This window comes from Myxocyprinus asiaticus, chromosome 38 (genome assembly GCF_019703515.2).
Source record: "Myxocyprinus asiaticus isolate MX2 ecotype Aquarium Trade chromosome 38, UBuf_Myxa_2, whole genome shotgun sequence".
NCBI lineage: Eukaryota > Metazoa > Chordata > Actinopteri > Cypriniformes > Catostomidae > Myxocyprinus > Myxocyprinus asiaticus.
The window spans coordinates 38,224,161-38,296,249 of NC_059381.1; the positions used below are offsets into that span (position 1 = coordinate 38,224,161).

Below are 72,089 nucleotides of genomic sequence, written 5' to 3' on the forward strand. Positions count from 1 at the left end.
AAATTACACCAACTTTCTGTTCCCCTGTCTATCTGTCAGTGGATTACCAGCTTTCTGACAGACAGGCAGCAGCTTGTGAGACAGGGGAAATTCATTTCCAGCACCTGTACAATCAGCACTGGTGCCCCCCAGGGTTGTGTGCTCTCCCCAATACTCTTCTCCCTCTACACCAACGACTGAATTTCCAAGGACCCCTCTGTCAAGCTCCTGAAGTTTGCAGATAACACCACTGTCATCAGCCTCATCCGAGATGACGATGAGTCTGTATACAGAAGGGAGGTTAAACAGCTGGCACTCTGGTGCAGTCAAAACAACCTTGAGCTGTCCCCCTGCACCATTCTAAACAGCACTGTGGCAGCAGTGGAGTCATTCAGGTTCCTGGGCACTACCATCTCACAGGACCTGAAGTGGGAGACCCACATTGACTCCATTGCGAAAAAGGCCCATCAGAGGTTGTACTTCCTTCGCCAGCTGAGGAAGTTCAACCTGCCACAGGCGCTGCTGATACAGATCAACTCAGCGGTCATCGAGTCCTCTGCACTTCAATAACTGTCTGGTTTGGTTCAGTTTCGAAATCAGACATCAAAAGACTACAAAGGACAGTTCGGACTGCTGAGAGGATTATTGGTTGCCCCTTCAAGAACTATACACTTCCAGAGTGAGGAAAAAGGCTGGAAAAATCACTCTGGACCCCACTCACCCTGCCAACTACCTTTTTGGACTGTTGCCTTCTGGCCGACGCTTCAGAACTCTGAGCACCAGAACCGTCAGGCACAGGAACCGTTTTTTTCCCACAGGCTATCTATCTCATGAACAGTTAAAACTGCCCCTTTGAGCAATAATTAATGTGCAGTACACAGCTTAGTCTTTTTATATTATCCAACACATCCTACCTCTTCTGCCATTACATTCCCTTGCACTGTACATAACTGATTTGTATTTAGATTTGCACTACGTATGTGTATGTGTGTATGTATATATATATTCTTATTTGTGTATATGTATGTATATGTATATGTATGTGTGTGTGTATGTATGTGTGTGTATATGTATGTATGTGTGTATGTATATATTGTCTATTGTGTATTCTATTTATACTTTTTTCTTTTCAATATTTATCTATTTATTCAATTTTAATTATTTTTTAAAAGTCTTGTTGCTGTTTTTTGTATAGTTGTGTACTGGAAGCTCCTGTCACCAAGACAAATTCCTTGTATGTGTAAGCATACTTAGCAATAAAGCTCATTCTGATTCTGATTCTGAAATCTTCATGCTGTGTTTTGAGCAAGAAGATTCATTATGAAGCACGTTTTGAAAGTGGGTCCCAATCTTCTATGATTATAAATACCAAGGTCTACTCTCTTTTTCTCTGTTTTCCAGGTGTTTCGTAAAATATTTAATGTATTTACCCAAGTACACTTTGATAAACCTATAATAATTATTTATATTTTTGAGCTGTTGGGACGGATTTCATGGGAAATTGCATACATACGTCATTCGCCCATGTGTGTTGACGTCATATCCATACACAGAGAAAATAAGATCCGGCTACTGTAGCGTGTGTATGGTGTGGGAGTAGCTGAAGCTGAAAGTTTGTTGTTACAACGAACGAGAAAAATTGACCATGGATCATTCAAAATGGCAAACCTCTGGGGAATCACCAGTTGTAAAAACAAAAAAACCCCGAAGAGAGCAGAGTCTACAAGCAGAAAGTGAAAGCTACAGAGTCCGTAATAAAACCTGAATCAACATTGGCTTGGCTTTTCAGAGATGGCGACAACTCCGAGTTCTGAAAGGATATAAAAGTGACCCAGAGATGGCTTTTTTCTTACTCAACAGGTAAAATATTTTATTGATATGGTTTATGTATAGTTGTGTAATCACACTGTGTGTGTGTGTGGTGAAATACAATAATTATACTGTAATCGGTGCAGAACTTTTCACTTGATAGCACACGTGTGTATTTTTATTTATAACGGCTATAATTTATATACTGTAAATAAATCCTTTAGTCCTAGGCTTGCCAAGAACATGTGAGTCTTGAAATGATGTTGACCACTGGTTGGTAACAATGACAATCTATAAATTAGTTACTATCGTGGTCTATTTGGCCAGAATATCCTGCAGTTATAAAAACATTATAACGTTTGACCTTATCAGGCTAGCAATCATTGTGTCTAATGTTAACAAATGTTGCTTAACTTTTGTAACATCATTTATTTCAAAACATCAATGTTTCCAATAAGTCAAAACAACAGCATAAGATATGGCACTTATAGTTGCAATCAAAATTATTTAACCCCTCTGACCAGCAATACATTCTGGTGATGTGAATTAAAACACATCAACTAAAACCTCAGTAAACAGTCAAAGTAAGTTTTTAATACACATTTGAGTGATTTTGAGAACAAAGAGTTCAGTTTACCCAAATTTTAAAATAACAAATTCTCTCCACAAATGTCATGTCAAAAATATTCAACCCCCAAATTCAATCATTTGTAGAGCATCCTTTATCCTTAATAACAGCAAATAAATGTTTCAGGTAAGTGTTCTCAGGCTTCAGACACCTCTCTATTAGAATTTTTACACATTTCTCATGAACAAAAGCTTCCAGCTCATTGACATTCTTTGGTTTCTGTGCTGCCACTGCTTCCTTGAAATCCCAACAAAGGTTTGCAATGGGAATTTAATGATGGACTGAAAGGGCCTGTAAGGGGGTTCAGTGGAAAAGGAGGCGGCGAGAACCGGCTTGACAACTTAAATAATAATTTAATAAACAACTTAAACAAAACCACACAAACTTTAAACACACAGTACAGCTGCCTGTAATTCTCTCTCTCTCGAACTGTCATCCCCGGCCGCCTTTATCCCTCGCACACCCCATCAGGCTGATTGGGGACTGGGCATGCGTCATTCCAGCCCGGCCCCGCCCTCCTCGGCTCTACACTCCTCCCGGCATTGCCTCAGGCCGGGGAGCCCCCGGCATGACGTACATCCCCCCTTCCTCTCCGGGGGGCGTGCCTTGTGCCCCGACTGCCGGCGGGTCATCCCCGTCTTCCTCGACCTGGGAGGAGACAGGAGTGGAAAAACAACAAAATAAAATAGGCGAGGGAAAGGCCAACACAGAGCGACAGAGAGAGAGAGAGAGAGGAGAGAGAGAAAAAGAAACTCACCGGTTCTCTGATGCGCTGTCGCGTGGTCCTCGATCACTCCTCCACCCTCTCAGGCGGACGGCAGCCGCTCCTCCCTGGGCGGACCGGAGTCAGACCTCCGACCCCCAGCGGACAGAACGCTGTTTGCTGCATACCCCCGTCGGATGGCAGCGGCGCTCCCCTGGGTGGACGGCAGTGTCGAGGACTCTGCGACGGGAATCCCTCCTCCTTCCCGGGTTTCGGCACCAGTGTAAGGGGGTTCAGTGGAAAGGAGGCGGCGAGAACCGGCTTGACAACTTAAATAATAATTTAATAAACAACTTATACAAAACCACACAATCTTTAAACACACAGTACAGCTGCCTGTAATTCTCTCTCTCTCGAACTGTTGTCCCCGGCCAGCTTTATCCCTCGCGCGCCCCATCAGGCTGATTGGGGACCGGGCGTGCGTCATTCCAGCCCGGCCCCACCCTCCTCGGCTCTATAGGGCCATTTAAGGACATTCCACGACCTATTCCTGAATCAGATTTTGGACAACTTGGATGTATCCTTGTTATTGTCTTGCTGGAAAGTCCAGTGATCACCGGGCTTCAATTTACACACTGAAGGCATCACATTTTCCATGCCAAAATGGCCTGATACCTGAAAGAATCCATGGTGTCAGTCACATAGTCAGGATAGCCGTTTCCTGCAGCCACAAAACACCCCCATAACAGGACTGACCCACCTCCATGCTTGACTGTGGGGATGGTATCGTTCTTGTCATCACCTTGTCATCTTACTCCAGATGTACTGCTGACCCATGGGTCTAAAACTCATTTTCAGTTTAGTGTCATACATCTATAAAACCTTCTTCCAGGACTCCACAGGTCTTTCCTAATTACTTCTTGAATATTCAAGTCAACATTTCCCTTGGTGAAGTTTTGCCTTCTTCCACACCCCAAGAAGGTTGCTGTTGTATCATATTTAAAAAATTTATGAATGGTGCTGCCAACTTTGTCTATTGGAAATTGAAGTGCCTTGGAAATGTACTTTTAGCCATGACCTTTCTTGTGTAATAAAATAATCTCCTCTATTAGCTTTTGAGACAGCTTATTTTAATTGCATTTTTTGCATAGAAATACATTTTTGCTTACAACGCTAAACTTAAATTTTAAAACTTAAATAAGTGCCATTGCAGAATGATGACTTAATTTTGTTTTAAAACAATTACTTGTGTAGCCTTACATATTTAAGAAACAGCTACATGCAATAGGGGTTGAATAATTATGACATGGCTGTATTTAAAAAAAATCCTGCTATTTAGAAATATTAGGTTATATATTCACACTATGACTTTAAATGTGTCACTCAACTGATACAGATGTAAAAAAATTCTGGGTCAGCAGAAAAGCATACCTTTGTAAATCCTTACTGTCTTGGGGGGGTTGAATAATTTCGATTGCAACTGTCTCTGCTCAGATGACATGTTTTCGTATATCCGTCTTTTCCTTTCTTTCGTTATTTATTTGTCCATTCGGTCTGATAATATGTCCTGTATCCAGTGTACAGCAGTGCCTCGAAGAACATTCATCCGCACAGAGAAGCAGAGCCGAAGCACAACTTACATCATTACCTAAACAATGTTCTTCCGTAAGACACATGCAGTTTTATTTTTTAACCACTAGAGGGCCAAAAGTTACATAGTATAGCCTTAATGATGCAGTACAAATTAAATCTATTTCATAAGAAAAAGAGAAAAAAATTGTAACTGACAATCTTGTCCAAGACAATCGGATAATCTGGAAGCCCCTCTGGTTTTGTAAGGTAGGGAGGCATGAACTGCAAGTTCATTAAAAACACCCAGCTGTTTGTAATCTCTCCATGCTCTGTAAAAGGTTAAAACACCAGCTGTTACACATGGCAGATATACACTATGAGCAAAAACATTATGACCACCTGCTGTTGGTCCTCCGCGTGCCACCAAAATAGCGCCGACATATCGAGGCATGGACTCTACAAGACCCCTGAAGTTGTCCTGTGACAACTTCAGGCTGAAAAAGTTGTCCTGCTGAAAGAGGCCACTGCTATCAGGGAATACCATTGCCATGAAGGGGTGTACCTGGTCTGCAACAATGTTTAGGTAGGTGGCACGTGTCAAATTAACATCCAAATTTAATTAACATCCAAATAAAATTTTCTGTGACTTGTGCCACAGTAGTCCTTCTGTCATTTCGAACCAGATGGGACAGTGTCCATTGCCCTCGAGCAACGATGAGCCTTGGGAGCCCAACACCCTGTCGCCGGTTTGTGGTTTGTCCCTCCTCAGACCACTGTCGGTAGGTACTCACCACTGCTGACCAGGAGCACCCCACAAGCCTTGCCGTTTCAGAGATGCTCTGACCCAGTCATCTGGCCATCAAAATTTGGTCCTTGTCAAAGTCCCTAAGGTCTTTACTCCTGCCCATTTCTCCTGTATTCAACAAGCAGACTACGAGAACTGATTGTTCGCTTACCATCTAATCTACCCAGACCTTGACATGTGGCCTTGTTAGGAGATGATCAATGTTATTCGCTTCACCTGTGAGTGGTCATAATTTTTTGGCTCATCGGAGTATATGAGGAACATGAGGTAAAGAACACTGTAGAGACCTTTACGTTGCACTAATTTTAGAGGCGCTTTGGCTGTAGGAATATCGATCTCTGGTCCTGCTGCCTCAACTGCAGCCTTTTCAGGCAGAACTGGAGATGTGGACAGAACCTCAGATGAGAGCTCCTTCAGGATCTCAAGTTCTGTTTTACTGAGTTCAGCAGTTGTGCTGTAAGGCTCAGCTGCCTCCAGTGCCTCCTGTTCAGGAAGGGCTGGATATGGAAGTTGAACCTCAGGTAAGAGCTCCTCTGAGCTCTCAGGTGCTGTTTTGCTGAGCTCAGCAGTGCTGCTGGAAGGCTCAGCTGCCTCCATTGCCTCCAGTTCAGGAAGGGCAGGAGATGGAAGTTGAACCTCAGGTGAGAGCTCCTCTGAGCTGTCAGGTCATACTGTGATCAGCTCAGGTGCTGGAGTGCTGAGATCAGAGCTGGACGGCTCTGCTGTCTCCACTGCTGAGGCAGGCATGGAGTCTGTACCCACACTTGGGTGCTGCTCCATTTTTGCCAGTGGGGCCTTTAACTGCCGTGGTGCTAGTGATGGTTTGTAGCTCACTGAAAATATGCACTTCATGATGTCCTTGCCCCCTTGTTTGGGATCCTTGTTGCAGATCTCAAAGGACAAGAAGCAGACACACAATTAACTGATGAAAGTACTAGCATCTATGATCACTTCATGTTCAGCATTACTCAAGTCTTTTCAATAAATAGCCCCAGAACCCTTGGAAGTTGTCACAGTGGTGATATTACAAGGATTATGTAAATCATTATAAGGTTTTGAGTCAACACTTCAATTACACAAATGCTTGTTTTCTCTAGCAGTTGTTTTGCATGTTGTTTTTAAAACACCTAAATCAAAACTGTGAACTGTATCAAAAATTCCAATATTATTACATTGTTGTAATACCTCTTGGGTAAACAAGTAAATAGATAAATTATTATTAATGACAATTTCTGTTGGCCCAAAAAATGATTTGATATTTTCGTACCTTTACGTTTTTGCTTTCTCATGAATTGTTTTGTGTTTCATAATTGTTTTACTGTTTAAATCATGCATAAAAGCCTAAACTACTAAAAGTTAATGGCAGGTTTCAGCTGTGACAACCTAGCACATATGGAGTAGTGAAAATAAACCTCCTCTAAGAAATATTTGCTAAAGTAAATGTGTGACAACAAAGCATTCCAATTTACATGGTGCTAATAAGAGATATGACACAAAACAGACAAAGAGCAGTTTGTGCACTCTTACCCTTTTTCTCTCCCTCCTAACAGGTGGAAAAGTGGATGGGGATGGAAAGTACAGCCCAAGGAAACAGGAGTCCCTGTCCCCCTTGGCTGGTTGTGGGGCACAATGGAAACCCCACAGACGGCGCCGCAATGCCACAGTACTGTGACTGTGGGTAATTAAGCAGCATGGATGCCATGCTCATTTTGATGGTGCTATACAATGGTGACGTATGACAATATCTGGAAGCACTGTGAGAGAAAGAGAGAGGTAAGAGATCACTTTTGAAAATAAAAGCTTGAGTGTAAAGATTGAATATTTTACAATACACCGGGTAAAAAAGAGAGACAGAGAGTAGACATTGGGATTGATTAACACAGAAAAGCTTGAGTGTAAGGCCCTGGCCCAAATGGCACCCTCCGTCCTTGCGGTCTTCCTCTGAGTGCAGATTTTGGTGACATACGTGAGTGCAGACTGATGGGACGCTAGTCAGCAAGTCCATGTGGGGGCATGAGTGGTAAAAGTTTGCATTTGGGACAGACTTCAATCAGATGACGCATTTTTATTACATTATGAGTTTTACTAATTATCATTTGAAAAAGTCATGGCATTGATAGATAGGGTAAAGGAACTCACTTTAAACTCACTATTGAATATTTGTTTTTATTAAATAATTTCAAGCAACACACTGACAATAAAGCATTAGATAATTTAATCAAGAACCTCTGAAAAAACAAAGCGCACATATAACAACAAGAACAAATAAACCTCATCATTTTAAATCTTTAGAGAACAAATAAACATGATTCAGACACCTGTATGATTACAGGCAGGTGTTTAGAACACAGTAAAATGTATAGAAAGAACATACCGTCATATATTCGCAAAACATTTTTATCAAATACACACAGCCACACTTCTGCAGGTATAAATATCACTGTTAGACTGAATTTTTAACACTATATCAATAAATATAAGCAATCGTAAAAGCTATAGCCATGTGCATTAAATTATTCTCTCCTGTCTTGATATTTCAGAGACTCACAATAATTCTAAAATCCTCTTTGAAATAACAATAGCAAAGATTTAATTTTTGTTACTTTTATGAATGTAAAACTTCCCCAAAAATACTATTCAATAAACATGAATAGGAGTAATTCCATTTCTCTGGAAAATTAAATAAAACAAAGTGAACCAGTTCTGCACATCAGACTTAAAAGTTATATACACATGATAAGCAAGTGATCCGCCATTGACAATCAGTAAAAAACGATTATTAAAATAAATGTTTAATCTGCAATTGATATTGCCTCGTCTGCCATGTTTTCCCCCTGGCTCGGAAACTCCAGTCCGCTGTGATTGGTTGAGAGGATCAGTTGCAGTGACTGTTGGGTAATAGTCTGCTGTGGAGCCCACACTGATGCGGGCTCAACTGAAGGGCGCATTAAGGGTGCAAAGGCCCCTCAGATTGCTAAAATGTCAAATGGGACACCCTACAGTCTCATCGCAAGTCCATATCAAGTGTGCCATTTGGGACAGGGCCTAACTCGCTTTCACTTTTACATCTGAAAGTCACATGTCATGCCCGTTTAGTTTCACTTTCATATCTGAAAGTGAAAGTGGAGATTTAGGGTAAAAGAAGGACTTAAATTTTGGTCTGTTTTTCACCCACACCTATTATCTCGGTTCTGATTATACGGATTTAACAACAGTAATCATATGGATTACTTTTATGTATCCTTTATGTGATTTCTTTGGGCATTACAAAGTAGAGTTGGGGTACTCAAGTTTGGACTTGGACTCGAGTCCCAGTCACAAGTCCAATTTTAATGGACTTGGACTTGTCATGGACTCCATGCATTTTTACTCCGACTTGACTCAGACTCGAGCCTTTGGGACCCTTGAGCCTTTTGAGTCCAGCCGAGTCCATGACATTTGTGATGCAGTGAAAAAAAAAATAACAAAACAGAAATTAATGAGCACATCTCTGTCTGCATACAGCTGTTTTAGCCCCTGAAGGTGTAGACGTAGCCAGAGTTGTTTCACTGTGTTTAAGCAAACACACGCACACACACATACGCATGTGCACATGCACACTCATCAGTCAACAAATATGCTTGATTGTTACTACAGAGATTACTGTATAACGTCGGCTACCGAGGTGGCTGGGACGACGAAAACATAAAGATATATACATCCAATGTAATAGAAACTAAACAAGGCAGTTTCACACGCCACAGGACCTGACAACTGGTAAAATTGCATGTGGCGTTTGTGCAGCCAAGACGGTGATCGCATTGCAGTTTCATCGTGGTTAAAAACTTAAAATCAAGAACTTCTTTGAGTCAAGCCACCCACGTCATGTCTCTCACTGTTTACTAAAAACAGCATATCGAAATAAAAATAGTATTAATATTGAATATTAAAGGAATAGTTCACCCAAAAATGAAAATTTGCTGATAATTTACTCACCCTCAGGCCATCCAAGATGTATATGACCTTCTTTCTTCAACAGAACAGGATTTAAGATTTTTAGGAAAGCATCCCAGGTTTTTAGCTTCATCCAATGCAAGTGAATGGACACCAGTTTTTTACGGTCCAAAAAGCATATTTACCCTAGTGAAAAAGAAATATACATCATTGCTATTAAAATACATTTAGTGCATGATAAGTATACTAAAAATGCATTAACATGTCTATGTACTAATTGAAAATACCCTGTAATTGTACTAATTTCATGTTTTCTTCAAATGCACTTAGGGAAACGTTGTGCAGTACAAATTAAGTTGTAAAGTAGTGTTGCTTTTACAAATGCATTTAGAGTAAGTATACATTAAGTTGAATTACAGTGTGCTTTAAAATAACACTGTGTTTTTAAAATAAGATTGTTTAGTTAAAAGTAATTTGACAAATATTTTCCCAAACACACACACACAAAATTACATCATGTTATCATTGTTCTGAGAACAATGAATATTTTAGATTTCTGTTTCAACATACTGTTTTCAGCAACAGAGCAATCTTTTTCTTTGTCTGTTTTATCATATAGAACTCATTACAACAGACGTTACTAATGTACTACTAGAAGATTAATATAAAAATGATTTTTGAAACAATTTTAACATTTTTAAATGCACTATGCACATTTTTGCATAACACTGATACTGAGTTTACATGTGAAGTATATTCTTCATACAGGATCAATAAACTAGAGTAGACAAACAAAAGGACTGCACTTTTTATTTTTGCATTTCTTAGCTTGACCAAGTATCACTCTCCTTTCATGCAATTTGTACATGGATACAGAAAAACAGAAAAACAATATTAGTAACATGTCATTGCAATTCATACAAAACAATAACAAGAAATGACAATTCAGTAGTACATATGCACTTGAATATCAGCCTGTAGGTCTAGAAATATTATTAGTCCCTTTCAATATTGTTTGGCATTCTAATAACATACATTTTGTCTTTTGACCTGATCATGACACATTTTTTTGGGAGTAAGGATGGATAGCAAATACATTGTTTGTGTCATGCACTTCAGTCACAAATGTAGAGGATATATTAAGTTCAGCATCTTTGCAAAGGTCATTTCCAGTTTTTGCAAGCTCCTTTACTAAAACACAAGAGGTATGTGCTTTAGAGGTATCAGATTTAAAATCCAAAAGACTCATGACTTTACAGAGGGTTCAATCTTCCAACTGCACAACTGAGTTGTTTCTTTTTGTAAGTGAGCTGTTGTTGTAAGAATGGTAAACAACACTTTTAGAAATGAACCGTTTGTAAAATAAACCTGATTGAATTGTGACACCAAGGAAACATTCAATAGCCATTCTTTGTAACACAGATGTTCTCTCTTTTACTGGGCAGCCAAAACCTCGTACATGTTTCTGAAGGCCATTTGAATGGAAACAGGCAGAAGACGGCAAATTCCGCAAAAAATTTTTCACGCATTTTCCCTTTGTCAATAACAAAATAGCACGAAAAGTGGATGGAAACTAGGCTATTGATTGATCTTGGTTCCCTTGTGATCTCTACTGGTGGTTCAATAGCGAGTAACTATTTACAATACTGGTTTTTGTGCCTATGTACCAGTCTTTGTCATGGTGTTTACTATCTAGCCAGAGAGAGGCAAGTTGCTTTGTTGTGCCAAGACAGACACTATGTTGGTACTCAGGAACAAATCCACTGATAATGTTACATTTCTGAAGCTGCATCAGAAGTGATAGGCCTTTCACACCCATTACTGGTTCAGCTGGTGTTCCCAACATGGCATATTCAAAATGTTCTGTGTCTGTCCTTAGTGGTGGTTCTGGTATCTCCCAGGTATATGGGCCACCACCAGTATGTAGACAAAAGTCACACCCATATTTGGCGTTGAACTGTTTGGTATTTCTGAGGGGACGTACAACAGAATCTGAGGAGCAGATCAAATCAAATCAAATCAAATCACTTTATTGTCACACAGCCATATACACAAGTGCAATGATGTGTGAAATTCTTGGGTGCAGTTCCGATCAACATAGCAGTCGTGACAGTGATGAGACATATACCAATCTAGAATAAACATCAAATTAACACAACACAATTTAAACATGTTATACACATAATTACACTCAACAATATACAAATAATAACATACACTGTACAGTATACAATACACACTATATAGATACACATTATTCAATAAAAATAAAAAATAAAAATATATAAAAAAGTATATATATATAGAATGTACAGTATTGTATTGACATTCAGGCTGTTGGTTGATAGTCAGTTGTTAAGATAGAACATAATATAATAATAATAATATAATTTATGACAGTCCGGTGTGAGATATAAGAGTAAGGGTAATAAAGTGCAGTGCCGTTGTATTTTGATCGTGGGAGATCAAGAGTTCAAAAGTCTGATTGCTTGGGGGAAGAAGCTGTCATGGAGTCGGCTGGTGCGGGTCCTGATGCTGCGATACCACCTACCTGATGGTAGCAGTGAGAACAGCCCATGGCTTGGGTGGCTGGAGTCTCTGATGATCCTCCGAGTTTTTTCACACACCGCCTTGTATATATTTCCTGGAGGGAGGGAAGCTCACCTCCGATGATGTGTCTGGCAGTTCGCACCACCCTTTGCAGTGCTTTGCGGTTGTGGGCGGTGCTATTGCTGTACCAGGCGGAGATACAGCCAGTCAGGATGCTCTCCACAGTGCAGGTGTAGAACCATGTGAGGATGTGGCGGTTCATTCCAAACTTCCTCAGCCGTCTCAGGAAGAAGAGGCGCTGATGAGCCTTCTTCACAACGACTTCAGTGTGGACGGACCATGTGAGTTCCTCAGTGATGTGGACACCTAGGAACTTGAAGCTGCTGACTCTCTCCACTGGTGCTCCATTGATGGTGATGGGACTGTGTTCTCTGTCTTTTCTTCTGAAGTCCACCACAAGCTCCTTTGTCTTACTGACGTTGAGGGAGAGGTTGTGCTCCTGACACCAGTGTGTCAGAGTGTGTACCTCCTCTCTGTAGGCTGTTTCATCATTGTCAGTGATCAGACCTACCACCGTCGTGTCATCAGCAAACTTAATGATGGCATTGGAGCTGTGTGTTGCCACACAGTCATGTGTGTACAAGGAATACAGTAGTGGGCTGAGAACACAGCCCTGTGGGGCTCCAGTGTTGAGGGTCAGTGATGAGGAGATGTTGCTGCCTATTCTAACCACCTGGCGTCTGCTTGACAGAAAGTCCAGGATCCAGCTGCACAGCGAGCTGTTTAAGCCCAGAGCCCGGAGTTTCTCATCTAGCTTGGAGGGCACTATGGTGTTGAATGCTGAGCTGTAGTCTACAAACAACATTCTCACATAAGTGTTCCTTTTTTCCAGGTGGGAGAGAGCAGTGTGTATTGTAGATGCAATGGCATCATCAGTGGAGCGGTTGTTGCGGTAAGCAAACTGCAGCGGGTCAAGAGAGAGTGGCAATACAGAGCAGATGTAATCTCTGATTAGTCTCTCAAAACATTTGCTGATGATGGGGGTCAGAGCAACAGGACGCCAGTCATTTAAACAAGTTATTTTTGATTGTTTTGGAACAGGCACAATGGTGGATGTTTTAAAGCATGTGGGGACTACAGACAAAGAGAGGGAAAGGTTGAAAATGCTCTGATGACGCGGCCCGGAATGCCGTCTGGGCCAGCGGCTTTGCGGATATTCACCCGTCGGAAGGATCGGGTTACATCCGCTACAGAGACGGAGAGTGAACTAACCTCTGTAGCTTCAGCCACGAGAGCTCTCTCTGCGAGGGCGGTGTTATTTCCCTCAAAATGAGCATAAAATGTATTTAGCTCATCCGGTAGAGAGGCAGCGGTGTTCATGGCGAAGTTTTTATTCCCTTTAAAGTCTGTGATGATGTTAATTCCCTGCCACATGCTTCTAGAGTTGGTGGTGTTAAACTGTCCTTCAATCTTACTCCTGTACTGGCGTTTTGCGGTTCTGATAGTTTTTCGGAGGGCATAACTGGCTTGTTTATGCTCCTCCACGTTCCCGGAATTAAAAGCGGAGGTCTGCACATTAAGTGCCGTGCGAACATCGCTATTGATCCAAGGTTTCTGATTCAGATAGATTCGTACAGTTCTGGTCGGAACGACGTCCTCTACGCTCGTTCTGATGAAACACATTACGCTATCAGCGTAAAGCTTGATGTCATCATCAGAGGCGGACCAGAACATCTCCCAGTCCGTGTGATCAAAACAGTCTTGTAGCGTAGAATCTGATTGGTCCGACCAGCACTGGATCGTTCTGAGGGTGGGTGCTTCCTGTTTCAATTTCTGCCTGTAAGCGGGCAGAAGCAGAATGGAAGAGTGTTCCAATTTGCCAAATGGTGGGCGGGGGAGGGATTTGTAGCCATCCCGGAACGGAGAGTAGCAATGGTCCAAAACCCGGTCCCCTCGTGTGTTGAAACTAATGTGCTGGTGATATTTTGGTGCGACTGATTTTAAACTGGCTTTATTAAAGTCCCTGGTCACAATGAACGCGGCCTCAGGGTGCGCGGTTTCCTGCTCACTTATAATCCCATACAGTTCCTTGAGTGCCCGGTCTGTGTCGGCTTGTGGGGGGATGTACACAGCAGTGATAATGACTGCTGTGAATTCCCTCGGTAGCCAGAATGGTCGACACAGAAGCATAAGAAATTCCAGATCAGGAGAGCAGAAAGACTTGATAGAATGTACGTTCCTCTGATCACACCAGGATTTGTTGATCATAAAACATACACCACCACCTCTGCTTTTACCTGAGAGGTCTTTTGCTCTGTCCGCTCAGTGCACGGAGAACCCCGCGGGTTCAATGGCTGAGTCTGGAATCTCCGCAGACATCCAAGTTTCTGTTAGGCAGATAATGCAGCAGTCCCTTGTATCTCATTGGAAAGAGATCAGCGCTTTCAGCTCGCAGAGCTCGTTATCCAGAGACTGAACATTTGCCAGTAGAATAGTGGGTAGTGGGGGTCGATTTGCGCGGCGTCTTACTCTGATGAGAACGCCGGCTCTGTTTCCCCTTTTCCTCCTGCGTTTCCGCGGCCGTGCTGCCCAGACAAAGGGCTCCCCTTGCGTGTTTGTAAACAGCGGGTCGGCATTGAGGAATGTGAAGTCCGGTTTACGGTGTGAGATTGCTGAACCAGTGTCCAAAAGTGTTTGTCTGTCGTAGACAATATTGCAGACAACATCCAAGACAAAAAACATAAGAATTGTGAACAAAACAAACAAAACATTACTATGTTGTGTCGGAGCTCACAACGTAGCAGCCATACTCGGCGCCATCTTGAGTCCAAAAAAAAAATCCACCACAGTTCCATATAAGTGATAAGTCATCATGCCCCATTTCTCCACTCTGTTTAAGTTTCTGATATTCTGCTCCACACTGTACATCACAAATCATACCTGGAAGTGACTGTTGTCTATTTAAATGTATTGTAGGCTTCTCCAAAATGTCTACCAACTGGGCTGACAGAGAGAGCACAAGGAAATAAGAGCCTACTCTTAGATTTGAGTCAATGTAAAAATCATAACTGCAAAACAAACATTTTTTTGGAGCCATCTCTCCAGGTCCTAGGTAGCTTTCACACTTAATACAGTAAAAGTATGGCTCATAATGGCCAAATTCTCCATATGCTTGATCAAAAAGATATTTTGTTGTACGTACAAAGCCAGGGAAATGTTCATTAAAAATTTCAAGAAGATGGTTAAGAGCTACTCCAGTCAGATTTTGCCTAAGCACAAATGACATGAGCAAGAGCAGGCTCTGTCCTTTTGTGAGGGAAGCACCAGGATAAATAAGATCATCATTACATGGCATCTGTGATAGAGGACAAACAAGTGATAAAAGTTATCTTCTCTTTACAGTACAGATACAAAAAATTGTCAGATCAAAGTTCATTGTCTCTGATAATAAGGAAATATACTTTACATTTTTCTTATTTACCTTCAAGTCATTTTCGTGTCTAGTTTCACTTGGAGATCCTCTTTGGTCCTCTCTGCTCTTCAGCACTTTCTTCCTCATCCCTTTCCTCCTGTCCTCACTGCTCTTCAGCACTTTCTTCCTCATCCCTTTCATCCTGTCCTCTCTGCTCTTCAGCACTTTCTTCCTCATCCCTTTCATCCTGTCCTCTTCACTCTTCAGCAATTTCCATCTCATCTCTTTCCTTCTGTCCCCTTTCTTTTCCAGATTCTTCTCGGTTTTCCTCTCTCCATGTTCTACCCTGGCTGACATTTTCTCTTGCTCTCTCCCCTTGTCCACAGTTCTCTACCTCTTCCTCTCTAAAACCTTGTTCTCCCTCCAGGTTCCCTTTCTCTCCTTGGCTGCTGACCACATGTCCTTCAGTAGAATGAGTCTGTGAGAAATTTTTCATCTGTTTAATGACCATTAAGGCAAAGTCTTGCAAAAAAAAATAACAAATTATTTTGAAAAAGGCATACTGTCATATCTGTCCTTACTCTTTTCAAGACATCCAATTTAATAAATATCTTGTAGCCTTTGCAATATTTATTATGTGGCTGCAATAAATACAAACAAAATCTTAATTATAAAAACAACCAAAGATAGAACAATTTACCGAAATCAAAAGTGTAACTTGTTGTTTAGACTAGGGCTACTATAAAGTTTGCCCATTATTTTATTTATTTATTTATTTATTTTGTTTATAATGCTTTGTCATTTAAAGTGTAGTCTTGGAAGGCCTGTACCAAAAACTTTGGAGCTTTGGCTTTTTTATTAGTCTACTCCAAACACTTTACAAATGTTCTAATGTTATCTTTTTACCTGTTGATTGTGTAGTCGTCTGTACTTTGTTTTGGGCACAGCCAATTCTGTGTCATTCAAATTTATGTAATTCTTGAGGCTTTGTTTGTATGCCATGAGTGTGCCTGTCCTAGGTCAGAAGGATTCCTCTTTCATGTGAACTCATTAGTACAAAATGAATTGACAAATTTAACTAATGAGCTGTTGCTGCCCTGTTAGTTTATCCTAGCCAACAGGAAGCTTTCATCATCAGCTCACATGCTAGTGTCATATCTAACTAATTAAGTTTAAATAACTCATGTGCATTTTCACTTTGCAAGCTGCATGTTCAAACTTATACTAAGCTCTAAGCTGTCTCTGATGGAGAAATTCAAATTTGCCCTATTTTATATGACTGACAAGAGTCTGAAAGTCTACAACATTTCTGTTATTAAAGATAAAAAGATGGGTCAGTTTGCTCAGTCAGCCTGACCTTGACAATGATGAAGGCTGGGTTGAAATCAACTGTCCCAGCACAAAAGGACCAAAGACAGATGCTGCTAAAGTACTGCTGTTTGGACATGTTGTTTCTTTAGGTGGTTGGTAGGTAGTTGGCCTGTTCAAAATGTGATGTACATCTTTATTTTGTCAGAAATGTATAAAGATATGGTGGAGAGAAAAAAATGTCTTCTAAAAGGAAAAGACATATGGAGTACTGATAAAAGAGGGCAGCAAATGAAGAAGAGAAGTGCATCACCAGATGCCAAGACATCCCCTTTACACAGTATGGAGTTGTACAGGCCAGTAAGTAAGATTGGGCAGCAGTAAAATCTCATGCTTGACATAGCCTACTATTGATTTCAAGAAAGAGGGAGTTTTTTACAATCCTTAAGCTACATCAAAATGAAGTGGCTAGCCAGTGGGACAAAAAACATTTCGAACCCTATATATTTCAAAAGTGTGTCCTTTTCGCACAATGCATGTGTTTTTTGTCTTTGTCTGAGACCAAGAATGCAAGGCTTTCCCAGGCAGCAAAAGTTCAAGTTGCAGAGGACCTTAAGGATACTCTTATTATGAAAGTGGGCCATGAAAGTCACACACCCTTTGGATAAAACAAACATGGACTTTGCTGAGCAGGGAGGTTCACAAAGTGACAATGTAAGTTTCTTAAAATGATTTTGTCAAGTTATCTTTATACTTAAATGTTAACTTTTCCCCCAATGTATTTTTACTGTTATTGTGCAATTATAGGTAGACAGTGCAATGGTCCCTGTCCATGTGTCTTATTTTGTTTAAAATGAGTCAAATTTGATGGTATCCTTATCTTGTATTTAAATTTGGGTTATTTCAGAATGATGGGGAGGGTGAAAGCCCAGAAATAAATCCATTATTACACCCCATTATGGTGCAGCTTGACGAATCTGTCATTGAAGCTTTTAATGGTAGGTGGGCCTGTAAGATTTTATTTAGAGGAGTGTAAGTAAATAAATTGTCATTTGTCTATCCATAAGTTGCTTGCTTTCTGATTGTAGTCTTCTCATACTTTATCTTTTTCACAACAAATTCAACTAGAGTTGCCAGCGTTGGTGAAGTCTGTGAAGGAATGTATTGCATTTATTCAAGGTGGCTCTGAAACTATTCACAGAAGAACATCAGTGTCTTCCACCCCTGGAACCTTATCATTGCCAGACAGTGAGATTGAAATGGTATTGTGATGAAGACTGAATGCTGATTTGAAGGATAAAAAGAAAAGCATTTTAGAGTAAATAAAAAAAATTGTCATCTACTTCTGTGGGTTCTTATTAGTTTTACCTATAGTTCCTGTTTTTGGCTCTGAAAGAGTACTTATACTGCAATAAAGAAACCGATGTAATGGCCTTGAAAAGGGTTAAAAGGGGTATGTGCAGACAATGCACAGACTAGGATGCTCACACCAAAGACCATGTATCTTTTGAATGCTATATGTACATATCATGTGATCAGATTGTCTAGACTTTTTAAAATGCTTACAGTAAAATAACAGGTATGATCAGCTTAGGTCATCTTAAACCAATCACAATGAGGAAGCATGCTTAATGCTGCTATTTTGGAACTAACTGCAAAGTATACAATTGTGCTCACTCTATGATGACCAGGGCTCCCGGCCGATGTCAAATAAAATATCCTCAGTGACTGCTATTTTTATACTGTCTGAAGCCTTTCCCTGTTTGTTAATGTTATTAAATGTAATTTCACCCTCTAAGAATGTATGTTTGTCTATGCCACATAACTTGTTTGTTAAAAGTCTTTTGTCTTATTTATTGTCCTTTTTTTAGGTTCCTCTTAGCTGACGGTAAAATCTTGGTCCCAAAAAAAGCCTACCAGCGGCTAAACAGGGCAAGAATGAGCATCTTTGCTCAGGAGCTTGCTGTTTTAGTCTTCTCAAAGGAAACTCTAAAAGAATCTACTCTCACAGGAAAGTCTCGGCCAGGTGACCCACCAAAAAAGCAACTCGATAAGGCAGCATCTGCATGGTGGCGCAGTTGGTAAAGAGAGTACCTCTATACAGAAGAGACCAGGGTTTGAATCCAGACATTAGTTGTGTATCCTATGTCCACAAGATAATTCAATAATTTCTATAGTAGGGAATTTCTATCAAATGTCAGTGTAAAGCAGATGTTAAATGCTGGTGTGTTGACTACTGTAAGTAGGTGATTAATATTTATATTTTCAATTAAACTGAAGTCATAGCATGGATGAAGTCTATTTTAACAATAAGTTAAATCAAAATGCATCATCAGCACATTATTACTGTAACAGTGACTATTTAAAGCTATGTGCATTTCTAAAGCACTGCAAATATTCATGAAGTATATTTGATTGTTAATGTAAGCACACAACACTGATGCATTTAGCACATTTCAAGTGTAACTGGAATATAAATTGCAATGTGTAAGACATTTATTTCAATGGTTCCTAAAATACAATAGAAGCCTGAGTTCAGGGTACTTTCCTATGTCATTGCAAGTAATTTGGAGTATGTCTTCAGCATACTATGGTATGTGCAGCCCTAACCCACTCAAACTGTTATTTCAATAAAATTTTATTAGGCCTAAAATGTGTTTCAATGTCACTATTAGTAAAAGAATAGTATGACCTCAGTTTATTATCAGTATAACAATGTGTCTAAAACTCTTAGAGTGTAACTGAGTTGCAATTGTAATGTCACCAGAATACATTTGAAGTACACATCGTATGTTCTGTTTTGTATATTGCAAAAATGAGGGTAGATATTTCAAATGTACTAAGTATACTTGGAATAGTTCCACTTTAGCACAACAAAGTATTCTTAATACAACTTTAGTTGGACCTTAGCACTACTTTCAGACAACTAAAGTGCATTAAGTACAAAATTAGTTGTTCCAATTTAGCAGACTTGAAGTATACCAATTTAAAGTGCATTAACAACACATTTAAGTATACTCAAAGTGTATTTAAGTATACTATTTTTTCACTAGGGTAGTCAGCATCAAAGTAATCCACACGACTCCAGTCAATTAAGTAATGTCTTCTGAAGTTAATCGATACGTTTGTGTGAAAAACAAATCGCTAATTAAAACGTTTTTAACTTTAAATCTGCGTTTCTGCCAGCTCTCTGTAGCTGTTTGAATTTACCTAACTCTCGCATGAAGTACGTTCCTCTGTGGTAAACAGAGTGGAACTTCTGAATTCTGGTGTGAATGCACCAACGTGATGATGTCACACGACAGCGACGTGAGGCATTCGGTGTTTACAGGAAGTGATTTTTTAAAGTTAAAGTTTGGCAGAGGCCTCCTCTTTGTCATGTGGATTACTTTGATGCTGACTAAGTGTGCTTTTTGGACCGTCAAACATTGGTGTCAATTCACTTGAATTAGATGAAGCTAAAAACCTGGGATACTTTCCTAAAAATCTTAAATCCTGTTCTGATGAAGAAAGAAGGTCATACACATCTTGGATGGCCTGAGGGTGAGTAAATTATCAGCAAATTTTCATTTTTGGGTGAACTATTCCTTTAAGTCTTTTTAGGCGTAATGTATCTACACATGTAGGCTTCTGTAGTCTCTTTCGGTCCACGCAGTGTTGTCAGCTTGAACTGGTCTATTTAAATAGTCTGAAAAAAAATCTTTATTGCTAAAGCAGACAGCAACTCTAAACAGATAAACAGCACCTATTTATTATTGATTGACTATTTTCAAAGCATTGACGAGTTGTTTAAAATACATTCTTTACAGTATTTGTCCACCATTCACAAGATTCAGCCATGCACAATAACATTAGGATATTTTGGGCAGTGAAATGTTGTGTTTATAATTTAATTATAGACTATAAAGTAAATGTATTATTCTATGACAGAATTTGTGTATGAAGCTAAACTTCATGTTACCAGATGAATTTAGTTGGTTATGATATTTTTATTTTAAATGTTTATTTTATTTTTATTGTAAACCACCGGGTAATTTATGCATGTCTTTTGAAGGACAATTCTGTTAAATTTATCACTCAAAATTATTATTCTCCATGTTTTTGCGATTAAATAAGAGCTCAATTAAATTTTCTTTGGTTGGTATTTAAAGATTTCAGACTGATTGCAGACCAACGCGGCTGCCGCTCAAGCAAATATCAATGATATTATTATTTTTTAATCTTCTGCGGCAGCGGGACGCACACAGACGCATCAGGGATTTAGGTACACGAGCAGCACGCAGAACTGCCCTGCATTGTGCGGTTTCCCGCAAATTAACTAGAAAATCATGTCCGTGACAACATGGCCCTTATATTATCAGTGGGCAATTTCAGTGTTTTTGGATGTAGCATTTAGTCAAATCAGAAATAAGTATTATGGATGGATGAGTCTAAAGGTGAGGTGTAAAAAGGAATAGTTCACCCAAAAATGAAAATTTGCTGATAATTTACTCACCCTCAGGCCATCCAAGATGTATCTTTGTTTCTTTCTTCATCAAAACAGAATTTAAGACTTTTAGGATTTCATTTTAGGCCTTCTCTAAACAATGCAAGTGAATGTCCTCCATTATTTGACGGTCCAAAATATTTAGGGTGCATTAAAATAATCCACATGACTCCAGTCGACAAATAAAGTTCTTCTGAACGCAAACAATTGATTATTTTGAGAAACAAAACAATACTTATATACTTTTTAACTACAAATGTTCGCTTCCGTACATCTCTGTGACTAATGCTCATGAGAGGGATGACGTAAGCTCGTTGGTAAGGTCACGTGTCACGTGGAGGAGTCAGGAAACGCGTCATTGTTTACAATAGAAACTTGTGCCGTTCACAAACCAAAACAGTCCAAAACAATTTCAAAACTATATATATATATATACACATTGTTTCCAAATAATAATAAAAAATAAAATGGACTGTCAAAAAAATGGAGGACATTCATTTGCATTGTTTAGAGGAGGAGGCCTGAAATGAAATCCTAAAAATCTTAAATTCTGTTTTGATGAAGAAAGAAACAAAGATACATCTTGGATGGCCTGAGGGTGAGTAAATTATCAGCAAATTTTCATTTTTGGGTGAACTATTCCTTTTTACACCTCACCTTTAGACTCATCCATCCATAATACTTATTTCTAGTAATTTACCATCTGGTCTTTAAGTTCTTTTGCACTTTCTATTCTTTTCTTATAGTTACAAATGTCAGATGGGGCTTTTAACTTTGAAAACCTGCCTAAAAGGACAGCATCCCAGAGTCTTCTGCTTACTGTTGCAGATTAAACTGGTGTTTGTCATGTACTAGTCTCGCATAGCCGGACCTTTAACTTAAAGGGATAGTTCAACCTAAAATGAAAATTCTCTCATCATTTACTCACCCTCATGCCATCCCAGATGTGTATGACTTTCACTCTTCTGCTGAACTCAAACAAAGATTTTTAGAAGAATATTACAGCTCTTTAGGTCCATATAATGCAAGTGAATGGTGACCAGAACTTTGCAGCTCCAAAAATAACATAAAGGAAACATAAAAGTAATCCATATGACTCCAGAGATTAAATCTATATCTTCACAAGCGATATGATAGGTGTGGGTGTGAAACAGATTAATATGTTAGTGCTTTTTTACTCTAAATCTCCACCTTCACTTTCACTTTCAGATGTAAAAGTGAAACTAAACAGGCACCACATGTGGCTTTCAGATGTGAAAGTGGAGATTTAGAGATTCATCTACCATATCACTTTTGAAGATATAGATTTAACCTCTGGAGTCATATGGATTACTTTTATGTTTCCTTAATGTTATTTTTGGAGCTACAAAGTTCTGGTCAGCATTCACTTGCACTGTATGGGCCTACAGAGCTGAAATATTCTTTTAAAAATCTTCGTTTGTGTTCAGCAGAAGAAAGTAAGCCATACACATCTAGGATGGCATGAGGGTAAGTAAATTATGGAAGAATTTTCATTTTTGGGTGAACTATTCCTTTAAACAGCAAAGAGCACAGATTATGGCAGTCTGTGGGCGTGCCGACGGAGGCTGAGTCAAGTCATGAACTGGTCATTGAAGCTGCCAATTTAGGAACTGTGAGGGGTCTGTTTCTCAAACTAGAGACATAGTGTTCTTGTCTTGTTGTTGTGCATCTGGGCCATCCACTTCCCTCTCTATCCTGGTTAGATTCAGTTTGATTTCTTCTTTCAAGATAGTAGTGCATGGAATACCCTTCATCTAACAAAAGAACAATAGACTGATGAATTAGAATCTAGAGATTTGTTACTTTTTGCTATTTTTCCAACCAAAATTTGACTTGGAAGTTTAAAATGACTTGCAGGAAATACTAAAGCAACTGAAAAAAAAAAAAACCATCGTATTGTGACATTCAAACGTCATTAAATAACACAACCGTTTTCAACTGTTCTAATAATTCGGTTTCTTGAGTAAAAAATTAGCACATTAGAATGTTTTTTTTAAGGATTACATGACATTAGTTTACTTGTAGACTGGAGTAATGATTGCTAAAAAAATGGGGTAAACCATCATGGGCAAAAACTTTATTTTAATACAATATATAATTATTATAATATACATTTTAAACAGTAATAATAAAATTATTGAATAATAAAGAAATAATGTTTAATATTGCTAATGTTTTTGGAAGTATTTTTGATACATTTTATACCATTTAATAATGAAATTGTTAACGAGAATATACTGCAGTGAACAGACTTCAGGCATTTTTCAATATTGTTCTTGTCTGTACTTGTGCTCTTGTGGACTTGTGAAATGTCATCAGTCGCAGCCTAAGTACTGTTCCAATTCAAAGTTCACATCTAGCTAAGTACAGTCCAAATGCCCGGATGTGTTCTTGCTCCACTCGTTTTATCGAGGATGCATCAGGAGGTGACTTGTGTGGACTTGGGACAGCCAAATATCCCAGAATGCATTTCGCACCAACCAGCGGAGAAAGCGCACAACTGTAAGTTATAATTTTCTAAATACTACTGTTGTGTCATGGAATATAGTTTATTTTTTATTTTTTATTATTACACAATTTTGTTGATTCCATTCACAAATTAAATAAACATAACAGAAAATACGGAATCATATTATATAAACTAAACCCCTCACCCCGAACATTTTTAATTATATATATATATATTATGAAAGATGGCGCCACGGATGGCTGCCTCGGTGTGTAGCTCTTCAGTTCTTTTGTTGTTTTTGTTTGTTTGTCCTGTGTTTAGTAATATTTTTCCAGTCAGTTTTACCAGGGACGAACTGCTGAACATTCGGCAGCATATACCAGACAACCTTTTCCCGGTTTTTGAATATTCGGACGTTTTGATGGACATTTTAGTCGGAGGTGCAGCTGTGTTGTTTAAACATGCTATGAGACGCAGGCGAGGGAGACTAGCAGGCGCGCTGGTCAGGCTCCGTCGACGCGGCATTCAAACAGTGCTGCCGAGCATTCATCTAGCAAATCTCCGCTCTCTTCCTAACAAAACAGACGAACTACATCTCCTCACCCGCACAAACAAGGACTTTTCAAACTCTGCTGCATTGTGCTTCACAGAAACCTGGCTGAGTGAAGCCATTCCGGACAGCGCGTTACATCTGCTGGGCTTTCAGCTGTTCAGAGCGGATCACATCGCTGAGGAAAACGAGAGGCGGTGGAACATGCTTTTACGTCAATGAAAGTTGGTGTACAGATGTAACAATGTTAAAGAAGATGTGCTGTCCTAATTTGGAAGCGCTCTTTATTAACTGGAAGCCTTTCTACTCGCCGCAGGATTTTTCCTCGTTTATTCTGGTGAGTGTTTACATCGCGCCAAATGCATGTGTGAACACAGCGCTGCAACAGCTGATTGATCAAATCACAGACACAGAACAACAATACCCGGACTCAGTTATTATTATTCTTGGGGATTTTAACAAAGAAAACCTCACACGTGAACTGCCCAAATACAAACAGCACATTACATGCCCCACCAGAGACAGGAACATACTGGATCATTGTTACACAACAATAAAGGATGCATATCGCTCTGTCCCTAGAGCAGCTTTGGGACTATCTGATCACTGTCTGGTTAATCTTCTTCCAACCTACAGGCATAAAATTTAAATCAACCAAGCCAGTAGTTAAGACTGTAAAGAGATGGACCAATAAAGCAGAGCGGGAACTACAAGCCTGCTTCAATTGCATGGTTTGGAGTGTTTTTGAAGCTGCAGCCACAGACATGGATGAGCTCACAGATACTCATATATCAGTTTCTGTGAGGATATGTGCATTCCTACTAGGACTTATTTAAAGTTCAACAATGACAAACCGTGGTTTACAGCAGAGCTCAGGCAGCTTCGTCAGGCCAAAGAGGATGCTTACAGGGGTGGGGATACAGTCTTGTACAAACAGGCCAGGAACACACTGAACAAGGATTCAAAGTGGCTAAAAGAAGATACGCTGAGAAGCTGAAAAACAAATTTTCAGCCAACGACCCTGCATCAGTGTGGAGTGGCATGAAACAACTCACAAATTACAGGACTCCTACCCCCAACCCTGTGGTGGACCAACAACTGGCTGACTATCTGAATGTGTTCTACTGCAGATTTGAAAGTCCCAATCTCACACCCCACACCCGCTCTGAACTTCACTTCACACAAACACCAACACCTCCTGCAACCCCCCTCCTCCACCCTCCTGCTACTCAACCTGCAATTAAGATCTGTGAAGATGATGGTCTTTCGGAAACAAAAGACGAGGAAAGCTTCAGGCCCAGATGGCATCTCACCAGCATGTCTTCGATCCTGTGCTAACCAGCTGGCCCCCATCTTCACACAGATCTTCAACAGATCACTGGAGCAATGTGAAGTCCCATGCTGCTTCAAACACTCAATCATTATTCCTATCCCAAAGAAACCAAAAATCACAGGACTTAACGACTACAGACCTGTCACCCTGACGTCTGTGGTCATGAAATCATTTGAGAGACTGGTGTTGGCCCACCTGAAGAACATCACTGGACCCTTTCTAGATCCCCTTCAATTTGCTTATCAAACAAACAGGTCTGTGGATGATGCAGTCAACATGGGATTGCATCATATCCTGCAACATCTGGACAGACCAGGGACATATGCAAGGATCCTTTTTGTGGACTTCAGTTCGGCTTTCAACACCATCATCCCAGCTATACTCCAGAATAAATTACACCTACTCTCTGTTCCCATGTCTATCTGTCAGTGGATTACCAGCTTTCTGACAGACAGGCAGCAGCTTGTGAGACAGGGGAAATTCACTTCCAGCACCTGTGCAATCAGCACTGGTGCCCCCCAGGGATGTGTGGTCTCCCCACTACTCTTCTCCCTCTACACCAATAACTGCATCGCCAAGGACCCCTCTGTCAAGCTCCTGAAGTTTGCAGACGACACCACTGTCATCGGCCTCATCCGAGATTACGATGAGTCTGCATACAGAAGGGAGGTTAAACAGCTGGCTGTCTGGTGCAGTCAAAACAACTGCGCTGAACATGCTCAAAATGGTGGAGATGACTGTGGACTTTAGGAGGAACACCCCAACACTGACCCCCCTCACCATTCTAAACAGCACTGTGGCAGCAGTGGAGTCATTCAGGTTCCTGGGCACTACCATCTCACAGGACCTGAAGTGGGAGACACACATTGACTCCATTGTGAAAAAGGCCCTGCAGAGGTTGTACTTCCTTCGCCAGCTGAGGAAGTTCAACCTGCCACAGGCACTGCTGATATAGTTCTACTCAGCAGTCATTGAGTCTGTCCTCTGCACTTCAATAACTGTCTGGTTTGGTTCAGCTATGAAATCAGACATCAGAAGACTACAGAGGACAGTTCAGACTGCTGAGAGGATTATTGGTTGCCCCCTGCCCCCCCATCAAGAACTATACACTTCCAGAGTGAGGAAAAAGGCTGGAAAAATCACTCTGGACCCCACTCACCCTGCCCATTACCTTTTTGAATTGTTGCCTTCTGGCCGACGCTTCAGAGCTCTGAGCACCAGAACCATCAGGCACAGGAAAAAAAAATTCTCTCAGGCTATCCATCTCATGAACAGTTAAATTGCCCCGTTGAGCAATAATTAATGTGCAATACAGAGTTTAGTCTTTTTTATATTTATCCATCACATCCAACCTCCTCTGCCATTTCATTCCTCTGAGAAAAAAACAAAAACATTATGCACTGTACATAACAGATTTGTATTTTGCACTGTACATAACAGATAGCAGATTTGTATTAGATTTGCTCTACGTATGTGTATGTGTGAATGTGTGTATGTACGTATGTGTATAATGTTTTTTTTTAATTATTATTATTATCTATGTCTTGCTGCTGCTTTTGTGTTGTTTTTGTATTGTTGTACACTGGAAGCTCCTTTCACCAAGACAAATTCCTTTTTTGTATATATATATATATTAATTGTTATATTTGTTATGTATTTATGTGTTTTTACTATTTAATATTTATTCAACTGTATTCTAAATATATTGTCTGATATGAATTGAAGTCTACCAGAATTAAATTTCACTCTAACATCTGACCTGTTTGGTCAGGTACTTGCTTATGCATGAGAAGGTTTCTATTTCTTTTATTGCTTGATAGGCAGTATAAGAGCACAACTGTCTTCCCAGGTTCTGAGTCAAAAAGTTACTGTAGCCTACATGATTACTGTATCATAGACATGAATCATGGACATATGCAAGGATCCTTTTTGTGGAGTTCAGTTCGGCTTTCAACACCATTATACCAGCTATACTCCGGACTAAATTACACCAACTCTCTGTTCCCCTGTCTATCTGTCAGTGGATTACCAGCTTTCTGACAGACAGGTAGCAGCTTGTGAGACAGGGGAAATTCACTTCCAGCACCTGTGCAATCAGCACTGGTGCCCCCCAGGGATGTGTGGTCTCCCCACTACACTTCTCCCTCTCCACCAATAACTGCATCGCCAAGGACCCCTCTGTCAAGCTCCTGAAGTTTGCAGACGACACCACTGTCATCGGCTTCATCCGAGATGACAATGAGACTGTATACAGAAGGGAGGTTAAACAGCTGCAGTCAAAACAACCTTGAGCTGAACATGCTCAAAATGGTGGAGATGATTGTGGACTTTAGGAGGAATATATAATATATTGTCTATTGTGTATTCTATATATACTTTTTTCTTTTCAATATTTATCTATTTTTTATTCAATTTTAATAATTTTTTTAAAGTCTTGTTGCTGTTTTGTATTGTTGTGCACTGGAAGCTTCTGTCACCAAGACAAATTCCTTGTATGTGTAAGCATACTTAGCAATAAAGCTCATTCTGATTCTGATTCTGAAATGTCCTGTTTGTGTTGAAGTCTGTTCTGGTTAATGACTAATGATCAGCCGGGGCCGTGCATTTTAAGTCTAGGCCTTCAGTGCGATTCATGCCATTAAGAAAACAGTTTCACAATGAATAAGACGCAATGCCTATCATATATTACGTGACAGTCAACTAATAATACCATTTGACATTTTAAAAACACATCCATGCACGAAAGCCAGAACTTGAAACAACACTTAATGCTCAAGTAAGCCTAATTTTAACTGCAGCATGACTGTTTGTGAAATGAACATCAAAAATCATAATTTGTCATATGAATATACCAAGGAGGTCTAAAATACCTGGAAAAATCTGTCTAATAATATTTGCGATTTAAATGTTGCTTGCAATAAATTTCGTTTCATCAGGGTACACGGTTATGCTGCATTCCATTCAAGTTGGATGTGGGATATTCCTACTTGATATTTCCGACCATAAATGCATTCCATTCCCCGATATTCGGAACTGCAACGCTCCCGTTAGCTTAGCAGGGGTTTGACTCTCATTAGAGATGTCTCCTAGCAACTCAACTGATAAACAATGCTGCATCTGTGCTTCAGGTGTACAATGATCAAAAGAGATTATAATTTACCATGTTTTATACACCTGTTTCTGCAGGCATTTGTTAAACAAGCTTTAATATAATGTAATGTGGAAACAAACTCATTTATCGATATTACTTAATAAAGTTATCCAAGCTAGATGAGAAACTCCGGGCTCTGGGCTTAAACAGCTCGCTGTGCAGCTGGATCCTGGACTTCCTGTCAAGCAGACGCCAGGTGGTTAGAATAGGCAGTAACATCTCCTCATCACTGACCCTCAACACTGGAGCCTCACAGGGCTGTGTTCTCAGCCCACTACTGTATTCCTTGTACACACATGACTGTGTGGCAACACACAGCTCCAATGCCATCATTAAGTTTGCTGATGACACGACGGTGGTAGGTCTGATCACTGACAATGATGAAACAGCCTACAGAGAGAAGGTGCACACTCTGACACACTGGTGTCAGGAGCACAACCTCTCCCTCAACGTCAGTAAGACAAAAGAGCTTGTGGTGGACTTCAGAAGAAAAGACAGATAACACAGTCCCATCACCATCAATGGAGCACCAGTGGAGAGAGTCAGCAGTTTCAAGTTCCTGGGTGTCCACATCACTGAGGAACTCACATGGTCCATCCACACTGAAGTCGTTGTGAAGAAGGCTCATCAGCGCCTCTTCTTCCTGAGACGGTTGAGGAAGTTTGGAATGAACCGCCACATCCTCACACGGTTCTACACCTGCACTGTAGAGAGCATCCTGACTGGCTGCATCTCCTCCTGGTACGGCAATAGCACCGCCCACAACCGCAAAGCACTGCAAAGGGTGGTGCGAACTGCCAGACACATCATCGGAGATGAGCTTCCCTCCCTGCAGGACATATACACCAGGCGGTGTGTGAAAAAAGCTCGGAGGATCATCAGAGACATGGGCTGTTCTCACTGCTACCATCAGGTAGGTCGGTATTGCAGCATCAGGACCCGCACCAGCCGACTCCATGATAGCTTCTTCCCCCAAGCAATCAGACTTCTGAACTCTTGATTTCCCACAATCAAATACATCAGCACTGCACTTTATTACTCTTACTCTTATATCTCACACCGGACTGTCATAAATTATATTATTATTATATTATATTCTCTCTTAACAACTGACTATCAACCGACAGCCTGAATGTCAATACAGTACAATACTGTACATTCTATATATATATACTTTTTTATATATTTTTATTTTTATTGATTGATTAATGTGTATCTATATTGTGCGTATTGTATACTGTACAGTGTATGTTATTATTTATATACTGTTGAGTGTAATTATGTGTATAATAGATGTTTAAATTGTGTTGTGTTAATTTGATGTTATTGTAAATTGGTATGTCTCATCACTGTCACGACTGCTATGTTGATCGGAACTGCACCCAAGAATTTCACACACCATTGCACTTGTGTATATGGCTGTGTGACAATAAAGTGATTTGATTTTGATTTGAAGTGAATGTTTATCACTTTGTAGATCTCCCTGAGTGTCCACATGTTTGTGTGACATCATGCCCCTGCATCTCAGTTTAGAATTTCTGCAGGAGCCTACAAGTTGTAATTCTGACTTCAAGATGCATTCCATTGCACTTTTCCTAGCAGGAAGTTGTAAAATCCGACTTTCCGAGTTGAATGGAACGCACACTACTTTTCAAAACTTGATCCGACACTGACTGCTCAAGCAGCCTAATTTACACTTAGAAAACTCCTGATGTTGCTATAACAATGCAAAAAGCATTGTTACCAATTTACTTGAAGTGAAAATCAGTCCTCCTTTCCTGTTTAATAAATTAAGCAATCACACAGTCATGCAGAACATCTCATGTTTTTAAATCCATAAGGATCTCTTTCTCAATGGCAATAGCGGCAATGACGATCTCGCGCTCTTCGCTTTCAAATTACGAACATCACTTAAAGCGTGATTGCATCACTTAAGGCCAGCCAGAAGGCCTTGATCTGGACATATCCTAAAGATCACACCCACCAAGAACAAATAAATCAGTCTGATTGGCTGATGAATCTGACAATCTGACTTTAGTTGCCCATTCATTTGCTCTGTTGAGGGATTCTGAAGAAATTTTGAAGGCCTGAGGGGGTGGAGCTCAGTCTCACATGCTGCTTCGGGCATGCGATTTGTGAAACAGTTGTCACACTTTGCTTGTAAGCATCAAGGAATAAATTCTGACTGGATAAACTTTTCGTTTTTCTCTATTTGTTTGTAGATTAATTAAGAGTGGAAAGCGATTAAAAATACATAGGCAAAAAAGGTGATTGAGAATGAAAGGATGAAAAATATGTTTTTATTTGGCATGTTAGGCCAGCAGAGAAGGCTTTTTGCTGGCCCTGAGAATTCGCCACTGCTAATGATGTACGTGACACAGATGAGGTACAGGTGCTTCTTACAGTAATGTATTGTGATGTTTGTGCACCTAACTGTACAAAGCCTGTTGGACTAAGTATCAGCCTCTTGATGTTTGAGTACCAAGAAGACAAATGGCAGGTATGTATGTGGAATGTAGGCTAATCTATTTTAATATCAATAACTGTCAAACCTCCCCTGTACTTGCCAGTTGATTAAAAATCTAGTGTAGTCTAATACAACAGCCCTGCAATAAATGTTATCATTATAACCTTGCTGAGGTTTAGTTTTTTATGTAATCTCTTTTTGAGAGGTGTTTGTCCATCCCATTTAAATATTAGAAACACCTCTCAGTATAACTCATTACATTTCAACAGCACCACAAACTACCGCTAACACAAAAAATGACTCAATACCTCTCTAAAACATTAAATATTTATCCAATATTAAAGTGCATTAATTTAGTTTCTCCTCATTCATTCATTCATTCATTCACCAACGTCCACAACAACAACCTTCCACAACCTTTTTACAGCCACTGGCTTTTTATATGTATGCTACAGATATATACATATTAATATTTTTAAAATGAAAACGAAAAGAGGCAGGGTTGTGTTTTATATCATATTTAGTTTTATTGTAAATATACATTGCAATAAAGATAAGAGTAGGCATACATGTATTGCCAAGATCAGCTGAGATGGTGACGTCATCAAGTACGCTGCTGGTCCAATTGCAGAATGACCGTACTGCGTCCTCCCTTAATTGCCAAGTCTGAACTACCAAGTACGCAAGTCCGAACTTGGCGTTCTTGGTATTGAGTAACGCCCTTCGTCTCCATCGGTGTGTTTGGGAACCAATCAGAAATTAAGGAGATCTACGAGTGGCCAATCAGAACGCCGTATTGAGCATGAACAGCTGTGAGCGTTCAATCAGCGATGAGCGTTGAGCCGGTTCTCGGTCCTTGATGGAAGTAAGGCTGAAGTGAAAACAACTGTGGCTCAGGGTGGGACTCGGAAGGCCGACGTCTTCACATTTCCTTAGACGATTTACCCATTTATTTATTTATTTTGTAACTCGGCCACATGTTCACTTCAGAGTAATCAGTCGATAAGGGTGGATATTTGTGGAAATCTGGGTGCAGTTAGTGAAGAAATCGAGTGAAAAAGATCAGTCAGAGAAATGGACGAGAAGGCGTTTACGAAGGAGCTCGATCAATGGATTGAACAGCTAAATGAGTGCAAACAGCTCTCAGAAAGCAAAGTCAAGACACTGTGTGAAAAGGTAAGCGTGCAAAATGCCGTAGAAACGCGGACATTTGATTAGCCCATTAGCTGTTTTAGCGTAGTTACAAGATGGCGGCGTATTAAACGGACATCGCACTCTTAATAACACTACGAATGCAATTAAATGGGATGTAATACACATTTATAGTTATTTTGTGTTTTAAGTGTTATATTAAGGTGAATATTGCGTTTGTTTAGTTTTCGAGTCGTTAGACTGACGCCCATATACAAATAAAGGCACACAACCCCGTAGTTTTTTAAATTGATACGAGTGTGTGGGGATACTAACAACATGTTTTAGCTTTCGTTTTAGCTTGTACACATACAGTTGTTTTCTTTAAATAGGGAAGCGTCTGAATGCAGCTGTTTCATAAAACGCACAGTCTTAAAATGGCGCCGGTGTGTCGGGCCATCATCTGATCGAAGTAGAATAAAAATCACTGCAGAATGTACTTCATTCTACAACAGTGTGATATACTACACTGTGTCGCAACAACACAGCACATTCTACTTTATAATCAGAGTAAATTACACTAAACAGCAGTAGAATTTAGTACACTCAATTGCATATGAGTGTCTCATTCAAATCATTGCACTTCACCCTTTTCCACAGCAGAGTATGTAGGCCTACTTAACTCTTTCCACTTCATTTCATATTCTTCTGTTGTCATATATTTTAAGAAAATCCACTTGTAAAATGCAATAAAAAAATGGCTTGTAAGAACTTTGGCTGGTAATTTGTTTTCATCTACCAGCCACCTTGGCTGGCGGGCTAAAAAGTGAATTCCGGACCCTGTATACTGGTATTTTTTCTTCCTTGCGATTCAGTCAGTTTTAATAAGTATGTAATAGTATACATACAGTAATAATATAAATACTATCATATTGATCATTTACAATCACTGATTGCTTTTTTTTAGGTACACCTGTACAACTACCTATTCATGCGATTGATCTAATCAGCCAATCGTGTGGCAGCAGTGCAATAAATAACATCGTGCACATATGGGTCAGGAGCTTCAGTTAATGTTCACATCAACCATCAAAATGGGGGAAAAATGTGATTTTGACTGTGGCATGATTGTTGGTGTCAGATGGGCTGGTTTGAGTATTTCTGTAACTGCTGATCTCCTGGGATTTAGCCACACAACAGTCTCTAGAATTTACTCCAAATGGTGCCAAAAACAAAAACATCCTGTGAACGACAGTTCTGCGGGCAGAAACGGCTTGTTGATAAGAGAGGTCAGTGGAGAATGGCCAGACTGGTTCGAGCTGACAGAAAGGCTACGGTAACTCGGATAACCCTTCTGTACAATTGTAGTGCAGAATATCAGAATGCACATCCCATCAAACCTTGGAAACGGATTTATGGAATCCAGTCATAACTGAATTAATTAACTATAAAATGCAGAATGTCACAGAATTTGAGATAATTGGAATAAATTGAATGTATAAATGCACAATTAATCAAAGTAAAATCATGATATGCCCTAGTATGATGATTAAACCATAAATATAATATAAGTATAAATTCTGCATGTGCAGTGTGCTTTAAAGTGAATGTGTGAAGCTGGCCACTCATACACTGATAGCACCACATCATGAACATAATGCATGTTTGTAGATGACAAAGAGCATAGTACTTATTTACTGTGAAGAGCGCAGCCCATGCAGATTATATATTTATAGATTTAAATCGCTGCCTTTTGTGGTTTAATAGGCACATTAAGCCATATAGCGAACTGCTTATCCAGAAGCAAGAAGCTGTCATCAAAAACATACAAACTAAAAGTGCTTCATTAGGTTTTCCACCAAAATAAAAGCATTAAAAAAACTAATACTACATAGCTTTAATTTTTTAACGCTTTACACAGGCAATTATTAAATATCAGAAATGAACGTTAAATTTCCCAACCCTTATTATTAGGCATGCAAAACACTTCAACCCTAGAGGCGGATGGGCTACAACAGCAGAAGACCATGTCGGGTTCCGCTTCTGTCAGCAAAGAACAGAAAGCTGAGGCTGCAGTGGGCACGGCACAGGCTCAACAAAACGGGACAGTTAAAGGAATAGTTTACCCAAACTGTTTTGTTCTGACAAAATAGTGCAGATCAGATTTCAGATTTTTCATTCTAACATTGCTGTTTTTTGAACTACAAAAACACTTTTGTAAATCTTAGACAACGGTTCGTTGTCAGACTGCTGATTTAAAAAAATAAATAAATAAATAAATAAATAAAAAGTTCACAACCCGAGGTGGTAGCATGGTGTGCAGCCTTTACACCTCGGGATGTGAATTAATTTTCAATAAAACATTTACAGTACGAGTCCGCTTATATCGTGGTTACCACATGTAGGGCCCTTCGATTTCCACAATGTGAACAAAAGGGACCGAATCACTGAATCCAGTCATAAAAATTGCATTAGCTTTAAAGTGCGAAACGTCTTGTAAATTGACATATTTAGGATGAAAAAGAATGTTTAAATTTGATTGTTAAATTATGTGCCAGGGTTGTCGATTAGTAGGATTGACTACTAACATTTCTATTTTTAGTGGTGGTGGTTTTAGTGGCAGATGCAGTTCTCAAATTAATTGAGAGACGCCACTTCTCGAAGAGTGCTTTGCGTGATGATAGCTTGTTGTACATAACAGTGAGGCTAACGGAGCCTAATTCTACCTTTATTGGTTTCTTAACACAGACTAGTCAACTAGTAGTTCAGACAACCCATAAAATGAGTGGGAAACCTGTTTTTGACTCCCCAAGCGAGTGTGGTGGATCCAAGCAGTTTTATGGTGAAAGTTATATTTTTAAACTGTGCAGGTTATGTGGGCCTTTATAAGGAAATAACAGTCCGGTCAGAAATTTTAAATAAGTGCATACATGCATGCAAAAGTTCACAGAGCTTTTTCAGTGTGCTTGATATCAACATAAAGTGATACAGATGAGTGCACACATCTCTGAAGCTCAGTTACAGGTATTCCATTAAAATAACTGGGAATTCTGCTTTAAATGTAATGTTTGCGCTTAGATTAAATGCAAGTATAATTGGAAGGAACAGTATATATAATAGAGGAGTTTATGCATGCGTAAACAATCATGCAGTAACACGCTGACATATTGATTGACATATGCATTCATTAAATCAGAGTCCCTCTCCTCAAAGCCGAACGCAGTTGGTCAAAAGAGACTCCATATTACCACATTCAGTATGGCGATGGTGCCTGTCCACTTGTGATTCAGATCACCTGAAATGCATCTTTAATACCAGACAATAAACTGGGCACACACAACGTGAGAGTAAGACAGAGAGTGAAGTCAAAACAGATGCAATACGTTAAAAGTTTCCTGTTTCTTTTTTATCTGTCAAAAGGACAGACAGCATTTTGAATTATCCGTCAATGTTTTAAAAAAAATGGGTAAATGACAGTAAAAAGGACAATATAATTTGTAATGGAAAATGTTTATATTAAATTATAAAAGAGTGCAAAATAATATAATTTTCACCAGTGGATTCGGACGTTTGCACCTCGCTGTGTATGTACGAGCATGTAGAGTCATGTTATTTAGTGGGTATATAGGTCATTGCAGAGCTCTAGTGTTTGTAAGCATGGTTAACTCTACTAGTCTGTCATGCGCCATCTCTCACTGACCCACAAGCAGGATTTTCCCCACTGCCTGCCTCTTTTAACACAGGATTTTTGCTTGTAAAGCATCTTATGACTACTAAACCAATACAGAGCAGTTCATGAAAAACAGCATTCATTTTTCAGGCAAACTCCTGCAGTGAGCGCGCACACGTTTTTCATGTGATTTTAGGGGCCGTTTAGTGTTCTTATGCTAAACAAAATGCTAGACACAACGAAAAGAACAGAAAGCAGATGTTACAAGTAAGGGTGTAACAATCCAGATCGATGCATCAACCAAATCACCAACAGTATGATTTCATCTATTCAACGCGTAAACATCAATGTATTTTTTTTTTAAGATGCACCTTTATTTTGAAATTTTCTTGCCACATCTGTACGCATTTCCATCAGGCGATGCAGCAACCTTATGATGTTCATCTTGCTTTATAAGCGCTAAATATGCTTCTCATGTGGCATGTGCACAGAGTGATTGAAGCATGAAGTTGCGCTGTGCTCTATCCTTGCTCGCCTGTCAACAGGGTTGCAAGCTCTGGTTACTGGAAAGCGCAGAGCAGATCACGTGTATGATTAAATCAAGCTTTTCTCGATATCGTGCGGGATGCAACACATTTGAAATCTACGTAAGAATTTTCTATTTTAAAGCACTATGGAGCAATTCAACCAATTAAAATGGCTTAACAGCCACGATATTCTGAACAACGCTGACGAGGGAAGGAAAACGCTGCCCTGCCCCAACATCAATTACAAGACTTTTCACATCTACACACAAACACCCTTACTAACATTTATCACAGTAAACTGTAACACATTTTTTCGATACAACTGTGTATGTTGTAGTCAAGAAAAAAATACGGGTAGCACAACTCCAGTCGTGGGTATGTAAGTTAGGGTTGCACGGTTTACCGGTACTAATGATGTATCATGATACCAAAATAATTAAAACGGTACGGTATCATCTTGTCGCTAATTTAGCAAAATAAGAGATGTGACAAATTTGAGATGATTTTCATGACAATTTGAAAATAAAATAAAAAAAACCTCTGGATATGGCCAAGTGTGATCATTAAACAGCAGAAGGATGTAATTTAATTCAAAAATATAAAGTCACATGCGTTGCACACTACAGAATAAACAAGAGGTGCCGCTCCGCTCTGTCATATGATTCCTACAGACACACGAGCGCACGCATGTGCGCGCACACAAACGCGACACACCCTACTGGTGCTTAATTTTAATGCAGTGTGTTTAGAGTATAAACGGCTGTTAACACGTAAATGAACTCCTCTGGTGTAGCTCAGAGATTTCAGCTCCAGAGTCACGATGGGATTATCCCAGCATTAATGGGAAGCTTGCCAACTAACCCATCAAAAACAGGAAGTACTCAAAGGTCTGTCAAAATAAAAGTCCAGCTAACATGAAAGCTCTATTCAAATGGATGTGTGAAATTGAAGACAGGAAAATATAACTACTGTAATAAAAATGTAATATTCAGAAAGTAGCAATATAATACTAATAACAATAATGTAGTATTAAATGGTTGTATTATTATTATCTGTAAGCAATATCACAAACGCAAGCAGCCTTGTGCCACAGGTAATCAGATTTTTTCATTAATGTTTTCATTAATACCGTGAAGCTTTGTTGTGCAGCATTTTATTTTTACCAAAAAGAAAATTGCAATTTTTTTTTTATTTGATTAAAACTGTATATATCAATTTGATTAATCACCATTTGATCATAACATTTCATTAAAACATTTAACATGGAATCCAGAAAAATGTAAACAGAAAATGCATAATTTGTATCTGTAAGACTTAATGCAGTTCTTTTAATGTGTGATTTCATCAAATCTGAGGCTTTTTATTAGTTGATTATAGTATCGATTTAGTATCGATACCGAGGTACCAGGGCTGGTATCATACCGAAGTCAACATTTTGGTACATGAGCAACCCTTATGGAAGTATTTGGATTGAAAGACTTGCTTAACTTTTGTAGAGATGAAATTGTCATTTGTAGTGTTTACCTCATTCCACAAGGCAATGAGCTGTCATTGCTATATTCTGTGGCATTCACTATATAGAGAATGAATGAACAAGTGATTTGTTTTCGGCCACGGAGGAATAAAAAAAAAAAAAAAAAAAAAGTTTGGAAACTATCGATTTTGATTTTGATTTTTTTTTCCTGACAGCCGATAATTGAAAAAAGGCAACTATCGGCGCCAATTAATTGATAATACCTATATATCGGTCGACCTCTACTAGATAACTTTTTAGATGGACTTTCAGGTCTCCAGACTAAAACAAAATGACTTAAGAGCCATTGGCTCCTACACTGAAACATTAAGGAGCCAAATGGCTGTTTTTAGTATCCAAATCACAGATTTTCTCGATTTAGATTGCTGTTCAGAAAAAATAGAAAGCCAAAGAAAAGGAAGTCCGCTAAAAACCCATTCATCGAAGGTTTAATAAACAGAATATATAGTTGAGAAGGTCAGTGTGCATTCCCTTTGTCTCAAATGTTCACACCCCTTTAAATAATTAATATAAAAATAAGAAATAACATTTTTGCTCTTCAGAATGTACGTTACAGATATTTACATATAGTATTCATATAGTAGTGTGTTGTCTTCTTGAGCATCAATGAATGTCTGCACCTTGTGTAATAGTTGTGTACGAGTCCCTCAATTGTCCGAAGTGTCAAAAGCTTGATATATTAATTCTAATTGTTTTAAAATATTGCCTTAGTCTTTACTGTTACCAGATGGCCCCAGACACAGAGACTACAAGAGTGCAAATTGAATGCAATCCCAGATGCAGTTTATTCTGCAATTCTAATCCCAATCAATAATTACCAGAAGAAGAAAAAGTGGTTCACATTACGGAACTTTTCATTATAAAGAAGCCCGAAATACACATGAGACTCTTATTTTGAAATGTCTGCGCTTTCCAGTTGTGAACACACTGATGGATGATTCACTGAGAAAGTGACTCTGCTTCAAACTGCTAACCTGAGCTCCTGAGTTCAAACCCTCAGTTCTTTTCAGGTGATTGATGAAAAAAGATCCGGTTCAAAAGAGTCATTTGTTCACGACTGTCTCATGCTGGGTTTGTTGTTGCATGTGGTGCAGCCAGCTCATCACAACAGAACGGGTGAAAAGCGGCTTGAGACACACTGGTGCGCTTTCTCAAAAATGTTTCAATAACTCAAGTTATTGTATTCAATAAGTTAATATCTGACAAAACTGCATATGAACACACACAACCCGACTGTCATCAATGGCAACTAGATTTTAAATGATTCACAATCAGTTATTTTTGGTCGCATTTGTGACCATTTTAGTCGCAGTCTGGAGCCCTTACTTAGATAAAAATGTATACCTACATTAAAGTATTTTGAAGTTTTCTTATTTTATACTGCTCTGAACAATTTTATACTATTTTGAGCATTTTGTTAATTTAAAATAAATTGGATTTGAATGTACATTTATGCAATCTTGACAACTTCCTGTGTAGTGTACTTTGTTTTTTGTGCTATTTTTATGCACACCTGTTTTCTATAATGATTATAACTTGGATTTCTCTAACTAGATTACCTTGCATTCTAATAAAGAAAATGTTATTTGAATCATGGTAAAGTTAATTATTGAGTACATTTAAAAGTTGAAAAAAATTGACATTAATCGTGAATTGTCCTTACTCCTTAAGGTAAAAATCAACCTTAACAATAGAGATTTTATTTGTTTGCCATATGCCCAGCCCTAGTATGCATGTATGCATAAACTGTATGAGCACTGTGCTGCACTTACTGATTACCCTGTATCATTTTACTTCTGTATTTTCTTTCATTTTTATTCTTTTAAATATCTGGTGGAAACATATGAACTATAAAGTTGTGAGTTATTCAAGATCACTGGGTGATAGACTTTAGGACCACATGAAGGTGGTTTTAAAGGTTATGGGGGTGGCCACTTCAATATCAAGGGGTGAATTACGCAGCACGACCAACACAATGTGGACACAATCATGTTACTTGCGTGACTCACCGAAAGTGAAGCGCTGCCTGAAGTGATCTGTGCCACAGTATCAGCGGCATGTTTTGCAGTTGGGTAAATATTTTTTAATTCTAAATTGAACTATATTAGCCATGCACTTAACACCATGATAACGTAATACTATGGTATTTGTGATTGTTAACATACTCTGAAAATCTCCTATCCTTACACCCCTTCTTGACATTCATTGTCTTGCCAAAATGAGAAACAAACTGTGTATTGTGTTTAAAAGTTGAGTTGAGCTACTGAAATGATAGGGTTCCCACATGTCCTGGAAAACCTCAATTTTGGCTGGGGGCCAAATATTTTCCAACCACTCTTAATTCCAACTTCAGCTGAGGTGCGAGAAAAAAGTTGTTCCATATCTGCAAAACTCCCCTCCTTGCGAAACATGAAAATATGTGTAAATGTAAATGTTGCACGCGGGAGCTTGTGAGTGTTTCCAGCTGTTGCTGAGCAGTTTACAATCATTAGGCCATATCGAAAATTAATAACAAGCAATCACTAATGATCACCTGTTGATGATGATATAGTGTTGATGAAATATGACAGTGTTTACTTTTAATTGCTTATTTTGCTATACTTTTTAAATTATTGTAGGAATGCACATTTTATTTCCCTTATCTGTTTTAATGAGCTGCTCGAAGCAATGAAGAGTAAGCTTTTCAAAATAAGAGTCCCCGGTGTATTTCAGCCTTTAAATAAAAAAATTTTTTTTAAGGCCGAAACATACTTCACGCAAGTACGCAAACGCGAGCGCTTGGCCAACGCATGGCTAACGCGTGGTCCCATTGTACATGCATTATGTGTGCTCTTGCGTTGCTCTGGCGGTTACAAACCTCAGACCACAAGGGGGCAATAGATTTTTTTAGGCGTGACCACGAAACCGGTTGTGGTAGATGAGTCGATAGTAGGGATGCACCGATCCGATACCTGGATCGGTATCGGCTCCAATACTGAAGCTTTTAGATGGATCGGGTATCGGTTCGACAAGCCCAATCCAAATCTGATACTGTGTGTTAGTCTGCTCAAGTGTAAAACTGACATAAAAGAACCATAAAAACACAAAGTAGTTCATATGACTTGTGCATTTTATTCAAAGCCACTTGAAGACATGCGATAGCTCTGTGAATCACAAAAGGCTGTGTTTAATAAGTAAATATATAAAATGCACGTGCAGCTCCAGCGCGTTATTGAATGGTGCTGCTCTGTTTGCACACACACTCGTGGCTATTTTTAGCCTTCACGTGGTGCGCAATATTTGAGCGCTACTCACGAACATCTCGGATGTAGATGCTCAATAGTTCGGTTCACTTAAAATATGCATTTAGAATGGCACCGGAGGTGCATTTTACCAGAATTTGAATAAGAAATTAATTAAATTACTGTGAACATGCCTACAAATAGACACATACAGGACTTTCTGGAGAGTTCAGAATGTCAAAATAAAAGCGTGAGGGTTTAAAAGTTAAAGGTGCACAATTGAGATATATTACTATTATAATATATTATTATTTGTTTACAAATGATAATATTTAAGTTGAATGGGTTCCAAAAAATAACTTTGAATGAAAAGTGAGCTAAAAGTGAAATTTTATTTATTTGTTTTTTTATTTTATTTTTTTCAAAACTTAATTTTAATGTAATTTAGTATGTGGTGTACAGGCATTGAACAGTATGTACATTTTCTGTTTACATTGTATACTGTATATTATCTCATTCTTTTTTTTGTTAAAATTTTTTATTGATTCATAAGTTAACACAAGAAATACAACAACATCTATGTAATGAATCAAAAACTTTTAACATTAAACCCCCACTATATCCCCTCCCCCTACCAAACTCTCAAACCACCCTGTCCCCCCCACGAACACCCCTGTGGTCAATAGAATATAGACACACACACACAGAAAACTAAAACAACATAAAATAACATACAATAATCAAGTATAATAATAATAAATCAAAAATAAATAAATAAACTTTAAATTACTCCCTCCACCGCCCCACTTCGAGATTCCCTCAAAAATGCTAAATAATTGCCCCATTTCTTATTGTAAGTTTCCCTAACCCCCATCCTAATACTCGACCCCTCCTCGAAGGCAGCCACCCTCCCCATCTCCGCGCACCACTCCGGGAATGAGGGTGCTCCATCCAACTTCCAACTCCTCAAAATAACCTGTCTACCAATCATCACACCGGTCAAAACCCAGTCCTTCATGTGCTTATCTACCAAATCCATGACCTCCCTATCACCCAAAATACAGAGTCTGGGGCAGAACAAGACCTGAGTGCCCAACACATCACACACAAAACCTTACACCTTCAGCCAAAATTCTTGGCTCTTAAGGCACTCCCAAAAAACATGGATGGTGTCTCCATCTTCAGTATGGCATTGCCAGCAGATGGGTGTGTCCTTGAGACCAAGCCTATACAATCTAGAGGGGGTCCAATAAAATCTATGTAAAATCTTAAATTGCATAAGGCGAACCCTTGCATCTCTAGATGCAGACTTTGTTTTTTAGAATCCTTGCCCACACTCCCTCCTCCAATACCAAGTTTAAATCTTTCTCCCATAATCTTTTAAGAGAATTTAAAGCTCGGTCCCCCAGACTCTGAATTAACAAGGAGTAATACACTGCCTCATGACCCTTCCCAAAAGCAGCAATCACCACTTCCAGAGTATCTGCCGCTCTAGGGGGGGTGTATGCTACTCCCAAAAACAGAGCAGAGCAGTTGGCGCAGCTGTAAATACTTATAAAACTGAGTTCTGGGAATCCCAAAATGTTGAATCAAATTTTCAAAAGACCTCAATACTCCACCCTCATACAGGTCACCAAGTGTATTAACCCCCCTCACAATCCAATCTGACCAACAGAAAGGGGACTTATTAATACATAATTTAGGGTTCAGCCATATGCTCGAGGCTACGTTTAAATAAATATCAGAATTAAACACACTGGACACTTTTGTCCATATCGAGTGTAAATGCAAAATAACGGGGTGCGACTTAACCTCTCCAGCTAGTTTAATCGAAAGGCTTTGCAGTGGCGAGATAGGGGCAAGAACTTCCTTTTCAATACAAAACCAGGGAGGGGCTCTCTCAGGTGGAAGCGACCAATGAGCCAAATGTCTGAGACCGAATGCATAATAATAAAATAAAATCTTGGGGAGGCCTAACCCACCTTTGTCAATCGGCCTATGTAATTTACTGAAATTTAACCTGGGACGCTTACCATTCCAAATGAAGGACTTCACTATGCTATCAAATTGCTTGAAATAAGAGAGGGGGACATCTAGAGGGAGAGATTGTAGCAGATAGTTGAATTTTAGAATACAATTCATTTTAATAACATTAACCTTCCCAATCATCGATAAGTGTAATGAAGCCCACCTGTCCACATCTTTCGAAAAACTTTTTATTAAGGGATCAGAATTAACTCTGACTAAATCAGACAAATTTGCTGGGAATAAAATTCCCAAATACTTAATTCCCTGTTTGGGCCACATGAAGGCGCCCGGCTGGAAAGCCGTTACTGGACTGTACGCTGTCAAAGCCAAAGCTTCGGATTTAGACCAGTTGACTCTGTATCCTGAGAATTTGGAAAAGGAGTTAATAATTTTGTGGAGGCAAGGCATAGACCTAGTGGGGTCGGAGACGAATAATAAAATATCATCTGCGTAAAGCAGAAGCTTATGCGCTACACCTCCCGCCGTCACCCCTGGAAAATCATCCTCCTTTCTTATCGCGGCTGCTAATGGTTCCAGGGCAAGACAGAACAATAATGGGGAAAGAGGGCAACCCTGCCGGGTGCCTCTATCCAGAGTAAAATAATCTGAAATTAACCCATTTGTTTGTACCGCTGCTACAGGGTGTCTGTAAAGTAACTTAATCCAACCAATAAATGTATTCCCGAACCCATACCTTTAAAAGTTAACTAAATGGAACAAAAAAAGAGATCTGAATCCTTTAAAGTCCAGGTGCAAGTTACTTGAAACAACCACACCATCTTTTTTCAGAGCAGCCTGTATTTCTCCTGAGGTTACCTGTGGGTTTTTCTTTGTATCCCGAACAATTCTTCTGGCAGTTGTGGCTGAAATCTTTCTTGGTCTACCTGACCTTGGCTTGGTATCAAGAGATCCCTGAATTTTCCACTTCTTAATAAGTGATTGAACAGTACTGACTGGCATTTTCAAGGCTTTGGATATCTTTTTATATCCTTTTCCATCTTTATAAAGTTCCATTACCTTATTACGCAGGTCTTTTGACAGTTCTGCTCCCCATGGCTCAGTATCTAGCCTGCTGAGTGCATCCACGTGAGAGCTAACAAACTCACTGACTATTTATACGCAGACATTAATTGCAATTTAAAAAGCCACAGGTGTGGGAAATTAACCTTTAATTGCCATTTAAACCTGTGTGTGTCACCTTGTGTGTCTGTAACAAGGCCAAACATTCAAGGGTATGTAAACTTTTGATCAGGGCCTTTTGGGTGATTTCTGTTATCATTATGATTTAAAAAGGAGCCAAACAACTATGTGATAATAAATGGCTTCATATGATCACTATCCTAAAATAAAAAATTTGCATGATCAGTCATATTTTCAAAATCTATGCCAAAATTTCACAATTTCTGCCAGGGTATGCTAACTTTTGAGCACAACTGTATGTATATTTATATATATATATATATATATATATATATATATATATATAATAAATCATAAAAATAAAAATTAAGGGTACAGGGATCCAGCTTTGCGGCCCCTGACCTTTCGGAAGTTGAGTAGCCCTGACATAAAGCCTTACCAGCAATTGAACATTACCAGTCTGGTTTCCGCACATCACACAGCACCGAGACTGCTCTTCTCCAAGTGGTTAATGACATCCTCCTGTCTGTGGAATCTAGTTCTGCAAATATTTTAATTCTTCTTGATCTAAGCTCAGCCTTTGACACTGTTTGTCATGTTGTCCTTTTCTCTCGTCTCTGTGAAATTGGCATCACTGGTTCAGCTCTCACTTCGCTTACTTCTTACCTCACTGATAGAAAATATTTCATTACTATACAGAAGTATAAATCTACCACTGCTCCTCTCACACAAGGTGTTCCACAGGGTTCAGTCCTTGGACCATTACTTTTTATTATTTATATACTCCCACTTGGTCACATCATCAGTAAACATGGCCTTAACTTTCACTGCTACACTGATGACATTCAAATTGAACTTACCGCCAGCTCTGACTCACCTTCTCCTGCTTCACTCAGCATGTATTAGCTATATTAAACAATGGATGTTCATGAATTTCCTCAAACTAAATACAAATAAAACTAATACTGTTAATTGGAACTAATGCTCAAGTAAAAAGGTTGGACCTCTGCATCGACATTGATGGGGTTAATTTGAAACCCTCCCACACTGTCCGTAATCTTGCCGTTCTATTTGACCCTTTCTTTTGATTCTCACATTTCCATTGTCATTAAAAATGCTGTTTTCCATCTACGGAATATTGCACGCCTCCAATTTTCTCTCACCTTGGTTGATGCTGAAACCCTAGTACATGCATTGATCACATCACGCATGGATTATTACAATGCCCTGCTTGTTGTCTTAACCAAAAAAAGCATTGCTAGGCTGCAATATGTTCAAAATGCTGCAGCAAGAGTCCTTACCTTCACTAAGCATTCTGATCACATTACATCTCTTCTGCATGATCTCCACTGGCTGCTTGTTGCATCTCACATTAAATACAAAATACTACTAGCATTTAAGGCTTTAAATGGTCTTGCCCCAACTTATTTGTCTGATTTACTTCACCCATATCTCCCACCTCAGTCTCTCAGATCCTCTGAACTTGGTCTTTTTTCAGTTTCTAGATTTAAACTGGCCATGTTGGGCGGTAGGTCGTTCTGTGTTGTTGCTCCTAAACTGTGGAACTCACTGCCTATTAATCTTCGAACTTCCCAGGTTGTATATCCAGCACTCAAAGATACAGGTTCGCGAAAAAAATAAAAAAAATGCATGCACAGTAAAAATCCGTTAAAGTGCCCAATGGACAAATCGGTGCTCAAAGAAATTACTTTCCATGGTTCGTTGAACTTTCATAGACTGTGTGCTGGGACATCATCCCTCTGTTAATGGAGAGACCACTTGGGACACCATGGCAGTTACAGTCGGTGAGTTGTCAGTGATAACTTATCATGTTGTTTACATTTGATATAAACTCGATATTCTAGATTACACAATACCTCAGCTTGAGCTTCCTTATTGCTTGTGAAATGGGCAGGGTGTGTGACGTTGGCACTGCAGCGGCATATTGGGTTTTTGGGCAACACTGCAGAGTTATTGGCCCGATGCAGATAGATTTTGGTCTTGCAGCTTGAGATCAGAGGCTATTGGCACCGGCTGGCAAGTTGACAGTCCTAGCTTGCACTGGCCCCATAGTGGAAAAGCGGCTAATGTCTCAACAATAAGGCTTTATCAGATTTTTATTTTATTTTTACTTGCACAGCCAACATATTCACTGGCCCTACAGCAACAAAAAAAAAAGAGAGAAAAACAAATATGTTTTTATTTTTGTTTGTTCTTACCCTTCCTTTTGTGCCTACTTTGTTATTTCTGGAAAAGAGTTTTCAGGCCTACATTGGGCCTCATCATTGTGGTCTTGTGATCATAAAGATTGCACACTGTTTGTCCTGCTGTATACTCTTACAACAACAGACAGAGTTGCCTGCATTATTGTTTGGGTATATATAAATAACTACCACCTTGCATCCCTGTTGATTTTTTTTATTATTATTAAATTCCATATTTTTAACAAATTAATTTTGTTTTCCTAACAGGCTAAAGAAATCCTTACTAAGGAGTCCAATGTACAGGAGGTGAGATGTCCGGTCACTGTGTGTGGAGATGTGCACGGCCAGTTTCATGACCTCATGGAGCTCTTCAGAATCGGAGGGAAGTCACCAGACACAAACTACCTTTTCATGGGAGATTATGTGGACCGGGGCTATTATTCTGTGGAAACTGTCACACTGCTTGTCGCTCTCAAGGTAAACACTTGCATTAGTAGTTACTAGTTGCTTGATAGGGCTGTGCAAAACTACATGTTTTCATTGTGCATTATAACAGGAACATTGCGTACAGCAGGTTATCTGAAGTCTGTCAGTAATTGTCTGTAATATTTTTAAAGGGGATGAATTCTCTGTGCTTTAAATGGCATAAAATTTTGGATGCAACTTCTCAGAGTTTACCAGGTTAACAGTCTATCATTATGCTGTCGGCACACTATTTCTCTTAGAAAAGTGTCATCCCTCTAAAGCACTGGCATAAAAAAATATTAAAGCTGAAACTAAAATTTGAAAGAAAATCTAGATAAACTGGTCGACCTCACTAATAGACGGTTATTTGTATGGTGGACGACTAGTTCACTCTTATTTCAGTATATTAGGATACTTTCAAGGGAATTATTATTTTTTTTAAATCTAGATATAGTTTCAATAATTTGTTATATCTTCTAATTCTAGGTAAGGTACCGTGAACGCATTACAATTCTCAGAGGGAACCACGAAAGTAGACAGATCACACAAGTGTATGGCTTTTATGACGAGTGCCTACGGAAATATGGCAATGCAAATGTTTGGAAATACTTCACAGACCTCTTTGATTACCTTCCCCTAACTGCCTTGGTAGATGGTCAGGTAGGTCAATTTTCATGTTCTGCCTCTGCCAACTTAAACCGTTTAACAGATTAACATGTAGGCTGTATCTTTGATCAATTAACTTTGCAGATATTCTGTCTTCATGGAGGATTGTCACCATCCATAGACACTCTTGATCACATCAGAGCGCTGGATCGTTTACAGGAAGTTCCTCATGAGGTACTGAACAGTTCATACCATCATACCAATTCTTATTCAAGTGGCTTTTCCGCAAACTAGCAGTAGATGTGACCCTAAATGCACTTATTCATAAATGCTAATTAAAGCTCAAACGCTGATGGCTCTTTCTGTCTTTGATTTTCCTCAGGGACCCATGTGTGATTTGTTGTGGTCAGACCCAGATGACCGTGGAGGTTGGGGTATTTCTCCTAGAGGTGCAGGCTACACCTTTGGGCAGGACATATCTGAGACGTTTAACCATGCAAACGGCCTTACCCTGGTCTCTAGAGCTCACCAGCTAGTGATGGAGGTGAGTTCACTGGTGAAACTCTTTGACGCCTCAATCTTTACATAATCTTGTACTCCCTTTTATTTCAGTAAGAGATCTATACGGTGCTGCCAAACAAAAAGCATGAGACTCCATATAATGCAGGGTTCCCATGGATCCTTAAAAAGTAAATGTCTTAAATTCAGTTTCCTGAAATTTAAGGTAATAGGTCTTAAATACTTTAAATGATACAACAAAAGTCTTAATTATCATGTAAAGAGGTCTTAAATTTGGGAGCGGAAAGACAGGAATCGTAATATGACCTAATGTGATTATCAAACTTAAAAAGAATACAATTTAATTAAATAAATGCATGCGCTACATCTTTCAGAGTGAAAACGCGGCGCTGTGTTTTCTCCAAGCACGCGGGAGCTTCTGAGTGTTTCCAGCTGTTACTGAGCAGTTTACAATCATTAGGCCATATCGAAAATTAATAAGAAGCAATCACTAATCACCTGTTGTTGATGATGATGATGATGATATAGTGTTGATGAAATATGACAATGTTTACTTTTAATTGTTTATTTTGTTATATGTTGTGGATTAATGTAGGAGTGCACATTTTATTTCCCTTACCTGTTTTAATGAGCTGCTCGAAGCAATGAAGAGCAAGCATTTCAAAATAAGAGTCCCCGGTGTTTTTAAAGATAAAGGCCGAAACATACTTCACGCAAGTACTCCAACGCGAGCGCTTGGTCAACGCATGGCTAATGCGTGGTCCCGTTGTACATTATGTGTGCTCTTGCGTTGCTCTGGTGGTTACAAACCTCAGACCACAAGGGGGCATTTTTAGGTGTGACCACGGAAGCGGATGTGGTAGATGAGTCGATAGTTGAGTGGGAGAGACACAGAGAAAAAAAGTTCTTTTGAATGGACTGGGGACAAGAAGTTGTATATATTTTTCAAAAAGATTCTACTCAAATTGCTGCTCGAGTCCGCCATGACCGTTGTTGATTGAAAGAAGAAAACCCTTGCGGCAAAGCAGAGAATGCAGCACATACTTGTGTTGGGTTATGAATTGAGCACTGACACATTTCACAATGCATTGACACATGGAATCGAGCTTGCGTAGCAAGGTGCATCTGCGTTCACGTACTTATGTATGTTTGGGCCTTTTAAAGTTCCGCGCTGTGAATTTCTTTTTTTCTTCCCTGGTTTAAGAACTTTATCTGGAATTTAATTAAATTTGGACTCTTATAGTCTCTGTCTGGCCCACCCCATCACAGGAGGGAAAGACTAAGAACATTTAATATAGGCTACCAATTTTAAAAACTATTGGCAGATTAATTGCCTTTCAATACATCATATAAGCAAAATCCAATATTGGTCAACCTCTAATTTGTATTTATTTATATAATGGTGAAAAGCAATGTTAAGGCCATGTTGAATGTGTGCCCCTGCCTGTTTAAGTATGAGTCTTTAATAAATGATTTATTTTGAGATTGTTTAGGTATGGGGATACGGTATTAATTTTATTTGTTCAGGTCTTGAAAAAGGTCTTAAAGTCTTAAATTAGATTTTAAGAACTCTGCAGCAACCCTGAGGGTGAAGTAAATAGGACAGAAATATATTAATTTATCTTTAATCTTATCCTGAAAATAATAAGTCAGTATTATATTATAATAATAAACTTGACTGGGTTCCACAGTAATAATTTAGTACTATGCAATATTCATATGGTTTCCAAAAAATAAGTGTAGTTTTTGCACACCTTGTTCATTGACAGAATTTTTTTTAGTAAAAATATATGAAGGTAAATAAGATTTTTTTTAAGCTTCCATATATGATTGTATGTTAAATGCAAGTATAAATGTGCAAATCAATGAAAATGATTGTTTTACTCTCCCTTGTGTTAATTTAGTGAAAAACTGTGGGAAACATACCTTCATCATTTTTAAATAGATTTTAATTTAATACCTTTTTGAAATATTAATTCTACATGGCTACAATGGCTTTTTAGATGAAGTGATGGTTCTTCTGATTTAAAATAAAACCGCTTATGCTATTTCAGAGCAAAAACATAATTATCAAGATATATATCGAATATTGTCAATTTGCTGAAAAATGTTGAGAATTTCTGGAGCCCAGCCCTACTTTATAGCTCAAATAATACACAAGTTTTAACAGAAGAATGAATGCAAGTGCTTCACATTTCAGTGTTTAAACCCTCCAAAAATTGGCAATTATGTATTTCTTTGGTAAGTAACCATGTAATAAACTCGATCCTTTTTGTGTCAGAGTCCTGATCATGGTTTATTTTGCTACAAAAACAAACCGCTGCTTATACAATTCCTTAAATATCAAACAAACACGGACAGATGAAACATTAGTATTAAATGTGTTACCAGCACTACTGTCATGTCGATATAGTTGGCATTGCTCCGTCTTTCAATATAAGTTTCTTTGCAAAGCCTGAATAATAATGGTTCTCAAAAAATCCTTAGACAAATGTGCAAATCAAAGGTTAGTCCACATTCCCAATTTTGGGATCCTTCAGAAGGCTATACAGAGATGCAGTAAAGTAGAGGCCTGGGGCATCTTTGTTATATAATTTACTTTTTTTTTTTTTTTTTAATTCAACAAAGTGTTAATCACTGTATAATAAAATTCAAAATGGCAGAGAAGCAATATGGCTGATATTTGAAAATTTGGTATTGTTGAAATCCAGTGCCCAAGGAATCCATAGACCGCAACCTCATGATTTTAGGCAAAACTCTTCAAAAGTCCTTTATGTAGAAGAAATTGTTCACTGGGGTGCGTTACATATGCCAACCTACTGTAGGTTTTTAGGGTACATACAAATTGAAAAATAGATAAATACTAAAGTCCAAGGCAGGCAATTAGATGGAATAAATGTTCAAATAAATTCCCTCACAATGTCCGCAATATGTGTCCAAGCCTCAACAGTTTCGCCCTTTTGCTCCCTGGAGTTAAGCACACGACCTCTTGTGCATGACAATAAGAAGGATAGTTCTTTTGGACATTTCTTGTACACCTCGCTTGTACCCTTAGATCATGGTCCTGATCATATTCCAAGTTTCATTTTGATAGGACAGTGATGCCGAGATACAGCCTAACTTCCTGTTTTACGTCAACATCGTTAACTTTGCCCAAGTTTAACTTTTCAACAGGTCCGAAAATCTAAATTCTTTAAGGGATCACCTGTGCGGCTTTGTCTGAAGATCATCTTGGCAGTCGGACGAAGTTTGAAGGAGGAGTTGCAAAAACAATTATAAACGTCACAGTCCAAGATGGCGGGCATTATAATGGGTGCAGTTTTAATGTAAGGTCTATTACAGATATTATGAGGAGTAATCAGAGAAAGAAAAAAAGTAATTCTAGGCCGAAAAGAAAAAATAAGCTGAATTTCTTTCATATGTAAGCAGAATGGATATTATAACTGAAATATACCCAAATAAATCTGAAAACAAATCAAATTGAATCGAGAGCTTGTGAATCTGTATCAATATCCAGCCTTAGCCAGTAGCCTTTCATTTATGTCACAGCCATAAACATAATTTGCTACTTCTTTTTGGTTGGTGGCATTTGGTATTAGGGGAGGGACTTTCTCCTTCAGGAGAGCATTTGATTGAACAAAAATGTGTAAATAGCCCTGCTGAAAAGATGAGTCATCAGTATTTCTGGTCCATCTTCATGGAACTTTAAATGCGTATGCCTACTTGGTTAATTCTGTTAACTTTTAAGAATACACTAGAATGTCAATGGCCTCAAGACTAACAGACATGGTCTAAAAGCCACTAAACTCCATTAGGTCTTTAAAGAACAGGAAAATAGGTTTTTGTTTGAAACCATCTTTACATTTGTCCCGTAGGGTTACAACTGGTGCCATGATCGCAATGTGGTAACAATTTTCAGTGCGCCAAACTACTGTTACCGCTGTGGTAACCAGGCAGCTATCATGGAGCTTGATGACACCCTGAAGTACTCCTTGTAAGTTCATTAAAAAGCCTATTCATTTATTATGGATGGAATGTAAGCATTTAAAGAACATTGAGGGTGACTGATCTGGTGTTTGTGTGATTCCAGCCTTCAGTTTGATCCAGCCCCTCGCAGAGGAGAGCCGCACGTCACCCGCCGAACCCCTGACTACTTCTTGTGAATCCTTCAACTGCACATTATTACCATGATATAATAATCTTCAGTCAGTTTAAACTAAGATGAGAGGAATGAGCAACCGTGTAAAAAAAGACGCAGTTTATTCAAATTAAAGTGAAAACTGATCCATTGAAAAATGTCTGTGGACCAAAAGGTGTGTGCCATATATCCAAAACTGATGTAGAACACCACGACCATAAGAAATCAGGCGTAAATCCTCATTTCTCTGTCAACTCTCGCTTCTTTCCTCCAGACTGTAGATAAATGCAGTGAACGGGATGATAAACCGTTCTGAACCAAACAAATGGCAACAAAAATATGGTTGGCAGACAAAAATGACATGCCATCGTAGGAATGCTGGCATAACAACTTATGATGGTTCAATGTCTGTATAAAGGGTACCAGTTAAAAAAATAAAGATGGATGTTGCTCCTTTATTTTGTGTGTTACTGCGTTTTATTATACCTTTGACTAATTTTATGACCTTACAATAAGATCTACCAAATTTTTGCCATTTCAGGGCCTGTTGCTGCTCAATTACTCTGATACTGCTCAAAACTACAAATACATTGGCGGCCAAAAGTTTGGAATAATGTACAGATTTTGTTGTTTCGGAAGGAAATTGGTACTTCAAGTCACCAAAATGACATTCAACTGATCACAAAGTATAGTCAGGACATTACTGATGTAAAAAAACAGCACCATCACTATTTGATCAAATCTAGACAGGCCCCATTTCCAGCAGCCATCACTCCAACACCTTATCCTTGAGTAATCATGCTAAATTGATCATTTGGTACTATAAAATCACTCGCCATTATATCAAACACAGTTGAAAGCTATTTGGTTCATTAAATTAAGCTTAACATTGTCTCTGTGTTTGTTTTTGAGTTGCCACAGTATGCAATAGACGGCATGGCTATTTAAGGTCAATATTAGGTCAAAAATGGCCAAAAAGAAATGCTTTCTCTAGAAACTCATCAGTCAGTCATTGTTTTGAGGAATGAAGGCTATACAATGCTTGAAATTGCTAAAAAAACTGAAGATTTCATACAAAGGTGTACACTACAGTCTTCAAAGACAAAGGACAACTGGCTCTAACAAGGACAGAAAGAGATGTGGAAGGCCAGATGTACAACTAAACAAGAGGATAAGTACATCAGAGTCTCTAGTTTGAGAAATAGACACCTCACATGTCCTCAGCTGACAGCTTCATTGAATTCTACTCGCTCAACACCAGTTTCATGTACAACAGTAAAGAGAAGACTCGGGTGCAGGCCTTATGGGAAGAATTGCAAAGAAAAAGCCACTTTTGAAACAAAAAGAAAAGGTTAGTGGACAAAGAAACACAGACATTGGACAACAGATAATTGGAAAAGAGTGTTATGGATCTTAACCCCATTGAGCTTTTGTGGGATCAGCTAGACTGTAAGGTGCGTGAGAAGTGCCCGACAAGACAGCCACATCTATGGCAAGAGCTACAGTAAGCGTGGGGTGAAATGTGACCTGAGTATCTGGACAAACTGACAGCTAGAATGCTAAGGATCTGCAAAACTGTCATTGCTGCATTTGGAGGATTGTTTTGATGAGAACTCTTTGAAGTAGTTTAAGAAATTCTGAAAGAAAAAAAAAATTCTAATTGTAATAGTAATTTTTCACATTATTAATGTCCTGACTATACATTGTGAACATTTGAATGTCACTTTGGTGAATAAAAGTACCAATTTCTTTCCATAAGAGCAAAATCTGTACATTATTCCAAACTTTTGGCTGTCAGTGCATGTAGTAAAAAATAATGTGTAAACAGCAGTAAGGGTTTCATTTTGGAATAATAAAATTGTGATTTCCAGGCCTGAAAAACTCATAGAACGTAAAATCTTTAAAACAAATTTCTATAGTGATTTTATTTTATTTTTTTTATTTATGCTCAACAATAAAATATTTCATTGCATTCACAATGAGAAAATTCTAGCTAATTGCTTAAATGATTTCTACAAATTCTTGTCCAGTAATCACTAACAACTCATGTCATGGAAATTAAAAAGGTTCTGGAGCTTACACATGTTACATTTCATTACAGATATTTCTGCCATTGTGAACCAAGTTTAATATATATTATTGAATATAAACACATTATAGGTTTAAAGTATTTATGCTGTGTTGTGTACAGTTCTGGTTTAATATCTAGACAGACGTTACATTAGAGTAGAATCTCTTAGGGAGATATTGATACTCAAAAGAAGGATAAATGATAATGAAACAAAGAAACATTAGAAATCCTTGTTCAAATATTTTGCTGTGCTCTCTAAGACCCCGTTTCAACCTGGTATTAAGATTTGTTTCGGGTAATCCGATCACGTGATCAGCCCTAAATACAGGTCTAAACCGGGTCTAAAACATTTGTGATTGGATCACAAAAACCACATACGAATGCGGTCACAAACGCATCGCATTTGATGTATAAACAGCAGTGAAGCGCCACCCCTCACCTGTCAATCAACCGCTGCGCTAAAACAAGAGTTTAAACTTTGCCGTTTACGAGCGGCTTTAAAGGCAATAAACGTCCAATCGTAACATTTTAAAAAGCGGATACATACACAATCATGAGAGCTTCACGATCTTCTTTAGTGTGTTTGTTATCAACACAGATGACAAGCTTGAACACCTGAAGCTCCTTTAATACAGGTAATACACTAAAATAACGGATAATCCTTCTTGACATTTGGTGTTTGTCCTTAGATTAAAACCAACCGCATCTGTGAGAAACAGCGCGCATTTTTTTCGCACTTTTTAGATATTTATTTATTTTTGGTGTCTTTTCTGACTTTGTTGCGCTTTATTATCATGTACATGACACACTGACATAGTGATTGATGTATGTCGTCATGAAACAGAGACCCTCCAAACAGTGGCGTATCCAGGACATTTTTACTGGGGTGGCCAAGATGGGGCACAGACCTAGTGTGGGGTGGCGATACCGGGAGAACCTTTATGAATGGCACATGATCAAAATGTGGAAATATCGCATTGCTTTGCTTCAACATCTACACGTGTAGAATAAATGAATTCTTAAACTCATGTTAGCATTCACTGAATTGTTTGTATTCAATATCAGACTGTTGTTTTGACATTTGACAGTTTTCTATTCCTGTTCTATTTCAACCTATTACAGTTTCTGGGAATCTCTGGTTATTTTAACATAACATCCATTTTTAAATCAGTGATTGTTTAGGAAAAGTCAGTTCCACATTTTTAAGAGCTATTCTCATTGCAGAGAATTAATCTGCAATAACATCAGGTATAGTGTATAATCATAAAAAGATACAAGTACAGGTGATAACTGATTGAGGTGCAATTCAGTCAATTATTCAATCAATTATTCATTCATTTACTAGCTATAACTGCACTGTCCAGCAGAAATATTGTTAAATTGGGTACAAATCAGTGTGTGAAACTGGCTACGAGGGCTTATAGGTGTCTGTCTGGAAACCCCAAAATTGCAGATTGAGCTCTGAATACAGTAAAAAACAAAACTCTATTTACAGTGTCTACTCAGGTTTATTTTCCACATGTTCTGATAGCTTCAATTACTTTGAATATTACCAAATAAAATAGTTAGTCAAATCATTTGCGGCATTTAAGTGCAATTTGCCCTGCCTCTGCATATTTAAAATGTCAAATAATAAAAACTTTGAAGATTTTATTGGTCTGACTGACCAATAATACACATAAAGAGCTCATAAATAACTCATGTAAAGATTTAAAGTACAGTCACAGCACAAACCCTTCCATTTCACACACTGGTTAGCCATATACAGGTGCATCTCAATAAATTAGAATGTCGTGGAAGAGTTCATTTATTTCAGTAATTCAACTCAAATTGTGAAACTCGTGTATTAAATAAATACAATGCACACAGACTGAAGTAGTTTAAGTCTTTGGTTCTTTTAATTGTGATGATTTTGACTCACATTTAACAAAAACCCACCAATTCACTATCTCAAAAAATTAGAATACATCATAAGATCAATAAAAACAAACATTTTTAGTGAATTGTTGGCCTTCTGGAAAGTATGTTCATTTACTGTATATGTACTCAATACTTGGTAGGGGCTCCTTTTGCTTTAATTACTGCCTCAATTCGGCGTGGCATGGAGGTGATCAGTTTGTGGCACTGCTGAGGTGGTATGGAAGCCCAGGTTTCTTTGACAGTGGCCTTCAGCTCATCTGCAATTTTTGGTCTCTTGTTTCTCATTTTCCTCTTGACAATACCCCATAGATTCTCTATGGGGTTCAGGTCTGGTGAGTTTGCTGGCCAGTCAAGCACACCAACACCATGGTCATTTAACCTACTTTTGGTGCTTTTGGCAGTGTGGGCAGGTGCCAAATCCTGCTGGAAAATGAAATCAGCATCTTTAAAAAGCTGGTCAGCAGAAGGAAGCATGAAGTGCTCCAAAATGTCTTGGTAAACGGGTGCAGTGACTTTGGTTTTCAAAAAATACAATGGACCAACACCAGCAGATGACATTGCACCCCAAATCATCACTGACTGTGGAAACTTAACCCTGGACTTCAAGCAACTTGGGCTATGAGCTTCTCCACCCTTCCTCCAGACTCTAGGACCTTGGTTTCCAAATGAAATACAAAACTTGCTCTCATCTGAAAAGAGAACTTTGGACCACTGGGCAACAGTCCAGTTCTTCTTCTCCTTAGCCTAGGTAAGACGCCTCTGACGTTGTCTGTGGTTCAGGAGTGGCTTAACAAGAGGAATACAACAACTGTAGCCAAATTCCTTGACACGTCTGTGTGTGGTGGCTCTTGATGCCTTGACCCCAGCTTCAGTCCATTCCTTGTGAAGTTCACCCAAATTCTTGAATCGATTTTGCTTGACAATTCTCATAAGTCTGTGGTTCTCTCGGTTGGTTGTGCATCTTTTTCTTCCACACTTTTTCCTTCCACTCAACTTTCTGTTAACATGCTTGGATACAGCACTCTGTGAACAGCCAGCTTCTTTGGCAATGAATGTTTGTGGCTTACCCTCCTTGTGAAGGGTGTCAATGATTGTCTTCTGGACAACTGTCAGATCAGCAGTCTTCCCCATCATTGTGTAGCCTAGTGAACCAAACTGAGAGACCATTTTGAAGGCTCAGGAAACCTTTGCAGGTGTTTTGAGTTGATTAGCTGATTGGCATGTCACCATATTCTAATTTTTTGAGATAGTGAATTGGTGGGTTTTTGTTAAATGTAAGCCAAAATCATCACAATTAAAAGAACCAAAGACTTAAACTACTTCAGTCTGTGTGCATTGAATTTATTTAATACACGAGTTTCACAATTTGAGTTGAATTACTGAAATAAATGAACTTTTCCACGACATTCTAATTTATTGAGATGCACCTGTATATAACTTTAGCTATTGAACATATACATCTATAAAACGCTTTACACACCTCCGTCATTAAATCAGAAAACATGACATTTCATATTTCATGTCAATATAAAGATAACATGCTGAATGTGGTGTAGGGTCTAGCTTACTCTTTAACCTAGCTACTGTAACAATGAAAAAATGTTTTCAAATTCACATGGAAATTCAGGATAAATTAAACGTTAGATTAGATGAACATACCTCTCAAATAACAGCTTTCTTTTTTTACCACAAATCGACGTCGTCAACTCATTGGAAGTTGGAGGTAGACGCTAGCTCGTGTCAGCTTCGTGCTTCTGACTGACCATTATACTCCAGACCTGGCGCCCGCTGCCCGCGACCTGCGGCACCTGCCTGGCCACCCGCAGCCTGCCCCTCCCCCCACTGATCAAAGATCAGCTCACACAGCTTCAGTCCCACCACTACTATAATGGTCAGAAATATAAAACTGACCCTGGGTCAGTGTGGCTCTAAATCAACAACTGACCTGAGATGTCATCTTTGATTGATAGGTGTTTCTATTGGTTCTTCGTTCTTGTGTTGATGAACATGATGAACTACCAATCAGTTCTGGGGTGGCCACAGGGTGGCCAATGAGATTTCAGGGGTGGCCCAGGCCACCACAGGCCACCCCCTAAAATCGCCACTGCCTCCAAATCCAAACAAGTGGTCACAGGAGATGCATTTAGGCGACCAGGGGTGTTTCTCTGTACCAAGTACGCCAATTTCGGACTTGCGTACTTGGTAGTTCAGACTTGGCAATTACGGGAGGACGCAGTACGGTCATTCTGCAATTGGACCAGCAGCGTACTTGATGACGTCACCATCTCAGCTGGTCTTGGCAATACATGTATGCCTACTCCGGTTATCTTTATTGCAATGTATATTTACAATAAAACGAAATATGATATAAAACACAACCCTGCCTCTTTTCGTTTTCATTTTAAAAATATTACCTAGCCTACGTATAAAAAGCCAGTAGCGGGATAAAGGTTGTTGTTGTGGACGTTGGTTAATGAATGAATGAGGAGAAACAAAATTAGGCATCAGATCAGACATTAGAAAATTAGACAAAAAGAATAAAACTGGATCAGACCCGGATTGCCATTGGTATGCTTTATAAAGAAGCTAAAGATGAGGCTGCCCAACTTAGGAGGCGAATCTGTCAAAGAAGAGTCAGGATGCGGTGGAGGATGGAGAGGAGACGTGCCACTTTTGCATGCTTTGTACATTTGTCTAATAATTATGCTTTTTTTTTCTTTTTTTTTTTTTTAAACCTGTCTACACATTTAAATGTAGACTTGACAGTTTACTTGGTACACCTAGATAAAAAAAATAAAAATAAAAAAACCCTTAACATTTAATGCAGGACTGTTGTATTAGGCTACACTAGATTTATAATAAACTGGCAAGTACAGGGGAGGTTTGACAGTTAATGATATTGAAATGGATTAGCCTACATTCCACATACATACCTGCCATTTGTCTTCTTGGTACTCAAACATCAAGAGGCTGATACTCAGTCCGACTGGCTTTGTACAGTTAGGTGCACAAACATCACAATACATTACTGTAAGAAGCACCTGTACCTCATCTGTGTCACGTACATCATTAGTCATTAACCAGGACAGACTTCAACACAAACAGGACATTTCATGTCTATGATACAGTAATCATGTAGGCTACAGTAACTTTTTGAACCTGGGAAGACAGTTGTGCTCTTATACTGCCTATCAAGCAATTAAGGAAATAGAAACCTTCTCATGCATAAGCAAGTACCTGACCAAACAGGTCAGATGTTAGAGGGAAATTTAATTCTGGTAAACTTCAATAATTCATATCAGACAATATATTTAGAATACAGTTGAATAAATATGAAATAGTAAAAACACATAAATAAGCAATAAATACATAATAAATATAACAAAAATTAATAAACAATATTGAAAAATTCTAAAAAGGTATGCACAAATGAATGAGCATGTGCCTATCCTTACCATGTTTTTTTCTGGAGCTGACTTGAAACCAGCCTTGAGGCTATCAGCATCAACATGCTGGTCCAGATGCTGCCGTGGCAAAAAGATAATGGATGGAGCCATGAAATTGAGGTGCTGGTCACGGTATACTGGCTTGACTGTGGAGCCTCTTACAGGGTAACTGCAGACATCTTTGCCATGCCACTAGTTACAGTTTGCAGGACCTTCCACAACGTCGTGGAGGAAATGATGACCATCCTCCACAGAGCTATTCATTTCTCCAAACCAGAAGAGATGGAGGAGGTGTGGGCTGGCTTTGTTCGCCTTGCTGGTCCTGAGGCATTCCACTGTGCTGCCGGTGCCAGCGATGGGTGCCACATCAGGATTCTTCCTCCTGCAGAGCCACAGAAGAAATGTTACATAAATAGAAAACATTTCCCCTTACTGCTACTGCAGGGCATCTGTGATGCCAAGGGTGCATTTATGGATGTGTCCATTGGCAATCCAGGATCTGTACATGATGCGCTTGTCCTACAAAAACATAAACAAAGAGTGACACACTGCCACTTCAATAAGATATTAATCATTATGGATGGAGACTGCCCAAATCTGGGTTCAACCCTTCCCCAGACATACAGGCAATGATGCAAGCAAATTTCAAAAGGACTTGCCGAGATAAGGCTGTTATCGGTGGGGTACCATGAACGCTAACCGCCAGTTCATCTTGATCCAAAAACATCGGAGCAAATTTTCAAGTAGGCTCTATCTTTTTTGTTGTTGTTGTTGTAATTAACATTTTTTACTAAATCTTACAATAATAAAGAAAAGCAAAAACACACACACACACACACACACATACAGGTGCATCTCAATAAATTAGAATGTCGTGGAAAAGTTCATTTATTTCAGTAATTCAACTCAAATTGTGAAACTCGTGTATTAAATAAATTCAATGCACACAGACTGAAGTAGTTTAAGTCTTTGGTTCTTTTAATTGTGATGATTTTGGCTCACATTTAACAAAAACCCACCAATTCACTATCTCAAAAAATTAGAATACATCATAAGACCAATAAAAAAAACATTTTTAGTGAATTGTTGGCCTTCTGGAAAGTATGTTCATTTACTGTATATGTACTCAATACTTGGTAGGGGCTCCTTTTGCTTTAATTACTGCCTCAATTTGGTGTGGCATGGAGGTGATCAGTTTGTGGCACTGCTGAGGTGGTATGGAAGCCCAGGTTTCTTTGAAAGTGGCCTTCAGCTCATCTGCATTTGTTGGTCTCTTGTTTCTCATTTTCCTCTTGACAATACCCCATAGATTCTCTAAGGAGTTCTGGTCTGGTGAGTTTGCTGGCCAGTCAAGCACACCAACACCATGGTCATTTAACCAACTTTTGGTGCTTTTGGCAGTGTGGACAGGTGCCAAATCCTGCTGGAAAATGAAATCAGCATCTTTAAAAAGCTGGTCAGCAGAAGGAAGCATGAAGTGCTCCAAAATTTCTTGGTAAACGGGTGCAGTGACTTTGGTTTTCAAAAAACACAATGGACCAACACCAGCAGATGACATTGCACCCCAAATCATCACAGACTGTGGAAACTTAACACTGGACTTCAAGCAACTTGGGCTATGAGCTTCTCCACCCTTCCTCCAGACTCTAGGACCTTGGTTTCCAAATGAAATACAAAACTTGCTCTCATCTGAAAAGAGGACTTTGGACCACTGGGCAACAGTCCACTTCTTCTTCTCCTTAGCCCAGGTAAGACGCCTCTGACGTTGTCTGTGGTTCAGGAGTGGCTTAACAAGAGGAATACGACAACTGTAGCCAAATTCCTTGACACGTCTGTGTGTGGTGGCTCTTGATGCCTTGACCCCAGCCTCAGTCCATTCCTTGTGAAGTTCACCCAAATTCTTGAATCGATTTTGCTTGACAATCGTAAGGCTGCGGTTCTCTCGGTTGGTTGTGCATCTTTTTCTTCCACACTTTTTCCTTCCACTCAACTTTCTGTTAACATGCTTGGATACAGCACTCTGTGAACAGCCAGCTTCTTTGGCAATGAATGTTTGTGGCTTACCCTCCTTGTGAAGGGTGTCAGTGATTGTCTTCTGGACAACTGTCAGATCAGCAGTCTTCCCCATGATTGTGTAGCCTAGTGAACCAAACTGAGAGACCATTTTGAAGGCTCAGGAAACCTTTGCAGGTGTTTTGAGCTGATTAGCTGATTGGCATGTCACCATATTCTAATTTTTTGAGATAGTGAATTGGTGGGTTTTTGTTAAATGTGAGCCAAAATCATCACAATTAAAAGAACCAAAGACTTAAACTACTTCAGTCTGTGTGCATTGAATTTATTTAATACACGAGTTTCACAATTTGAGTTGAATTACTGAAATAAATGAACTTTTCCATGACATTCTAATTTATTGAGATGCACCTGTATATATATATATATATATATATATATATATATATATATATATATATATATATATACAAACAACATTTAAACCCCACAACCACATGGGCCATGTCTCCATCCTCCGACTGGCATCACCAGCAGGTGGGTGTGTCTTTAAGACCAAGCCAATACAATCTAGAGGGGGTCCAATAAAATCTATGTAAAATCTTGAATTGCATAAGACGCACCCTTGCATCTCTAGATGCAGATTTGACGTTTTTAAGAATCCTAGCCCACACTCCCTCCTCCAATACCAGGTTGAAATCTTTCTCCCATAATCTCTTGATAGAAGTTAAAGCTCTGTCCCCCAGACTCTGAATTAGCAGGGAGTACTACACTGATGCCTCATGACCTTTTCCAAAAGCAGTAATCACCACTCGCAGAGTATCTGCCGTTTTAGGGGGGTGTATATGCTACTCCCAAAAATAGTACAGAGTTGTAAATACCTATAAATTGAGATCTGGGGATCCCAAAATGTTGAACCAAATTTTCAAAAGATCTCAACACCCCATTCTCATATAGGTCACAGAGTGTATTAACCTCCCTCACAATCCACTCTGACCAGCAGAAAGGGGACTTATTAATACATAATTTTGGGTTCTGCCATATGCAACGCGGGGAGAGATTGTAGCAGGTAGTTGAATTTTGGAATACAATTCATTTTAATAAATTAACCTTCCCAATCATAGATAAATGTAATGAAACCCACCTGCCCACAACCAACAAACCTTTTTATTAGGGGATCAATATTAACTCTAACTAAATCAGACAAATTTGCTGGGAATAAAATGCCCAAATACTTAATAACCTGTTTGGGCCACTGGAAGGTGCCTGGCTGGAAAGCCGTTACTGGGCAGTACGATGTCAGAGCCAAAGCTTCGGATTTAGACCAATTAACTCTGTATCCTGAGAACTTAGAAAAGAAATGCCGGGTTACCCCTATCCAGAGTAAAATAATCTGAAATTAATCCATTTGTTTGTACCGCTGCTTCCGGGTGTCTGTAAAGTAACTTAATCCATCCAATAAAAGTATTCCTGAACCCATATATTTCCAAAATCTTAAAAAGATAACTCCATTCTACCATATCAAATGCCTTTTCAGCGTCAAGTGAGATGGTCGCGACTGGAGTCTGATCATTCACCACTGACCACATAATATTGATGAGACGCCTAATGTTATCAGAAGAGCTGCGGCCCCAAATAAACCCCACCTGATCTATATGTATAAGAGATGTCATAACTTAATCGGTTAGCCAAAATTTTTGACAATATTTTGTCTAGCTGGATCGGGGAAATTGGAAGATAACTCTTACACTCGCTTGGATCTTTGTCTTTTTTAAGAATCAGACTGATCCGGGCTTGTGTCATGGTTGGCGGAAGCTTTCCATTCTTTAATGATTCTGGATACACTTCTAACAAAAGTGGGGCCAATTCTGTAGCATAAGATCTAAAAAACTCAGTGGCAAGGCCATCTGGCCCCGGAGCCTTGCCTGTAGGCAAGGCCTTAATTACTTCGTCAAGATAATTTTTTTGCTTAGACGTCAGTTTAGGGAGTTGTAATGGTTCCACAAAATTTCTAATATCTTCATCAGTAGACAAAGACATGGAACTATTGAGATCAAGAAAGAATTCTTTAAAAGCATTATTAATATCAATGGCCGAGGTAAAAATTTCGCCACCAGCAGATTTCAGCAGGAATGGTAGAAAAAGACTCTCTCTGCTTTATATATCTAGCAAAAGCTTCCCTGCTTTGTTCCACGACTCAAAGTATGACTGTCTTGCCCTGAATAGCCAGAACTCCACCTTCCGCGACAAAATAGTATTATATCTGTATTTCAATGGGGTCAATTCTCTGAGACCACCAGACAACATTCGGTGCTTCAGCTTTGCCTCGGCACTTTTAATATTTCCTTCCAACTCCACGAGTTCGCGTACTTTGAATTTTTTAATGAATGAGGCATACGTTATGATCCGACCCCTAAGAACTGCCTTAAATACCTCCCAAGCCACGCCCACAGAGGATACTGAGGACCAGTTGCTCTCCATAGAAACATTGATTTCACCCTTTAACATTTGTTGAAAATCAGGATTTTGCAAAAGGGATACATTAAAGCGGCAACTATATGATTTATTTTTCTCTATATGTGGCAACACCTCTAAACACACCAGGGCATGATCTGAGACTAAGATGTTTCCAATTGAGCAATCAACAACATATGAAATGAGGAACTTAGATATATATATATATAAAAAATCTATCCTAGAATAAATCTTATGGACTGATGAAAAGATAATCCCATTCTATCATATCAAATGCCTTTTCAGCATCAAGTGAGATGGTCGTGACCAGAGTCACTATGATCAAGGACTGAGTCCATCAATAGATTAAAGTCTCCTACCAATATTATATCATGAGGGGTGCCAGCGGCTTGCAACATCCCTTCAAGATCTAAAAAAAAGCCTTATCAGCAGCATTAGGTGTGTAAATATTAGCCAAAATCAAACTTTGCCCCTGAATTTCTGCTAAAACAATAATGACTCTTCCTAATTTATCTTTACTCTGTTTGAGACATTTGAATTGTAGATGTTTACTTATCAATGTAATGACTCCCCTGCTCTTACTTGAGCCAGCACTAAAGAAAACATGCCCACCCCATATCCTCCCAAATTTTTCAGCTTCCTGCGGGGAAAGATGCGTTTCATGAAGAAACATTATATCATATTTCTTTCATTTAAGAAAATAAATAACCTTCCTTCTTTTTATGGAGTGCCCCAAACCATTCACATTCCACATGGAGAGAGACAATCCACTCATATTAACATTTGACATTTTGAAATATGAGAAAAAATAGATTTGTGTGTCAAAAAATAAAATGATAAAGACCACATTCCAACATTAGTGCAACAGTCAAACACCGAACTTCCCCCCGAACCAAAGAAACAGAAAAAAGAAAAACGTGTGCATTAACCCCGCGCACGACAGCGCCAACCGCCGTCCATCCCTCTAAACTCAAACAGTCCATGTACACCTACGAGAGCCCCCACGACAACTCTGCTGTTGGATTGCTCAAGTCCGGTGTTTCTATACAAATTTTGTGAGACAGAATTGCATAACAGAAGAAAATCTATAAAAACAAACTCCAGCCAATAGGCAGAATAAACACAAAGAACATGTAGATTCATCCGCATAACTGTCACGAAGGTGTGTTCCTCCCCAAAACAAACTCCAGCCTCTAGCGGAACTAGCACACACACACACACACACACACACACACAAATAAAAGCCGTTCAGTTTCCTCGGACAGTCAAACGAATATTCAGTGAGCTGGCTGTTAAATTCATGAGTGCAGCAGGTGACCTATTCATTCCAGTGTCCTGCAAAAAATACTCCACAAAACAAACTCCAGCCGCTAGGCGGAACCAGCACAAACCAAAAAAAATTCCCAAAAAAATGCTGCCAAATGTGTGTTCTTATTGAAAGTATTTGTATTGCATTTTGGTAATACAGTTTATGCTGCCTAAAGAAAAGAAAATAGAACTCAATTTTAATATAAGGTGTCTTATATTATTTTATGATTTAATCACTACCATTAGTGATTTGTTTCTTTAATACAAATATTTATATTATGTATAACAGAGTTGTGTTCACAATGCTTAAGAGCCAACTGCTTAAGAGCGAAACTCACAGCACCTTCTGAAATGATCGGAGATCATTTGCAGCATTCTCATAGACAACATTATTTTTACAAACAGTTTTCAGACGAATGAAACAGAGAAAAAGGAGTGATAACTCTTTTGTGTTCCATGAGACAGGGTCCCGCTGCACTCCAGACATGAGCAATGACAGCTTTTCTTTTGTCTGTTTTATATCATAAAAATATAATAAAGTTTCTGCAGGCACGTGTCTTTGTGTAACATTTCTTGTCATGTGTCACTCCGAGACATCTTACAGGTCACCCGCCTGTTGCGGGTAGATGAGCAAAATTACTCTCGCATGCAATACCTGCATTTGGACAAGGAGCTCGCAAACTGGATTGAGCCTCGTCGCATTTGGTGGGTGCTATTTCACACCCTGGGCACACATAAAAAATAACGAACGTTCGTAAAATTGCTCGAAAATGCTCTTAACCTCTAAGATCAATAGTTATTGGCAAACGAGACCCAGAACTCTATGCATGTGCATGTCTAGGAGAAGCACTTTCATTGCACTCGTGAACAGCGGAGCTCACTGAGCACACATATCAAATCAGACGCGCATCGGTGGCTTTTTTTCATCTGTTCTTCAAAATATAATCACACGTTTTGTCAAACACGCGTCTTTGTGTCTAATTTCTTGTCATACAGTATATCACTCCGAGAAGTCTTACAGGTCTGGTACATCAGCAAAATTACCCGCCACTGTTCATGAAAAATCTGCATTTGGCAGGTGTTATTTCAAACCTTGTTCACCAGTAGTAGGCTGTAAGACAAATTCAGGAGAAGGGAAATCATGTCTATGACTTCAAGCTTTGCAATTACTCCCACACTTTCTTCAGGAAAATTATATCTAGAAAGTTTTAAACGATCATGTGTTGGTGAATGGTGAGAACCCTGGTTTAGGGTGTTCCAGTTAAACCCACTGCACAGGTTCCGCCAGTAGTGGGCACTTGCAATGACGTACATCCGAGTCTGTGAGATGGAGGAAAGTTAGCGAGGAAAGGGCATACAAATTTGAAGTGTAATGCAGCCCGGTGCATCCTATGCGGAAGTCATTTTGTTCGAAGCACCTGAGGCACGCCTATAAATTGTCCTCCCACTTCACATCTGTCCTTTTCCAACAATAGCTGGAACACCTACGATTCATAAATTTAAGTAGGCCATTTAAACTTCTTATGTGTTTAGGCAAATATTAAAGTCTGCATGTAACGGAAGTTGCGACCGACTTTACTTCAGTATCGTGATGTATTTCCGAGTGAAACAGAATATTGAATGGGAAAAAATAGAGGGCGGGGCTTGATTTTATCCACTGGGAATTGATTGGATCTAGAAAGGTAGGTGTTGTAAATGACCCCATTGATTTGTTAAAGGCCGTAAAGTTTGTATTGATTATGTATTTGTTTGTTTGTATGTTGATTGTTTTAGAAGACTCTTATTTTGACATAGAGTGCAACGCGTAGGCTACTGACGTGATTGTATAAAGTGCTTCCCATTCTCGCTGTGGCTGTGTCTCATTTGGAAGGCTGCGTCCTCCAGAGGTCGCATTTGTGGGCCGCATACGTCATCAAGGCTGTCTCATTTCAGAAAAGCAAGTAGAACACTTCGAATGCAGCCTTCGAATGCGACCTTCTTTCACAGGAATTCGGAGGATGCATGAGGTGTATCCTTCGTGGGCACTGACAACCCACAATTCTTTGCTTCAATGGAAATGTCTAAAAAAAATAATGCCAATTTGCCTGTAAATATGATGTTCAAACGCAAGTAATGTTAATTCCCAAGTTGAAGTACCTCAGTAGATGGGTGCAGAATATATCATATGTATAATTATATTAATATATAATTAAAATAAAGTATTAGACTAAAAGTACACCTGTAAAATCTTTATAACTCTCCTAAAATTAACCTCATACATTCCCTTCCAGAGGGACTTTGTTCCCTTCTCACTCAAATGCTCGGGCTTGTTAAAGAGTGGCTTGCTGTCATAGCAACCATGTTATGTTCCAGTTCCGGTTCCGTTTCTGTTTCCCCTACGAAGGCCGTCTCATTTAAATGAGACTTGTTTAAAGGAGGACGCTCGGTATACTGCAGCCTTCAAAGGACGCATCCTACCTAGCACACAGCCTTCGAAACGAGACACAGCATGTGTGTATGTGTGCACACTTTGTGAAGAACGCAGGCTTCAATCGTGTGATTTTTTTTTTTTTCTCTTTCACTGTGTATTGTGCATCTCACTGAAAGGGTTATAAGGTAAATGTTATTTGTCACTTAGTAGATGTATGATGTGAATTGCTTTATCGTCATGTTGGTTATAGAATTGTTTAATTGTTTGATAACAGTTTTATGCTGTGTTTGTATGCTTTTGTGTGTTTCTGTAGCTCTTACAGTTTTTTACTTGAGTGTCAATGGATTAAACATTTTGGGAAACATCAGTTAAGGAGTCCTGGCCATCAGTTCAGTGGGGTAGCTACAGTAAGAGCTTGGCCATTCGTCGTCAAAGACTTTGAGAGAGACTGTGAAAGTGTTTGTGTTTGAAAAGGGATATTTTAAGGGAAATGTTTATTTTAACAAACATTTCAAAATATTGTTGATGCTGATGTTTGAAGCTACAGGTTTTATACTGTTTGAAGATTTATAAATGACCTTATAATTGTGTTGAGTATGCATTTTAGTTGTGTGTTAACTGGTTAAGTTTGAAATGATAGTCAAATTGTTCTCTTGATAATACTGAATGTGAAAGGCAGGTTGATAGTCTTCAACATGATATTGAGACTCTTAATAATGAGTATCAAAATTCAATAGATAGCTTAGCGAGACAACAGATAATAGAGACAATCGAGGCCAAAGAACAAATCCTAAATGGACTTAAAAGTAAAAAATCAAGGAGCATCTGAGGAATCTCAAGGTCCTCAACATTCTGTTCGTCCACGTAACCCTACTCCAAAAATGCTCGCGTTACAAAGGGAGGAAATTCAGAAGAAAGAAAGAAAGCTTACCTCAGTGTATGAACAATGGAAAATGTTAGCACGCAAGTCTAGAGATCAACTTAAATCTGATATTACTGAGAGTCAGCTAGCATCTCTTATTGATACCCTGGAAAAGGGAAAAGAGGATGTTATGTGTATCTATGTTGAAGTAAGAGATCATATTACACCATCTACTGAAATGAGATGCTGCATTGATGCTTGTGAGGCAGTAACAACAGATATAATAAAAATTGCTTATGAAAGAATATCAGGCATTGATGAATTTGATGCTGAACAGGCAAAGCATCCTGTACAAGGACTTCTTGAATCTAGTTATGCTCGTTCTATCTATGGCTCCACTGTTTCTCGAATTAGTCATAAGTCTAGTGTCCAGTTGAGTCATCACACTGCATCTTCACATATAACATCTAAACATGCTGAAGCAGCTGCAGAATTAGCAGCAAGAGAAGCAGAGTATAAAATACAAATGGAGGAAAATAAATGGAAGGAGAAAATTCAGGAACTGCAAGAAAAGCAAAGGAGAGATCTGGATATTCAGAAACGTGATTTGGAGCAACTACAGGCTGAAAAACATTTAAGAGTAGCACAAGCTAGGTTTGAGGCCTACAACCAAATAGTAGCGCAAGAGGCTGATAATACTCCGATAAACTGTGTTATTAAAGAACAGCAATGTCTGCTCCAGAGTTCCTCTAGTCAGTCTGCTAATGAAGCAGTGCCTTTACCTCAAAATGACGTGACTTCTCTTGTGCAAGCTTTGTAAGATAGTATAAACCTGAATAGACTGCCAGCTCCAGAGCCCATTGTTTTTAATGGTGATCCCATTCAATATGTTGAATGGAAGGCCTCTTATGTCATTGATTGAGAGAAAAAGCGTATCTGCTGCTGATAAACTTCATTATCTAAAAAGGTATGTGGGTGGATCGGCACGTAAAATCTTAGCCGGCACCTTCTACAGGAGTGACGACGAAGCATATAAAGAAGCCTGGAGTAAGTTAGATCAAAGATATGGCCAACCATTTTTGGTACAATGTGCCTTTAGGCAGAAACTTGCAAACTGGCCAATAATTCTGTCAAAGGATGCTGTCAGACTTAGAGATTTTTCAGATTTTCTCAATGCCTGTCAACATGCCATGCCTCATGTCAAGGGCTTACAGATACTAAATGACTGTGAGGAGAACCAGAAGTTAGTTCAAAAGCTACCTGAATGGGTTGCCTCTCGTTGGAACCACCAGGTTATGCAAACCTTGAGAGACAGTAGGAATTGTCTTGATTTTAAGTCCTTTGCATTATTTGTTTCAATAGAAGCAGAAATTGTCTGTAACCCAGTTACATCTTCCTATGCCCTTAGCATGGGATCTGCTGAGAAACAAAATTTTAGAGAAATCAAGGGAAATAAGGCTAATGGTTTTCAAGACCCAGGCTGTTTTTACGACTCAAGGAACCACAAAGAATAATACAAAACTGCCCTGTCTATTTTGTCAAGATCCTAAGCATCAGCTTCATGACTGTTCCAAACTGATGATTAAGACATTAGAGGAATGACAAGCATATGTAAAGCAAAATAATCTTTGTTATGGATGTTTGAGAACTGGCCATAATGTAAGAGATCGTCATCATCATCTTTCCTGCAGTATGTGTAAGGGAAAACATCCTACTTGTCTCCATGATGATAGTTACATCAAGGGGGAAAGGCCAGTACTTGTAATGGCATCTGTTCAAGGATCAGAAGTTGAGTCCACAGCTGCTCTATCTTTGAGTATAGCCGGAAAGAGATCATCTTATACATCAATGGTTGTGCCAGTATGAATATCATCAAATAATGATGCAAGTATTGAAAAACTAGTTTATGCTTTGCTTGATTCACAAAGTGATACAACCTTCATTGATCAAGATGTGAGTAATGTGCTTCAAGCAGATACATTTCCTGTGAAACTAAAACTGACCACTATGACTGGAAAGGATACTATAGTGAAGAGTGAAAGGATTTCTGGACTTCGAGTAAGAGGTTATAGTTCTGCTACATATATTGATCTCCCTCCTGTTTATAGTAAAGACTGTATTCCAGTCAATCATGAATGGCCAAAGCTTGAAGTCACCTTCTTGCAGTTGCTGAAGAAATACCCTCCTTGAAGGATTGTGAGGCTGGACTTTTGATTGGCTACAACTGCGCTAGAGCACTGGCACCAAGACAAGTGATCCTAGGAAAAAATGACGAACCTTATGCTGTTAAAACTGACTTAGGGTGTAGTATTGTTGGACCTTCTGTACCCCAGCCTGATTCTTCCGGTGCTGCTAGTCTCTGTCATAGACTCTCTATTAAGGAAATACCTTTATTGACTCCAGCGGATGCTATATGCATTCTCGAATCTGATTTTAAGGATGTTAATGATGATAGTAAAACTCTATCTCAGGACGACATCACCTTTTTAAACAGATTAAGTGATGGTATAAGAGAAACAAATCTGGACACTAAGAAGTACCCCTACCTTTTAAAGAAAGACCTAATTTACCAGATAATAGACAACTGGCTCCTGTGAGGTTTAACCATCTAAAGACAAAATTATCGAAGAATCAAAGGTATAAGGAACAATATGTGAAATTCATGGAGGAGGTAATTGAAAGAGGAGAGGCAGAGGAAGTTAAAGATAATGAGTGTGAAGGCAGCAAATGGTATGTTCCGCATCATGGTGTTTAACACCCTAAGAAACCAGACAAGCTGAGAGTTGTTTTTGATTGTTCTGCAAGATATCATGGAACTAGTTTAAATGATCATTTTCTTCAAAGACCTGACTTGATGAATAATTTGATCGGTGTTCTCCTCAGATTTCGTCAGCACCCTGTTGCTCTAACATGTGATCAAAATGTTTCATCAGTTCCATGTTTATGAAGCAGACAGAGGCTTCCTACACTTTCTGTGGTGGAGGAATGGAGATTTAAGAGAACAACCTCAAGAGTATCGAATGACAGTTCATCTGTTTGGAGCGTCTTCATCACCAGGATGTGTGAATTATGGATTAAAGCATTTGGTGTCAGTACCCTCTGGGCTTTCAGTTTGTGATGAACGATTTTTATGTGGATGATGGTGTCACTAGTGTACAAACAACAGAGGATGCAATTCAACTTGCTCGAGAAGCCAGAGACCTTTGTGCCATTGGTGGTGTTAGACGTTAAATTTGTATCAAATG

At 39.0% G+C, this 72,089-nt stretch overlaps 1 protein-coding gene across 1 annotated transcript; it reads left to right on the forward strand.

The window, feature by feature from the left end:
* The first annotated feature begins 31,996 nt into the window (after positions 1–31,996).
* On the forward strand, positions 31,997–52,797 carry LOC127429152 (serine/threonine-protein phosphatase 2A catalytic subunit alpha isoform-like). Its single transcript, XM_051678017.1, has 7 exons — positions 31,997–32,332; positions 46,879–47,088; positions 47,563–47,736; positions 47,827–47,916; positions 48,065–48,226; positions 52,077–52,195; positions 52,292–52,797. The coding sequence occupies exons 1-7, from the start codon at positions 32,231–32,233 to the stop codon at positions 52,362–52,364; spliced, it is 930 nt and encodes a 309-aa protein (XP_051533977.1). The 5' UTR covers positions 31,997–32,230; the 3' UTR covers positions 52,365–52,797.
* Positions 52,798–72,089: the final 19,292 nt, after the last annotated feature.

What these genes read in the sequence shown, in the direction of transcription:
- LOC127429152 (XM_051678017.1), top strand. Translation starts at nt 32,231, where the DNA reads ATGGACGAGAAGGCGTTTACGAAGGAGCTCGATCAATGGATTGAACAG. An exon ending in CACTGCTTGTCGCTCTCAAG is followed by an intron (nt 47,089 to 47,562) that starts GTAAACACTTGC and finishes TTCTAATTCTAG; the next exon opens with GTAAGGTACCGTGAACGCAT. An exon ending in TACAGGAAGTTCCTCATGAG is followed by an intron (nt 47,917 to 48,064) that starts GTACTGAACAGT and finishes GATTTTCCTCAG; the next exon opens with GGACCCATGTGTGATTTGTT.